Below are 72,089 nucleotides of genomic sequence, written 5' to 3' on the forward strand. Positions count from 1 at the left end.
CTTACAGGCTTTAATATAGTTAGAGCTCTCTCTTTCTACTAAATTTCCTTACTCTTTAATATACAGTGATCTGCCAAATCACATATTTTCTCAAAGAACTACAGAATAGAATCATTTTTAAAAAGCAAGTGCTGAAAAACTCACTTCCTTTTATGAAAACTAGTTCTTACTGCAAACACTATATGAATTGCTTTCAGTAGTTTATGCAGATTTGAGATTCCATGTCAGTTGGACACTTGATAAAAAGTATAACTTCCAATAGCAAAGTAATTCCAATATTTAAAAAATTATCTTTGATACCTTTTTTGTTATAAATCTGTTTCTTAGCATCATCATCATCTTCTAGTAACACTGCCTTATAAATAGAATATTTCTATTTATTTTCCTTTTGATTATACGTAGCCATCTCTCTTAAGACATCAACAAAAAGTGCAGATGCTGCCAACTCTCTGCCCTGCTACTAAGCACCCAGACCTATCTACTAATGCTTGATTACACAAACCATAAACCCTTTCTTTGAGCTATTGGGCCAGTATATAGACTTCCTTCCCAGCCTCTCAGGTGCTCTAGGTGATGACTTCTTTGAAAAGCCAGGATCTCAAGGTTAAGGATTGGATCATGGCATTTGGTGATTTTTATTATTTCACCTCCCTGTACTAAAGCTCATCCAGGAAAATAAGCTTGACTTCAATAAATAATAGGATATTTTTGATTTTGTATTTTTTCAGTTGAAGTTTGGTTTGATTATAAAAGCATGGTGGGAAAAAAGACTGTCAAGATTTTGTCATAGAAAATTGTTTGTATTTTTCTACATAAATGAAAACCAGATGTGACCTGAACTATTTTAAACTGCATTCTTCTAAGAGTCCAATAATCTCATGCTATATTATTTTTATATGTGTGATATAAAATGTAAACATATTTTTTACAAACTCTCTGTCATGTACTGTCTTCCATTAAGCATTATTCCCCATTTTAAATCTCAGGCAGCAACAGTTTTGACCTCCAGCCCAAATATTAACATATACTTGATTTACATATAAATAAATAATTAAATAAATAATTAAATAATGCAGTTAGGCAACTGACATTTTCCTCTGCTAAACTCAAGAAAAAGAAAAATTCATTTTTTAGTGAAATGAAAGAAGAATTTGGGTCAATCCAAAAATTTTCTTAAAAAAAAATATTTTACTTGTAAAATTTTGAAGTAAAAAATTCTTTTAAATACTATCCTTCTTTAGTAATCAAAGCTATCTTTTAATCAAGGCTCAAGTGTTTTTAATTTGCAAAGCTGTTTGCTTACTAAGTCTGTATTTTTAGTAGCTAAAATCTTTTTTCTAGTTCTGAAATAGACCAGTTATTGGTATACAGCTGTGTTACCTGAAGACTTCTACATCTTTAACTGCTCACTTGACTAGTTCTGTTAACTTATTGATCAAAATCGAATGCTTAAATAAGGATAGAGGGCACAACCATACAAAATACATTCTTGTTTTCAGTGTGATAAAGCAGAACATGGTAGCTGTAGTGGGGTCCAGTCCAAATTGCATATAAAAAAAAATGTGTTTTTCTTTATTTTGAAGTTTGACTGCTTTACTTCTTAACTCAAAAGTGTTAACTGTGGTCTCTTGAACTATATAGGCTAGATTTGAACAAAAGCAAGAGGAAATCTTTAATGTCAAAGATACACACCCTGCTCCATTTTAGTGATACGCATTAATACAATGTGCAAACTGTCACTTTAATCGGAACAATTTTCTTGAATTAGACAAATAATAGGGACATCCCTGAGTAAGTGAGATAGGATGTGCTTACTTACTGAATATAGTGGAGTCTAACTTTTATTCTCTATTGTCCACTGAGTTACAAGAGATGTCATTTTTGGCTCCTGCCAGGACATGGACAGACAACAACAGGTACAGGGGCATTACCTCTTCTTTTAGCATGTTTTAGAGCAGAAATTCACTCAGCATCAGTTGAGCAAAAAAATGAGCCGTATATCTCTACAGGTTTCTCTTTGCTTCCTGTCTTTGCTTTTCTTCTTTCTCATTCCTACCATAACTGAAAGAGTACCACATCCATTCTGACTTTGTATTACTATTTTCATCTTTGATCACACTGAATTGTGAAGTACAGACTTCTTTTCTCTTTCCATTTACACTGCCAGTGTACCAGCACTGCTACAAGTTAAGTAAGGTGTCCCGATCCACTGTCAGGGGAGGTTTCAATACAACCCCAAGAGCAAGATTAAGACACAAATGAGGTCAAATGCCATACAATCTTATAAGCTCTATTCTCATAATAGTGGTAGGACAGAGAGAAGAAGAAGAAAAGGAAAACAAAAAGAAGAAGAAAGATAAGCAAGCAGGAGAGGTGCAAGATGAGTTACCACCACCACCAGTCCAGTTATATTTCGTCAGCTCTTCCTTGGTGCCGGTGATGATTTCTTGGAAGAGAGTTAAGAATAAGGAAAAGAAGCTTCTCTCTCTGCGTGCACCTCCCGTCAGGGGAGAAAAAACATAGTCCTTTTATTGTCCCAGTTCTTGAAGAGTCCGCCCACTTTCTTGAAGCTTTTTGCTTTGGTGCTCCTCTTCCCCCTGACTCAACTGCTGGGGCCACATATCAGGCTCTGCTGAGCATTGGTGGGGTCTCGAACTAATCCACATAGTTGTAAATTGTGTAGAGATAACAAACCTCGAGCTGGTATCCCAGTGTTCCCAGAGACGGGGTGTCAAAGCCAAGAAGTTGTTAATTGTATGCAGATAAAACACCTGGAGCTCATATCTCAGTCTTCCCAGAGACAGGATGCCAAGGCCAAGAATTCATAAATTACATGGAGATAAACACTTAGAGCTGATATCGTAGTCTTCTCGGTGATAGGAGGCCAGGAATTTGTAAACTGTATGGCAACAATGTAGAGACAAAACACAGTCCGCAACAGTCTCTTACATAAGGAAAGAAGGTTTTCCTTAGAATTACTTTCCAGTAATTCTAACAGTCCGTTCTTGAAGTTCATCATGCACTACTAAGTACAGGAAAGCTGAAAGTTCTCTGTTTTTGGAACTATTTTTAATTAGCTATATGACTGTGCATTAGGTAAAATAAAGTCTGTGCTTTAGATAATAAAGAAAGGATTACCATTATTTGGGATACAGCAACATAACTAAGATGAAATCAGGAGAGACAAAAACTCAGAAGGCAAATCTATTTTAGTTTATCTACTAGAAGACAATGTCAAGCAACATCACAGTAATAAGATTTTTTTTTACTGAAGATAGTTTCTTTTAGATGAATTTACTGTCCTGAAAGTTAGTGTTTGCAAAAGCTATGACAGCATATCTAGAGAATTAAAAGACCAGCTTGAATTAGATAGAATAAATGCTTTCAAACATGTGAAGCTGCTGACTTTCAAGATTATTTGTCAAAGAATCCTCAGTAATTTTTCTTGTATGTACATTTCTTTGTCATCTACTATAAAATTATAATAGATTAGGTTCTTTATATGGCGGTTCTCATGACTATCTGAGTTTGCAAAAATGAAGACTATGATCTACATCATCTCCAAAAAGCCCTGAAAAAAAGGAAATTCACTTAGCTAATTGAGTTTTCAGTTGTCAAGTTCTCAGACCATTACTTTCTCATATGGCAGATACCTAGTGTCTTCACAGTTCACAAGTAGTGTCTAGGTAGAGATCACACCTTGATGATTCAGCTATCCTTTGGCTATGTGCTCTTCCTCCATTACAAAAGGAAAAGGTATCGTTGATTAGAAACTGATGATGCAAATCTAACATTACCTTCAGAGACATTTCCATTACAATGATTGCTGCCTCTTAGTTCACTTTCCCAAAGTCACACAGAAGTTATACCAAACTTCCTGCAAACAGAATACCTTATGCACTTTACAAAGTTATGCTGGATTAAAGATTCATTCAACATTTGTGCATACTTTTAATTTGTATTTACTTAATTTACTGCATTTTCTAGAATGATAATGAATAAAAGGTAGCCTAGGACATCATCACTCATGTTAAAGAGTCGACGTGTTGTTTAATCACCTTCTGAATTATAAGAGCATAAGAACATTTTATACTTTGAACTGCAACACTTTTATATGCTGTAGAAACTGTCATATTTTAAAGTGGCTCTATTTAAAGGTATAATATCTGAAAAGCATCTGTTGTTTACTGTTGAAAATAAGCCTAACATGTTTACCCACAGATGGATGAAGACCATTTTCTACCAACTCTATGGCTGTGTTTCAAAAGCAAAAAATTTTATCCTCAGGGAATATCTTTTCCTATAAAACTAAGCAAGAGGAAACATGGTGGGGAGGATCCCTACTTCAGCCTTGTATGTATTATGATATGAGTGTAGCAATACCCATCATGATGGAAAGTCATAGTTGGAAAGTTATAGAGGCCAGTAGACAGAAATGGCAGTAAAAGCCAGAAGCCAACATTATGAAAAGCTAAGTAATTGTTCATCTTCTAAATAAATGTGAAACCAACTTAACAAACAAAAAAGGTTATTTCGCTATATGCTAATATCTCTTTTTCTTAGTAAGCAGAGGACCTTCAGAGGACCAATTGCTAGGATGCGATCCCTTGACTGTAATAATAGTGGATGCACTATGTAATAAGACTTCAGCGCATGCTGAAACAGAGATTCTTTAATGCTTTCTTATGGTGGGTGCTAATTTTATCTTACTTTTCTTTGATGCTTAATCACATTTGATTCTCCTAAACCAACCTAGTTATTATTTCAGTTTCAAACATGATCCAAAATATGTCTGATGCTCTAGAAAAATTATGATGATGTAAAAACACTTTTTCCTAAACTCTTCTTTCCATCTTGGCCAAATCTGAGGGTTGGAACCAACATCAGAGTTGGATCTCAGAAGGGTAAAAACAGGTTTTGCTGACATGGCCATTTGACTTCTGGTTCATAAACAAGGTCATTTAAAACTGTCTTGAGCAGCTGTGTATTACAAAGTAGTCTGAAATTACTAGTGCTGTTCCCAGGTCTGGTCAACCTGTCCCTCATAGGGAAAAAGAAAGTGAAAGAAAGCATTTTCTATGGCATCACTGACTTTCCAGAACCCCACAGCGCAGATTTCTGCTTCAGACAGCTGAAGGAAAGTCAGTATTGCTTTTATGCCAGCCAGGAATTAACTGTCTGCCCAGGGGATTTCTTAGCTGCCCCTGGCCATGCAAATGGATCCAAATAAAAGTGAGAACCTGGCCCACTAACTTCTCATAAAATTGCCCATTAAAAAATATACAATTCTTCATTAAATCCTTGGCTTCCCATTCATAATCAGTGTTCTGTGCCTAAACAGAATAATTTGAGCATTTACAGCTAAGTTACTCCAGGTGTTATTAAGCTAATATGATGTAACTGACATGTAGCATATTGCTTATTGTCCCCTAGGACCAGCATGAAGAAAACATGTTGTATCTCTTGAGGCCAGTAGGATTGGAAAAGCATTTAATGAGGAAAAAAAACCATTTTAAGTAGCATTCTAACATCATAATCCAAACCATATTTTTTATTTTATGAACAAAATCACTTACTTGGTGTGAAACAAATATAATTAGGATATTTAAACTGTGGAGCTTTTTCAAGTACTAAAACGTAAAATAATGCATTGACTGAATTTGACTGAAAGGAATAAAGAAAACTCTCAGTAAGGTAGAGTAGTAAGTCTATTCACAAATAGCCTGTTAACGCACATCTCTATGGATATACTTCCCTTATTGACATGGTGAGAAATGTTCAGACAGAAGACATAGAAGGGAAACAAATGGAATCAATTAGTTTTTCCAGCCGCAGTGAGAGAACTCAAGAATTACTGTGCCCTGAAGGAAGACGTAGCAGCTGCAGTGCAGCAGTGCCAACATCCACTCTTGAGGGTGAAAATTACTTTTTGAATCCCAAAGGATCTCACAATCATAGAATTATTATTTAGTCTATATCACAGTGATAAGGTTTGACTCAAGTTCGAGTAAGATTTGTTAGAGGAGCTGTGGACAAGATGTAGAAAGAGAGGCAATTCCATTCCAGAAAAACTCAAGAAGTTGAATCTGAAAAATTTCTTGCCATGAATCACTGTAATAATCATTCATTCTTGTGTCCCTGAGTGCAATTATATACCATACTTCTCAACTTCAACAGGAGTATTCTGGATCTTCATCATTACTTTTAATTGAAATATTGACATACTGCTTTGTAAGTGTAAGAAACTACCATGGCTATTTGAACAGGTTCCTAAATTCATTTTCCTGCTATACCTTCTCAAGAAAAAATATATTGACTTGCTAAAGATAAACACATAATGTATATACCCCTCTGTCCCCACGCACATATAAATTTTATGAGAAGAAACTGAATCAGCAATGGTCTGCAAAATAATTTTCTGCCATACTAAGTCCAAAGAAGGGAGATGGACTAGCCAAATTACATAAATTGCCACATACCTGCCAGAAGATATGTCAAAATCCTGGTCAGCACTCCATCTTTTTTAACAGAATATTTCCTGAGAGTCTGATTCTAATAGTAAACTGGATTCCAGACCAAATTCCATTTCCATGGTGACCACTGTCACAATCAGTCATGGATTCAGTTCTGTATCATCAGACCTCAAAAAGATAAAATTTCTCCTGTAAGCTTTTGTATGTAAGAACCACATATTCCAGAATAAGAGCAGTAGAAATATATATCCTCCATGGATTAAGCAGAGTATTAGCGACAGCATTGATTAAACACTGCCCCCAACTTCTATCATTAAATGATCACCAGTTCCAGTCACCCATCAGTAAATTGTTACATATCAATCTCCTGTAGAGATTTTAGTGTAAAATATAACACTTAGCAAATAGGCCAGGCTTTATTTATTCATTTTAAAGAACAGACAATAAATGAAGCTATCTGTTGTTAGGCCAGTCAAAATATTTCTGGATGAGAAATGCGGTAACAATCTATTAGTAATTTTTTACTGGAAATGTGTCAGTTTTTACTAAAATGTCAATGGCAAATCTGTGAAGTCAGGGAAGAAAAGAAAAAAAAAAAAAAAAAAAAAGACTGTAAAAGGTGTGAAAGCAATGTCATACACAGGAGAAACATGAATTCCTGTATCTACTTTGAGACAGCCAGAACAAGAACTAAATCAGCCTCAAAGTGCCAGATAAGCACCAATGTCATCAGATTACTGGGTATTCAAGCATTCTATTTTTCTCCTTTTCCCGGAAAAAAATAAGTGATGCATAAGTAAATGAAAGGAAAAGGCTGATCTTTCTGCGCACAAAGTCTCACAGTGGACTTCCCAAAGCCAAATATTCTATCTTTTGCATCCTTTCTCCAAACTTATATGGCACCACCACAGAAGACTGGGTCAGAATCAACACTCTGTAGCTTCTAAGTTATTCTGCCGCTTTACCCAGCATGCATTCCTATACAGAGCATGATCTTATGATTGTTTTTGCCCATTTGTATCCTTTTCTTTTTCTTCTTGTGGTCATGCAAATCTGTTATTCTACATTTTAACACAGAATCTAAGTTGTCTGGAATTGACACAATGGTATATAATGAATAAAGGATTTTTCTATTGACTTTATGGAACTCTTGCTTGGATTTTCTGAGAAACAAGGAGACCACTACCAGAGCACAAAATATGATTTTTTTTTCCTCTTCAACGCAGTTGCCTCTTGTTACGCTGTGTTTGCTACGCTTGATCTCAGTGGTTCCTAGCCAACACCAAGGCATCACCTGTGTTGGCTCAAGCACTCTAAAGGTAAGGCACAACTTTGAGCTTAATCTAATAAGCTCTAAGGGACTTGTATCGGTTCTATGAAATTTAGAGAAATATGGAGCACTGCCAACTCCATCATGTGAAGTTTAGCTACAGAAAGGTTGGAAACATTTGATATAACCAATTTCTAAATGAATACTCTTTTCCTGCCTTTTTTTTTTCTCCTACACCCTTTTACCCTTAAAAAAAAAAAAAAAAAAACACTTTCTACTTTTGTGTGCTTTTAATTTTGCTGCCTGGCAATAAAAGCTCCTACAGGAACAGAGATATAATTTTATTTTCATTAAGCCAGCAAGATGACTCTCTTGTTCCATTTGCAACACACAATCTCCATTTTATTGTTTTCATGTAATTATACACTTCTTGTGGAGAAAAAAGCAGCACGGTAATATTTTGATTCAAATGTGTAAACTGTTCTGTAGTCAAGACATTACTATGAACCTCAGTGGAGACTCAGTCTCTTCACTGTTCATTATTTTTATTCTAGATGGATTTTCCAGGCTAGTTTTTTTTATGTTATCATTATGGTGCCTACTAAATATATTCCACATTCCAGTGTTTACCATCCTGTAAAAAAAAGTGATAATACTTTCTCACAGATTTAAAAATAAATCACTTAAGTATTTTTTTTACCCTGAAGTTTCTGCATGTCAACAGTTTTTCAGGAAAGGCTGTATTTTCCTACAATGATAAATGGAAAATATTTAATGTGCCCAGAAATTACATTCTGCATCATTTAATATTTAATAAGCTCCTAAACATGTAGAAAACTAAAACATATAGTCCTTGCTCCAGAGCAGTTAAAATCTGTTAACTTCAAGTAAAAAACATCCATTTTATAGAAAACCTTTAATGGAGAGTCGATGGCTTCTATTGAGGCTGCTGCTTTCCTTTCCTCCTTTTCTCAGGCCAGCCTACCATCAGAGGATGACTGACTTTCTCCTGAAAGTGGTAAAAGCAACTTTGAACCCAGACAGGTGGACAAGAGATACCAACTCCAGTCCCCTCATTCTATAAGAGAAGTTTATAAGCAGCAAATTATTGTATAAAAGGTGGAAGCAATAACATATTCTTCCTTTTGGCTACATTTTTCAGAATAAATGACTGAGACTTACTCAATTTCTGAAAAGGAAAACAGATAGTTACCCCCCTCAGAGAGGTTTAAGCACAGCATGTCTCTACTAAGGAGGAAGGTCAAGTCTGCCAGTAATTTCATGTACTTATCTTCAGTCAAGGGAGCTGTCATCTGAAAGTTTGGCAAAGACCAATAGACATTAGCAGCTTTACAGACATCACTAAGACACTTAAGCTCAGATCATGCTATTCTATGATCTGGTGAGATCTAAGCAGTCCTCCCTGTCTGCACTGAGTCCACAAGAGCACTATGACAGCTCTCCTGCATCACCATTGTCTAGTGAGTTAGGAAGGGTGTATTTCACTGGTGACAATCCCAATATCTCACAGACTGTTGCAACTGAGATTGTCAACTCGGATAAGTATATGCTGAATCTACACCATCAGAGCTTAAATCTCAGTACTGGGAGAATGAACATTGAAATGACAAAAACAGTCAAGTTTTCACCTATCATGAAATTAATCCAGGTCTGGCAGATATTGGACCTATTTTATTTTACAAACATGAGTGGGGCACTTAAATGGGACAGGATTAGTAATAAGGCGTGTGCTTTGGGAATCAGAGCCTCAAATTATGCAACCTATCAGTACGAGAATTCTCTATACATCACCTCCTACACATCATCTCCTCCTACTCCAATTTCCTTCCCTAAGCAGATTCATGGAAGCCAGCTCATGTGCAGAGACTAAACTGAGCTCCTTGAAGACTTTAGTTCTCTTACCTATTCTGCTCCCTCATCCTCTAAAAAAGTTAATATCCTTATCAATGAAAAGTAAGTCACTGAATAAGAAAACATCCCCTTTAAAAAGCTGGCAGTACTTTCCGCTGTATCATCATCCATAAATATGTGCATGGACCACTGGATAATCACCTTTGGCTCTGATAATGTGTCCCTAATGCAGGGAATTTACTGCCTTTGTCGCTAAAATAGTTGCACTCTGTGCCTGTTATTCTATAAGGACTTCAGGTGTATTATTTTACAATTATGAACTCATCTCTGTTATTTGAACTTCCATTCCTCTTTTGTTGTCAGTGGAATGCTGTGAAGACACACAAAAAAAAGGAAAACAGTTTCATATTTAAACCTTATATCAGGAGGGAATGACAGATTTTAAAGATCTTATACTAGGAAAGGAAGTAAATTACAGTTTACAGAGATATTATGGTAAAGGCTAATGTTACAATCATAAATACCCACAAAAACTTGTATTCATTTGCATATACATGAAACTATATTCAATATACTTCTCATCGCCTAAACACAGAAAGAATATGTAATATTTTAATTGAATACTGTTTTTCTGATGCATTTTATTTAAATGCAAACGTTAAAAATATGGGGTGGGCAGAGAGATGTTGAATTTCTGAGCTTTTTTACTTTTTTTTTTCCAAAGAAAAGAGATTATCACCCTGAAGATATACAAATAGTTGCAACAATCCTCTTCACACATAAATGCAGATGACATATCCATTTGAGTAAGATTTTCTTTTCCCTAGTGACATATGCAATTGAAACAGAATCTGCTAAAAACTAACCCTGAATGTTAATTTGAACTGTTAAATTTCTGGATAGTTGAAACCTCTTTATTCCCCATAAAAGAAATGAAATTGTTTGAAAGTGTACTTGTTACAGCTAATACATTTGGAAGCTTGCAGCGATACTCTACAGTGATAATATTATTCATTAAATAGGACCAAAATGAAATGATTTTACAGCATCAGAATGCAGAATGCTTGAATACATAACTGCTAATAGAAACAACATACAAAAATGAGGCACAAGGAAAACTTGAAAGTAAAACTGGTCTGGTGATTCCACACTATGTAGTACTCACTATTTTCTTTCATCCTCAAACATTTTGCTACTCAAAACCTGTCTTGATGTAAGCATGAAACACACTAGCATGCTTCAAATAAACAGATTTTTTGTCTTCTCCATTTTCTCTCCTTCTCTCCTCTCCTTCTCTTTTCTTCTCTTCCTCTTCCCTTTTTGTAAAAGCTACCCTTTTCTTCCGGCTATGTGCGGGTAGGAGGATATCAGGGTATGGTATCTCACTAAGTCTTTGACAGATTAGGAATTTAGTATCACATTTTCCTGTGATTTAGAAACTCAAGGAAACATAGCTCATTCTTCTAAAATTTCCAAAGTGAACTAAGAAGTTATATAAAGCCAAGTATTTAAATCCAAACTTTATCATGTGATAAAAGTACCACATAGCTGCAATATAATACTATCAGTTTCATTCATTTGTTAAGCTAAATAAAGTAAAGAAATGGTAAAGAAATTATGTGGTGCTGTAATTATTGACAGTCTTGTGACATCCTGGTACTGTTGTGACATTCTGACATTGCTGAATGTTTGGATGTGACCCATAATTTTACTTTTTTTTTTTTCTAAACAGATATCCAAAAATCCCATAACCCTACAGATTTTTTGCTTTTTTTCCTCTTTTTAAAAAAGAATTAACATAAGGATAAAAATTTTTGTCAAAATGTTTAAGGTCTGACAAGCTTTCAAACTGAGTTCAAGGGGCATAGAAGAAAGACCGTTGGCTAAATTAATAATAATTATCATTGACAGTGCCATCTGTAGTTTAAAGCAGTTCCAAGAGTTTGTACAATACTGACACAACAGAATGTTTTAAATAAAAATAAGTGGTGACAGGAAATAACAGCAAGGTTGAAATTATTTTTTTCTCTTGTTCTGTGAAAACATGATATTGCTCATCTGTGTATGACATCTGCACAAGGATCTAATTCATAAAACAAGTTTTTTGCCTGCCCCAGGACCTTTTCCCAATCCTGATAAAATTTTTCTCTCAAAGAGAAGTCCCTGATCAAGATAATAGCTCAGGTTTTGCGATGTCTTCAGCTCAGTTTCATTCGGACACCAGACTCACATATCAGCTCCAAACCACTTCAGTGCCTTCTAGTGCTGGACTTTGCACTAGAGCCTAACAGATCTAATTTGTTTCCTTCTGTCAGTTTGCTATCAAAAATGATTTGACTACAGGCAACTAAGACAAAAGGAGGGGAAAATACAGTTTTATTTATTCATTTTCTAGCAATTTTATAATTCTGCTTGTCACTTCAAACTAGTCTAACTGCCAATAATAATTGCTTGCTAAAACCTAGAAACACACAACACTTTTGAAACAAAAGCCTCTTCAAAATACGCCATTAGTGGAAAGGGAGATGCTTAGCAGTGTAAATGCCCAATGCAGTTAAAAACTATTCTCACTAGAATGTATATCTTTTTTTCCCAGAAAATTTAAATGATCCTATAGAGGACAGTTAATAACACAACTGTTTCTACTAGACCAGTTTCTACTACCTGACATCCTTATTAACCATATGAATCTAATCAAATACAGAAGATTCTTGTAAATGAACCAGCACAAACTAACCTAGGGTCTTGTTTTAATATTGCAAATATAATGATTAGCAGCTGCTTGGATCCTCTTGAAGGAAAACTGTAAGAAACTGAAACCTTTATTTAATTCTGCATCTTTGTTGTGAAAATTAACGTAATGGACTTTTATCTTTCTCTACCTAATCAAATACAGGTGTAGAGGAACTAAAGGGAGAAAAAAAATGAAAGCAAGAGATACAGCTCTAGTATTTATTGGGGATGTAAGTCAGTCTCATAAAACAACAGACACTAAGTTTCATAAACCGTCTCATTGTCAAATTAAAAAATATTAAGGTTTTATATTGCTCCCTCTTCTCTTTTAAAACAGTCCCATATACAAGGATACAGCTATGTCACAAGCTATGTCTGTAGGAAAGTTGTCTGTACTAGTAAAACAGCTTATGTAGCTCTGGGTACTTTCTCATCGAACTGTACCAGTTTTAAGTTTTCAGTAGTATAAGAATATAAGATACATAACTGACTTTTTGTTATGGAAAACTAAAGTTTTTCTTTTAATTAAAACCAAACATATTTTAGCATTTAATGAGAATGAGAACAAATTTCACATACTGTCACCAGTAAAAGAACACAGTAAAGCCAACAAACATATAAAAAAGTAAGTTCCCTAACTCCATCATTTCATACTCTTTTTTGTTGTTGGCATTAAAAATGAGTATTTATTTCTTTGTCGTAAACATCCTACCATCTCTTTTATATTTTTCTGATGACAGTTTTTACTATTAAGACACTTACAATCTTATATATGTCCATATATGTGTCCCTTCAAAAATACAGTCCCTGTGTACTAGGCTGCAAGCAAGCAAGCCAAGCAGAGTGAGAGCCTCTGAAGGGTTAAATGCACTCTCAAGAGCTAAGGCCATGATTGACTTCTCTGTTGCAACAAAGCTTAGGCAACAGCTATGTCTCCAGAGTCCCAGACCCAGGATCTTCCTGGAAGGTAGTTTCTACACAAGTTTTTTCAAGGACCCACTCAGTCAAATCAGTGATTTTCCAACACAGTGTTGGGCAGACACTGGAATTACGCTGGCCAAAGCACATGCAAAACAGACCCCTCTACATATGACCTCCACCTGAAAAGTATTAAGGATCTAGGGTCACGGTTTTAAACAAGCAGAATGGCCAGGCAGAAATCTTCTATGCTGGCAAATTATGAGCCAAATTCATAGTGCAGAAAAGACATAAGGAGTAGTCAGTTTAGAAAGCTCTAAGTTATGGTTATAATATACACAGATTGTATACACTTGAGGGTAGACATAAATAAAAATAACACTCCTGATCATTGGACTGAGAAGAAGTGCAGTGGGAAAAGCAAGAAATAAAGATGTTCAAGATAAATTTGCAGGATCACAGCATACTGCAGAGAGGACTGAGAATTTATCTGCATCATGCCTGAAGTTTCTTTCGTACCTAAGATAGAAAGTATTTTCATCCTTAAGAAGGATAAATACCACTACTCTAGAGGCAGAGTCAGTTAAATAGATTTCCATAGCAGTTAAATTATTGTGAGAATAGCTGAAACCAGTTCTGTGCTATGCAAACCGCATTCAGAGCTGATTTAAGTAGATTCAACTCTGTTTATTTTAACAGAGTTGTACAAGTTTGAATTTAGCCCTTTTACATCATCATAAAACGGTTACCCTGTGTGACCTAAAATGAAAAGTGTTTTTTCTTCTAACTTCTCCCTAGTGAGAAAGCAAGTGTTACTGATCATTACACGGTTATTAAGGTTCTGAATCAAGTGATGCAGCACGTTCATGTGAACTCTGACTCTTAGCGTTTCACACTCTTCTGGGATCTTCAACTTTCATCTGAAGAAGTAAAAAGCATGCTTTATTTTTGTAAACCCTTCCCCAAAACACCAGAAAGCCTTTGAAAAAGACAGACATCTGAGCGCCTGTTGCTGAGTTGAATTTATCTGGCAGATGTATAAAAGATACTGGTAGTTATATATGTAAATATATATGTAAAGGGACGAACCCAAGCATAAAGAGAAATGATAAGTACTGAAAAGCCAAAAGTTAGGTACTTAGAAAAAATAAAAGGTTCTGGAGACAAGAATTTGCAAAGCTAACAGTAACAAAAGCATTCTCATGGCATTTTTTCAACTTCTAATGAAAGCAGCATGTAGTTAAAATGTAAATGTTTTGCCCCAAAGGCCAATGTATTATGCTACTGCATAACAACGCCTGCATGTACAAAGCAAATTTGTATAAATAAGACACTGCAGAGAACCTAAAGGCCTTGATTCTTTGTTCCTTATGGCCCATGTCAATGGTAACTTTCTTTGACTGCAGCAAAGCGGGATCAGGATTCCGGTGCACTGGCTTGCAAATGCATTTATACTGACTGCGACAAGCTACTAGAAATACCAAGAAGGTACCATACAAAGCACTAAGCAAAACATAGCTTCAATTTTAGAAGCCCATTTTCTCAGAAATTCTCCAACATGTTACTACTCAGAAAATCTACATGGCTGTTTTTATAGACTCTTCTCATTTGGCTTTAATAAAAACATTCCCTTATTGCATAATAAGATAAATATATTTTATATTTAAATACTGTAAAGTAAATGTATTTCCATTCAGATTTTTTTAAAAACACTGTTTCTATTTTAATAATGTTAATGCATGTTACTTTTTAATATGATTGTATTTATTTAAAATCATCTTTATCAGGAAAAAGTCTTTACGCAACGTGAATAGCAAAGAAGTGATGGTAAAGAAGAGGAAAATTTAGTAGCAGAGAGAGAGCTCAAACTATATTTTAAAAGCCTGTAAAAAGTCTTGCATTAGGCATTTTTCATTGTTTCATTCGTTTTAAATTTCTGGGTTTTCAAAATTTATACAACTGAAAATAATAGTCCTGAATCGTTGGACCAGGGTGCCTACCACAGTGATGAAAGGAAATTAGTTTGATGCAATTTGTAAGGCTTTTCCTTGCTTACAGTTTTACTGAATGTATAATATGGATGAATTATCTTTAATAAATGTGCTTTCTGCCCACTACAATTTCCACTTTGTCTTTTCTCTCAAGGCTATTTTCATATATCGATTGTAATATATATGAAAACAAAAGTGTCATATACTTCCTCTGTTTCAGGAGGAGAAAAGAATCTAGAGAAACTGAGATACTTATTAGTCTTTCCAATTTGATACACAATGGATATTGGAGAATAATAAAAATATGTATTTTGTCATGAAAAAAAGGAATTTAATATTGTTATTAAAATAAACCTTTATCTTTTCTGTGATTTATTGGTCAAGAACTAGTCTTTCCTAAGGGTTTTCTATTGCTCTTTATTCACTGTTCATCTTTGAAATCTGTACCTACTATATCTGTGATTTTTTTTCCTTCACTAGAAGAACTAATGTAATCAAGCGAATTTACTTAAGTAGCATGAGAATCAGGATCTAGGTGCAAATCCATCTAAGTACTATGCTAATCATTCATTCTTGTTTTCATGTCAGTAGTAGCTTTTTTTCTTTTTTATCAGGATGCTAATTTTCTCCCAAAGCCAGGATGAATAACTCCTCTATATTCAGTTAAGACAATTAAAACATCCTACCCATATTAAAATGGCTTTCTTCTTTCAGTAGTGCTCTACTAGTGCAGATATTTATGTCATTCTTTAACAACATTCCTCTAGCACCCAACCAAAGGATTTGCAATGAGGAGTCATAAATAGCCATAAAAAGACCAAGCACAGTTTTTTAAAGATACCATAGAGAAGAACAACAGAAGAAAATTGTGGAAGGTATGACTCAGTGCAGACTTCAAAATTAATCTTACCCTCATTTTCAATATGATAAGAAAGCATTCTGTAATTAAGTTCATTTCTACTTGGAAGTAAAATTTTTTCAGAGGACTGTTCCTTCAACATATATGTCCTGTTGCCCCCTCAAAGCAGTGGATGCTACATCTCAAAGCTGTCCAGAAATGAAGGCTTCTGTTTGGGAGAGTTTTGGTTTTTTAAAGATGTCAAGTCATCTATTCTGGAAATAAACAAAAAATTGTTACCTCAAAACTTACCGCAAACCAAACTTTTGAAAAAATAAAATGTTTTGGATCACTTTGTGTAGATTGTTTTGACAAAAAGAAAAACAAACAAAAACAATTATTCATGTGATATATTTGGTAAAATTATAATTAAACTTGCTAAGAAGTTATTTCAGAATAGAAATATTCTATTCTAAAAATGTAAAATTGTTGACCACTTCCACTTTTAAATCAAAATATCTTTTTCATCAGAGGTGATTGATTTCTAGGAAGCACAATGCTACCACAGCAAATGGAAAGAACATTCCAAGAGCTATTTCCAGTCAGCTCCACCCCATATATACATTACCCATAAGTAATCTGAAATCACAGTATTTAGGTGGCATAACACATGCTTGGTGGCTTTAGGTGGCAGGACACATGCTTGAACAAATGAATATTTTTCATTTTAAGACTTTTCTGTTTTCTAATACTACAGTCAAAGACAGAGCAATTTCAACTGAAGTTAAACTAATATTCAGGTTACAGGCATTACTTAGAAATAAGACTTAATTTGGAATTCAAATACTAAAATATACATTTTCTTCAGGGTTAGGAACATTATTCTAAGAGCACATATTTCCGTAAGTTCCCCACAGCTGAAATCCTAGAAAGATCAACCACAATTGTAAAAATCGGAAAACGTTCAAATTAGACCCAAAAAGTACTATCCACAATAGATACTAGCTTGAAAACAGGTTCAAACCCAGAGACACTTATCCTCCTCTCTACTTCTAACACGAAAAATTGAAAATTTCACTTATGTATCATCAAGACCTCAATTTCTATAGCAATGGTAGCAAAACATCTTTACTGTAATTTTGAAGTTCATAGAGTCAAAGAGCTGTTGTGACTTTATACATTGTTTTACCCAGGAAAAAAAAAAAAAAAAAGAAAAAATGTTTTAATTCTTTTCTTAAAGTTTTGAAGGGGTAGATCTTAACAGAACTTCCTAGACTCTAAGGCTTTCAGTCCTGTTCTCAGAATTGCATGAAAGCAGTGTTTTCTTTCAATATTATTTGAAGAAGTTTATACCTGAGCACAAAACCCATTCTGTATAACAGGATAACTAAACAAGACGAGCATTATTTCATAATTTAAAACTTCATTTTTAATCATGTCTTTTTCACAGCATTGTCATGGCTTAGTAGATTGCTGACGAACTTAACTATTAAGTATATGTTCTTTTAACATTGCATTACTTCAGCACTATATTAAAATACTTTACTATTAGACTGAATAAGCTTAATGTTCAAAATATTCCTAAGGAGACAAAACAGAATTAAAGCTATTAGCTCCTATAGTGCCATGTCTATTTCATTAGTTTTGAACAGTAGTGCTATTTCAATACATTTTCCTGGTTCCGAAAACACTACTAGTGGACTACCTTTGAGCCATGGCTACGTATCTCCTACAGAGGAAATATAGGTAATACATAGCATTTGAGAATAGCTTGACTCCAGATACCTTGCAAGAACATTTCTGACATTTCTGAAACCTGGCGAAGAGCTTCTATGAATGCAACGGGAGATACTTCTAAATATGTTACACCAGAGCTTAACAGTAACCTCATGCAAGAGGGATAAGTCAACTAGTAATCTTCAAATTTCTGCACTATCTTTTCTCCACCCTTATCCATCATGAATCCATCAAGTGGCTGAATGTGAGTTTTATTAATCAAAAACCTTACGGTCTTTGAGAGTGAATTCTACTGTAGATCAGATTTATTCTAATAGGTCAGTATAGATTGCATCATTGCTAACTGTCTGCTCATGAGGAGAACTACAGACTTCAGACAGAAAAACAGTCAATATGTAAGCATTCATAGTTTAGGTTAGCATTTATTGTAGGAATAATTGTTGCTTTAATCTTAAGTAATCCATCTTCTTTATTGAAATTACAGTGAAATCAGGTATTTGTGCCTGTGCTCAGTGAGGTGCTCCAACTAGGCTCTAATTTATTCCTTGCAGTGTTTCTAATACTCGCCAATATAAATCTTAAAATACCGTGTAATAAACGTAGACATGCACTATGTGCAAGGCAGTGAAACCTAGGTATGGTATGTTCTAGCAGTAAAAGAGAAACGTTATTCATGCCTGCATCTTCTTTAATCAACCACAGATGAGCTATGTGCATGATGACTGATCATCTGCAAGATGGAAAACATGACACCTCTTGCTGCAAAACACATAGACCTTTACAAGCTGCACATCGCTAAGCAGTAGCATTCAGGAATACCCTAAAAAGATAACAGGAGCTAAAAAAGGCAGATGCACCATTGCAATAAAATATTTCAAAAAGATTCAGTTATTTATGCTTCTCTAAAGAATTTGGACAAAGTCTGTCAGTCACTAGGTGCCTCAAAAATAAAATTACATTTGACTCAAAATTGGTTTTGTTTGATCAGTCCTATAGGTGGAATACAGAAATAGTTACTGAATTGGAATTAACAAATAAAATTGCTAGAAACTTTGTTTCTGAACTCCTATAGGATGGAAAGTTAGAGTCAAAAGTTCCTTCCTGTTGTCAAGATCAAAGCAATTCTGGACACAGTAAAAATCAAAAACTGGGACTGCAGATGCCTACAGATCATCATCAGTTTGAGTCTTGTAGGATATAAATCATTCAGGAACAATCTAAAGCTGCATCTAACAACTTAGCTATATCCAACCTGTAAAATATATGCATTTTATAGCAGAATCTGTATGAATATATCAATTGTAGATTTTTCCAGCAGTGCAAATTACATACCAGAGAAAGCATATTTAGCTTAGTTTATACAGATAAGGAATCTGACACTGACAATAAGCAACTTGCCTAAAGTCAAAAAAATAGTACAGCTTATAGTGATAAGTAGAGACCCATAAAATTATACTGCTTCCCCTTGTATAGTTAGAAGTATCAGAGGCTTATTCCATCCCTTCTGGGGGGAAAAAAAAAACCCTCTTTTATTTCAGTCTATTCGGTATTTATGAAATGTTAGAATTTAACTACAGTTAACTGTCATTAAATGTTGTTGCTTGTTTAAGAATGATATTTCAAAGAATTTCAAGACTTCTTCAGTAAAGACTTTTACAAAGGAAGTGGAAATATTTTCAGCAAAGACTTCTGCAAAGGAAGAGGAAACATAAATCAAACTTCTATACCTCTCCAAATTACCTAGCAATATTACACCAAGAGATACAAACTCCCATTACATATATTAGAGAGACAGAACCATCAGGTAAAATAAGAAGACCCAGGAATGGTGAGGCACCATTATCTGGGCAGGCTTTGAACTGTATTTCCATGCCAGCTGGAGTAACAACCTGCCATGTGCTAAACATCTCTTTATAGTTACTGGATTATCCAAGATATAGGAAAACCTTAAAGATCTCACTTTAATATTGCTAAAAGCCTACATGTGGAACTTCTGAGTTTCCCTTCCCTTCATGAGGAAGGGCAATTATCACCTGAATAGGATATATATGGATACTTACTGCCATGCAGCAAGAGGAATACAGATAGAAAACTGTAACTTTTCACTGAATTGAAAGGCGAAAGGATACTACTCTGAACTCTCTTTAATGTGGTAGCAGGAAAAAAGACTGTTCTACCTTTTTGGAAAGAAGTTAACCTACAGCCTTATATCCTGAGAATAATGCTTCCTAAACTATGCCAGAGTATTAGGACAAATATATATATTTGTACATACACACACTACACATTATAATACTGTGCTTCAGTATTAAGAATTGAAAGAAATTAAACCTTTGCCATTACAGTCCATTTTATCTAACATGACCTAAAGATAAAGCACAAGGAATGCTACATTTAACAGGCCTCACTTAATAAATTGACACATCTAGGAACAATCCAGCCATTCCACTAGCGAAAGTCTGTTTTTTTTTTTCTTAAAAACATTTTCTCTGATGCAAGACGAAGTTCTCCCTTCATGATCCTTTCTGTATGACGTCTCCTACAGCAAGGACTAAGAGGTTCTTTTTTTATCATAATAGCTTTCTTTTTCTTCTTCTACTTATTAGTTTTAAGTCAAGATTTTTAAGTCCTTCTCTAAGGTTTCTAAGAGCTGTTGGCTTATGCAGCATCTAACCAATCATAACCGGGCAAATTAGCCTCTCTTGGACATGAGAAAGGAATAGTTAACTATCAACAGTACTGCAAACAATAAGGACAAGAAACCATGACCTTCAATACAGCCAAAGGGTCATTCTCCTCTGCTTATTCAGACAAAATCTTCTCACCTATTGAGATAAGAAATAACTTAAGTAATTGCAATACCCAGAATCAAGACACTTTGACGTAATCAAGCAGTGTTCTCATTAGCCAACACTTTTTATGGCATTGCCATTCCTATTGAGAGTCTAATGAATTTTGGCTCAGTCCCCAGCCAACAAGTCTTTCTTTCTTGGCTGAAAATTTGGAATCCACAAGTGCTCTCCCTCATGTGTCAAAATTGTCATCTTGACAGTAGTAGTATAAAACATTCCTAGCCATAAAACCTAGAGTGTATGCGCATTTTCAGACATAAACCATATGGCTCCACCATGTTAAAAGAGTTCAATATTTTTTCTCAGCCAAAAATGTTCTTACAACACATAGTTGGAAGTTCCAAATCTGTGAGTAATTAAGCTCTTTTCATTAACATTTACTTTCTACAAAATTATTTAGACCAGCCCTGTCATATCAGCCTGAGGCTTTGCTGCCACAAACCCAGACTTACAGCATATCTCATACCGCTAGAATAAATACAGATATTTCAGAGAAAGAAATGTACTGTGAGAAAAAGACTTCAAGCTTTTCAAAAGAATAATTTTTAAAAGCATCTCTAAATCTCTATCTATTCTATAATCTGGGAAGAGAATGTTGGGAATTCATCCTTTTCTCTCACCTCACGAGCTGTATAAACTAATATGCTTACACAATTTATACATACTTACTCACAGACATATATATGTACTCAATGTACATAAACAATGTATTTTATATATTACACAAAGGAAAGATATATACCTCTATAAAGGCATAAAAAGAAAAAGAAGAGATATAGCCATTAGTCCCAAGCAGATAACCAAAAATGTTATGCATGTAAGTCAAGCCAATGATGAAAAAGAGAGTTCTCCATCTACTGAAAAATAATCATAGAATTTCTTTATCATTTCCTACATGTGAACCCATTGAACACCATCAACAACCTGGATGACAGGCATGTCATTCTACATGCAACCTCTCCAGGTTCTTGGATGGCACGGAGTAGGAGGAATAGTCACGGCCTTGAAGGTAAGGAATTTCATGTAGCAGAACTTCAGCAAGCCAGAGGAATGTGTTGACAGAAACCTCATGACTCACAGCAGACAAATACGAAGCCTTGCATCTGGGATGCAATAATCACATGCAACAGCATAAGCAAAGAATCCAGCAGCAAGAAGGGCTGGGAAAACTTATATATCAAGCTGCTCAACACAAGAAGAGGGGCTAAAGTCTAAGGGAGATCCTATTGTTGTCTTGAACTATCTAAGGTGGGGGAGGAAGGGGGGGGAAGAGGGAGAGGGGCAGGTCTTAGAGAAATCAGATACAGACTCTTGTCACGTGCATGCAAAGAGACAGAACAAAAGGCAATAGTTGTCAGTCAGAGGAAGTGAAATTCCAACTAGATATGAGGAAGATAATATTTTGCAATAGGAGTGTTTAAGATTGTTTAGAATACATCTCCCAAAGAGGCTGTACAATGTCCATCCTCAGAAATCTTAAAGAATGCCTGGGCTCCCTGCTAAGCAGTCTGATCTATCTTTGAAGGCAGCTCTGTAATGAGTAGGTGACAATGAGTAGGTTAACAGCCACACCAAGGCTACCTTATAGACTTTATTTCCCATTGTATTTTCTTTTTTCAATAAGCTATGCAGATTCTGAGACTGCATTGTATCAGGAAAACATTCCTCCTTCAAATCAAAGGAGAGAAAGATATAATGCGAGAACCTTTGGAAAAGGTTAAGTGGAGATACTGCTCAACTAGTTAAACACTGGATACTAGTGCACACCTCACAATGCTTCAAGATCAATGGTAACCATTATCACTCCAGTATTTCTATATTTCAAATGTGTAAATGGTGAAAATGATTTGCTACAGAGTACTGCACTTCTTTCTTTCCAATAGAGCCACTTGTCATGTCTTGAAAAATGCAAGGCAAGTTCTGTGAAAAAGAAGATCAAGAGCCAGTCCTTACCTCATTGGGAAAAGGCTGGCAAAGCTAAATCGAGCCATCCTGGGGAGGCTAACACAGCCACGCTACCGCCATGTACAAACTATACCATAATACCATTTACAAAGCACAAACACTATATACTTAGTAGTGAAAGGGTTCATTATTACAGATGAGTGACATTTGACAATACTCAAGGCAGTTTGATAGTACATGAGGCAATGTAATCATCATGGGAAAATTTTTCAGGTAGAAGATACTAATACTCTCCAACTGAAACTCATTTCAATGAAAGCTCATCATAGAAATTATGGCAAGATAAAACTCTGGGATTCATATTTGTATATGACTTCAAAATCAGTACCTCTTTATATGCATACACATAATAAAAATGAACAGAACATTGGACAGCGTTGCATAATATCAGAAAGTCAATCTTAAAGGAATTAGGACTCCACAACGGAGATAAACAGGAATTCACAAACACTGAAAAGTAGATTTGATTACATACACTGCAACAGTAGAGGACTGAAAACAACTGTTTTACATTAGAGCGGATTTTTTACTCTCTCTCTCTTTCTTTCTTTCTTTCTTTCTTTCTTTCTTTCTTTCTTTCTTGATTTCTTATTTTGCTCTTTTTTTCCCCACTCCCGCTTTTCCGTTCGTCACCAATATTTTTCTGGGAAAAACTAAGATAATTGAGGCAAGGCAAGGTAAGAAGGAACTTTAGCAGAAATCTTAGTACAATGTTAAGATACAGCATTTGAGTTTAATACACTGCAATCCATTACAAAATGAGATATTAGCAACCAAATTATATATCATTTATTTTAATATGGATATGTATAATAAAAAGAACTCCTTGAATCCTTACATAGCTCTTTCTATTTCATGTAAACTTTATTTTGGAGCCTACTAGAAACTCAGTAAGTTAAAGAAAAAGTTTTCTTTCAAACTGTTCACAATTTGCTATGTTAGACTGATGAAGACTACGGATTTCCCTCTAAGAATGGGAGGGGAAATTACCCTGGTTCAGAAAAATTGTATTGGCTGCCCTTTGCAGTGTGATTAGTTAGAATTTGGTGATTTATTTACACTTTAAATATTGTAATTTTTTTTACAAGATTAAAACCTTTTCCCGATGAAAACAAGGAGGTTTTCTGAGTTGACATAAAGAATCCATAGCTAAAGGTTATAATAAGGAAAGAATTCTTCTTCAGAATTCTAAAGGAAGATGGCAAATACAACTGAAATACAAGAAGATCATTTGAAAGATGATTATAAAAGATCTAACTGTAAAAAGTTTAGGTCTGCAATTCATATCTTTTATCATTTGGGAGTGTTAAAAGTTGAGATAACGAATGAATTTACTGCCTGTTTTTATTATATAAAAGAAATGCATGTAAAGGCTGGAAATAAATCAATACATGATCTATATTTTTTAAAAAATAAAGCAGATTTTTTTTTCAGCAAGTGTGAACTAGGAAGCTTCTCTAAACTACAGTGGCTCACACAAACTCATAATCTGATCCAAACACTGAAATTAGAAATTACTTCAAACTTGCATGTGTAAAACCAAATGAAAAATGAATGTTTCATATCCTTGAGTAGGGACAAAGAATGGCAATGTTAAGGCAGATTATCAGTTGTGCTTATTGATAAATATTTACCTGATTTCACTTTAGGAAATGGCAATGAAAGTCGAAGGAGAAAATAAGGACACATGAACAGCCTACATATAAGCTGACTGAATCTTCAGAATGCTTTTGATATTACTGCCATAAGAAATTATACAGTAAGTCATAAAACCATAGAAGTTTATAGAAGGTTAGTGAGCGAGTGCATTATTGATGGTAACATTCTAAATTGGATAATAAATTGACTTAGTAATGTTTCTGATGGCCAGAGGAAAGTGGCAAATGGATACAGATGGAGCACAAGGGTGACAAGTGGATTGTTGGTGGGATCTGTTATGCCTAATCCTATTTGTACGGAACTGTATATCAGTAACCTCCAAAGCAATTTTTCATCAACTTAGCAATTGCCAGATAGTTTGAATCCATTTTCTTTTTCCTTAAATGCAGAGAAGCATCTATTAGAATCTGATATTTGAACTATTTAATAAGCCTATTTTATGATTTTATGTCACTCTGGACTTCCAAAAGATTTAAGGAAATAAACTGCTGAGATAACTGTTGGATTAAATGTTTGCCATAGATATGAAAATATTTAAATAAGTGTAATATAATATATATGATATTACAATGAAAATGTCTTCTCTATATTTTAGAATATATATATATATATATTGGAAAATATGAAGCTAAATTTCCAGTTATATCCTAGCTCTCATCTGATTATAATGCTGAAATAATCTTGTATATCAGATCATTCACTGCTGTTCTGTTGTCTCCATGAAACAATAGGAAAATAATGGACCTAGCCAGCACAAACTCTTATCTTCCTGAACATTGTCTTATTTGAGGACAGAATAGCAACTGTCTCTATTCAATGTAAAGCCTTTACTTTGCACTTTTTTAAAGACATTTAGACATTTCATGCTTCATTCCACTGCTTGAGTTAAGTGGTGTAAGTTGGCAGCTCAAAGATTGGAGATTTTCTAATTATACCATATAACACCTAAGTAGAATGGAGTTCTACTTTCAACAGAGTTCTACTTTCACCAAAGTACAGTAAAAAGAAGGAATATCCTGAGGGCACAGAGACTAGCTTTGGGCAAGAGCTAGTAAGTACACTCTACAAACAATCAAACAATGATCCAGGAAGAGCCTTAGAGGGGCACCTAGCAATGCGCAGCCAGATAGGCCACAGCACATTCTGACCCACAGCAGGAGGAATAAAGTCTGAGGGCAAGCAAACCATGGCCAAGTGATTCTTCTACTAAACCTTTTGGGAAGAACAAGAGCAATCTAGAAACTACGAGGCTGACTTCCGGCAGGATTTTTATAAAGGTATCTTTTATATCTGACCCTCCAGCAGGACTGGAACCCAAGATACTTGACTGATTATTGGAGAGTCATTACAGCTAGAGTCTGTAGGCTCCAACAGTATCTTTGGCACTTGCATTTGAACAATATTTCGTTTAGTAATATTTGATACTTTCCTGATTGTACTGACGAATACCTAAGAACACAGTACCTGAATCTCTCTGGTTAATTAGTTTTCTTTTTGAAATCACAACTCTTAACAAAGTGTGAAGGAGAAAAGAACAGGAGAAAGCATACAGTAGGTAGGTTAGAGGCTCCTGAAATACTGGCAGAAACTGTCAAAAAGTTTAGGATGAGCAGATTGGCAGAGCAATGTTTAGTACTGTACATCCCTCTCTAGACTGAACTACTCTACCCATAGAGACGGGCTTAATCTCTTCCCTAATTTTAGAAGTATCGTAGTTAAGCCACATGTCTGGATTTGGTCTTTTCTTCATGCAATCAAAACAGAACCAACAACGCATGTGAAAAGAGACTTAGAGAGGCCTTATTCTTGTCAACCATGGCTTTTACCATCTTATCATTACTATGCAAACTATAGTCCATTCCAAGCTTATAGCATGTTCTTTTCTACTTCTTGAGACCACTACAATTTTTACAAGCACTTTTAATATCTATCAGAATTCAGCTTAATCTGTTAACAGCATATGGTGTTTGAAATCTTTCCACATTACAAGAAATACTAGCTGTATTTGCAAAATTATGCTTTATTACCCACTTACAATGAAATTATGTCTTTGTCTAGTGCTAGTGCTAATTCGGCATCTATAGATCATCTGATGGTGAATACATTTTTAATGCTTACACCCTTCCATCACAGCAGATGTTTCCAGTACAGCTCCATACTTGCTTTTCTGGGGCTAGACCTCTTAAGTAAGTTGGCATGAAGTTGTTCAGTTTTAAAAGAGATTCAGTCACTGATGCCAATTTTGCATTGACATAAAACTTTAGTATACTTAGGCATTAGTTTTTCCCATATGGAAGAGAAGTCTCTTTCCTCCAACTTTTATTGCTTCATTCATCCATAATTTATGTGCACATGGAAGATTCATTCCTTGACTTGTTCATTCTGTATTAATAAGCAAATAAAGCCAGTGTAGCCCTAGAGTTGTGTAGCCCTTCAGGTTTAATTTCTCAGGCAAAAGAGCTCCGTTCCCAAGCATTTCTTTGGGAAAGATAACTGCTCTAGATTCTCTGCATGGTTATAAAAGGAAATCGCACATGGATTTGCAGTTATTGCTACTGTGACTCTTACTTACAACAAAGTCGTAGAAATGAGAATAATATCTGTTCTTGTCTAATTCTATAAATTCAGAACAAAAGTGAAAAATAATGAGAAATAACCTCTTGATAATTAAGATTTCATTGAAGAATTTCAATTAAGAGGAATCATGGCTGAAATCTTATCTCTGGTTATGCATTTAGCCTTCAAAACTAGTTTGTTGTTGTAAGTTTGTTGTTTAGCTGAAAATACTCTTCAGTGGTGTTTTACTCTATCTACAGATAGACAAAACTCTTCATTGCATTAGAGATGATTCTGAAAGGTGAGGGTAGATTTAATCAGATCATTAACCAATTTGTTCATGATAAGTTTAGTAGAAACCTTTACAAAATATGTCTGTCTCAAAATCCAAGACTGTTTCTCAACCCTTCTTGGTGCCAAAGCATCAAATGACAAATCTAACAACTTATATTAGTAGTGAATCTAATCACATATATTAAAAAAAAAAAAAAACACATGAGCACAGAATTAAAAAATTTGGATGTAAACTGGAAAGAAAAGCAAAGAAGGCATTTCTACAAATTTCTTATGGTTCTTATATTTTCATGTTACATAATTTTTTTTTTTTCAAACTAAAGCACAGAGAATATCCATAATGTCATGAAGCCAAGATTTTCCAGTAAAATGTCCAGCTATCAAGTGTGTATCTTGGAAAAATATCTGAAAATGATATAAACAAATAAAAATTACTGGAAAAGTATATTTCTTTTCAGTATATTCTTACAAGGAAGAAGCTCGACAAAGCTTGTGCAGATTTTGTGTTTTCCCATAATTCATCTGCTAAGCATAGTACCTGCTTAGAAAAAAAAATAAAAATCCCTCCTAGCTGAGAAATGTAGAACAAGCAGGGACTTCAGATTATCTAAAACACTTGCTCCAACAGGATTCAGAACTGAATAGAGTATACTTGGCCACCTCTGGCAACTCTCTGCCCAATCCGATTTTAGGAATCTCTAGAGAAGAGGATTCCACAATCTAATCTACTTGAGCAATCTGTTCCAGGTATTTACTATACTGACTGTTGTTGTTTTTTTCAATACCTACAGTACATCTACTTTAGTCTAAGTTAAGTGCATTTCTTCTTGTCCTCCTCCCAGCAAAGTTGATGTGTATTTTCATTACAACATTTAACATATCAGAACACAGTTATGTGCCTATTTTGTCTTTTCTGGACTAGGAAAAAAAAAAAAGCCAATTCCTTCAGTGCTCCTTGTAAATCACACTTTTGAAATCTCTGATCATTTTTTCTTTTTGATAGCTTAATACTCTTAAATTTATCATGAAATTTGTCTCTAGCTACTTACAGTACAGAAAGCCAAACTCTCACAAAATGTTAAGAATGGAAGACCTCTAGGTCTTTTATATGACTTTACTGTTACTACATCCAAGAGCCAGATCTGTCTTGTTTGAAAAATCAGCATTAGACTTTGGGTTTCTTTAGATCTTCTGTTACAATTACGCTGCCCTATCACAATTTCTTTTCCATTCTTGCTTATGTTTTTGTGTACTACTTTGCATTTGTCTTTAACGAATTTCCTCTCATTGACTTCAGATAGTTTGTCAAAGTCACTTTGGATTTTAAACCTATCCTCTGAGTTTTTCATCAGCTCTAGATTTCACGAATGTGTTCTTTACTCCACCAAGCAACTCATCAAAGAAAATAATGAGCTGGAGTACATCTACTGAGTATATATTTTATTCCCACCTGAAGCTTTGCTTTGCGACTTAATCACTTCCACAACAACCAGTTTTTATGTCACAAACAAAATTATGGTCTAACACAGGGACAGCTGGAGTAAATGAGCTCTTACAGCCAGATTTCATGCATATGTACATAGTTAAGCAGTGGAGCATCAAGGATAAATATAGCATTTCAACAATATATTAACCGCAGCCAATAATTTTTACTCATACAGAATTCCTGCTTGAGAAACAGCAGTCTAATTATTCTGTACAACTAAAGAGTTCATTAAAAAAAAAAAAAAAAAAGCTGAACAATTTCTTTATGGATAAAAACCCACAATAATTAGGAATTGAAGAATTGTAGGGATTTACCACACGAGGTCAAAAGCAGAAACATTAAACTAACATCCATACAATGAGTACTGCAGTGTGTTCTCTGTACCACTGAAGGTCATTTCCCTCTGAAGGTGTGGGAGACACACGCTAATCTCTTGGCATTTAGCATTTAGCTCTAGAAGGAAGCAAACAGTGGGGTATCCATAGGGAGCCAGGCTGAAGAAAACGCTCATAAGCATGGGTGGGAAGAGCCTCTATTACATAGCTCCAACAATATTAGCACAGAGCAGGGAGCCAAAGCAATTAACACTGATTGTAAATATTCCAGTGAAAGTTACTTGTATATATAACACATATTTGGAAGAATTAAAATACTACATAGTAGCAGTTGGTTCCATCAAAAACGTGTAAGCTGGAGTAGAAAGGACAGCTAAGCAGCTCATGGCATTAGATCTACATCCTGTAGTAGCCACCTGACTAGGCTGCCCAAATCTCCAGCAAGCCATCTGTTTAGGAGAGCAGGCTACCCAAGTTATTCAACATCCCAACATTAAAAACAGCGGAAATAAAACAAAACAAAAGCAAAGAAACCCCAATAAAACCACATATCTTTATTTCAACCACCCAGCTGAGGCACCTTGCCTACCACTAAAAAGGTCACATTTCCTTTGGGAGGTAAATTCTCCTTTTCAGCCATAGCTCCTAGAAATCACTAGCATTTAACAGAGCTATTACAGAGTTGCACTATGCTCCCCCTAGTAAGAGTCTAAGTTCATGAGGAATATGCTTCTTGAACAAGCCTGGCGGTTCCCTTACCCTTGCAGACACAATTGCTCCTATAAAGCCCAGATACTGATTTCTAACATACATAGAATCATAATTTCATTATAGTTAGAAAAGACATTCAAGATCATCAAGTTTAACTGTAAACACATCACCACCATGCCTGCTAAACTATGTCCTTAAGTGCCTCATCTACACATTTCTTGAACACTGCCGAGGACTGTGACTCCACCACTTCCCTGGGCAGGCTGTTCCAATGCTTGTTATATATATCTCTCTCCAAGACCTTCAGTAAACACATCAGAAAGGATTGTAGTTTTATGGATGCATCAAAACTTCTGCCTAACTGTTGTTCTTTTGCTGCTGCTATCTGTGTCTACTCCATTACACTGTATAGTTTTACTTAAAGCTTAAAGAAGAAACAATTCATGGTGATCTGCACTTTCCACTAACAGTATCTATTTTCACGACTAAAGACTCATCTCTCTTCTTAATTTTGGTGTTCTTATCCAACATTGAAAAGTTTGTAGTATAATTTCTTTTATTGCTGTGACCATTTATTAAACCTCTCAATGCATGTGACAGATGATATATTTGCTAATTGAGGACTAATGTAATGAAGCTTTGTCGAGCTGACACTTGGCAGGGCTTTGAATGTTCCTGCAGTTTGTTCTTTAACCTTTCTTCTTTACTTGCTATTTCCTAGCTATCTTTAAAGTTTTAATAAATAGACTTAGGGTCACCTGTTACCATGGATTTTCCTTCCTTGCTGAATAATAATAATAAAAAAACTCTTGACTGCTCCCCGTAGTATCTTTACCTTCATTATTTGTCTATCCTTTTGGAACTACTAGGAGACAAACAAATTTTCTGGAGTGAACCAATGTGACTCTATGACTTCTTCTCATACTGCTTCCCGAAAAACTAAATAGGATTGTGTGCTTTTTTACTGTTTTCCTTTCTTGCCATTTAGCTAGCTTTTTAGGGTGAATATCTTACTAATACCAAGTAGGATTATGTTATGAACCTTAAACTTTATACAACTATCTACTTAAAAATAAAATTCTTAGATATAAATACTGCAGATACCTCTGATGTGCTTTATGGTTTCCCTGAAAGTCATGAATAGAAATGAATCAGAAATTCTCAGAATGAAGGGACTAAGGTTATGAAAAGTAAACACTGAAAATTGACTAAGTATTTTATGGTAAATCCAGCAAGTATAAATCCAGTAAACACTTAATACAGGCATTTGACTTTATACTTGTATGCAGTTCCACTGAAATGAACTAGATTGCCTACTGCTGTCATGACTTGCTCTATTTTGTTGCATACATGATCCAAATACTATTTTTTCCTTTAATTTCTTTTAAATATTCACATTGATATCTATAATGACTTTTTTCAGTTTTAGTGTTTCAAATAAAGTTTCATGAACATATTTTACAAATTCTAATCACATGACCTCATTATCTAATTAACACAAGTACTGTACATGAAATCACATAATTAAAGCATGCGATTAAGTAAAAGTTACAATTTGCAATTAACTATCAGAGTGCTCCATAAATGTATTTAATTTACAAGATATACGAAACTCATTTAACTATGTTAAACCATTATTGTAGATCAGGTTTAAATGATATCCATTGGCCATTTCAAAAAAATATTTTTGTCAAACTGTCAAAACATTGCTTTCTTGGGAAGTTATTATAAGGCCTTGGATATTTTTAAACCACAGAAGAGCTGCTTCACCATCTTCTTAGGTGCAGACCAGACTGAATCAAGCAAACAACCTTTTAGATCAAATTTTGTTTCCAAAATACATAGGTGACCCATAATGTACTATCACCTAATTGGGAGAGTCTGCTAAATACTGCTGAGCAAGTACTATCGGCACAAGATCAAACATCAACCTAATAAAACTATCATCATAAATTCCTAACTGAGCCACATGTAGGCTGCCTTATCAGAACTGTAAAATGCAGATTCTCTGAGAAACTTATTAGTGGTGACTTCTCCATCCACCTTCTCACTCTCTCCAAACTTCTTATCTTGATGATAATAATAGCACATAAATCCTGGAAGTCTTTTCTATTCATTCAAATAACAGAAGTTTACTATATTGATATTCCATTTGAATTTTACCATATTGCTCTCCTTTTTCTTTCTTGAATTTTCTGCAGCTCTCTCAATACATTTTCTAGACTTTAAGTGCTTTGAATACTTTATAATTATAAATACATACTAAAGGCTAGATTCATTTTTATTCATTTCTATTATTGAAACATGTAATAGACATCCCTTTTGTCTAAAGGGATGCAAAATCAAGAGAAAATTCAATTCTAACCTTAGCATTAAAATTCAGTAAGTATCGCTGCATTTACCATATACCATGATGGTGTTGTTCAAGGCAAATATGTAAAATGACAGAGTTAGATAAATAGAAAACAATGATGAGATTTAGAAGCTGAAAAGAAATTCCCTGCCATAATATGGCATTGGAAATATATTCTGGTTTTAGTTTTCAATGAAGAATCATTTTTAATCCTTCCATTTTAATCTATGTTCCATTTATGCAAGATTAATGGAAATTGTACTTTAACTCATTTTTTAATTTTTTATTTTAAATCATTTCTAATTGCAAAGAAATGGTTATAAAAGCAAGGTATTAAGAGTAAATTCTTTTTCAGCACATGGGCTAAATTATCCTTACTTCGAACAGCCATTCAGTTATCCTACACTATTTTTCTATCACCTGCCAGATAAAACATTTCCAAAAGAGTCTTTTTTTTGAAGCTGCTCAATAAAGTGTTTAACTTGTTGCTTCCTAGAATAACAGATCAGACTAAACAGTCAATTCGTGCCTGCTTAAATGAGCCTTCTTTTATCTTAGCTAAATACAGTCCAGCTAAGAAGCCTCGCAACATTGGAATGCATATTCTCTCCATAGAAGACAAGTCAGAAGAGATGAAGATATGGCCAGCTGTGCCTCAATCACCTTCCTTCAGCTAAGTAATAACTACATACATGATTTCTAAAAAAATATCCTAGCTTCCCACTTACAGTAGCTACAAGCAGAGCAGCTCCCTGTAGGTCTTCCTGACAAGGGAAGCCCTACAGAACTCAGAACTCTGGGAGCCCACAGAACTCTCCAAATCCATAACCAGAAACCAAGAATACATAAATGACACTCAGGGATTAAATATTTTTGCAAATGCTTCCAAACCTTAAATAAGAGATTTACCAATAAAATGGTAGAGCATAGTACTTTTACATCAAATCATTTTAGAATTACTAAATGTTCTTTATGGATATCTCCAACAGCTTGCCAGATATTTCTTGAAAATATTTATTGTGATGCTCTGGGTTTACAAATGTGAAACTAGTCATATTTGATAAAGATTAAAATCAAGTTTAATGTAAGGAATAATAGAGTTGTACGATTTGTGTTGTTAAAAAAAATTGTATGCAATATGAATTATAATTAAGAATAACATGATTCTGTATGTCACCTGAATTAAAATTTCCAACTCTTAAGTCGAGTTAAAATTCCTAACGTATACTTTAAATAATAGCACATTTAGTAATGACATCCTGAAATATCCTGCTGTTTCAAAAACTCCAATGGGATCTTAATTTATTCATAACTAGTCAACAAAAGAGCACTTCTTATTACAAATAAAAACCACTATCCCATAATGTGTTTTGAGCTATTCTACTGATTTAAGTACAGATACAAGTGAAAAGACAATGAATTAAATAGGTTTTCTTAAAACAACCTTTTGTAGATAACATTCAGCTATACCTCACATGCATGTGAGGTAACTTCAAACATGTTAGAATGATTTCTTTTTCTAATAAGGACCTTTCTTAATGAAATGCATTAATTCTGCTACCCAAATACTGCAGATAGCAGTAGCTCTTTCAATACAGCATTGTCTTCCACACTTACCACAAAAGATGTTTGCAAACCCTGTTCACTTCTGTAGTTTGGTTTTCAGTACACCAAAACCAGTTCAGATGATACAAGAATTCATCAGCAGAGTTACTTTAAACATACGAACAATGTAAAACCTGTCCTTTTTTACTCTTTTTCTTCTATGTACTTCTGATCTTCAAGAGCGAATGAACTGATTATATCTCTTATTCATCATTTGTTCCTAAACATGTGTACTAAAAATTACTAGAAAGTTATCCACCTTACTTAATCCTTTTCAATCAAGTGGATCCATAACACAGTCCCTTTATAGAGAGTGGGAAAACTTTTGACTTCAGTGAGATGGCTAGCATATTCAAAGACAGTATTTTAAGTATTTACAGTACTTCCCTCTGAAAAACAAAACAACAGCAAAAAAAATTAGCCTATGTTTCTATTTAGGTTATAGGACATGAGAACTATTGCCAGCATCATCTAGGCAGAGAAAAGAGTGTCAGTGGAGAACTCTGTCCACCTCAGGCAGCTGTTGTGCCATTTAAGAGATAAAGAGATTACTGCTTAAACTGTGTAAAAGCAGAGCATTGAAATCACATCACAAAATATTTTGCTAAGAATGCTGACTACATTATAATGGGTCGCAAGTGGGTAGTAAACAGCAGTAAACATAGGATAAGATATAATGTAATTTGGTTTTGCTTGTATCAGGGATGGCTTCATGCAGAAATATCTCCTTAAAGAAATGGTGAGAACATCATAGAATCATAGAATTATATTGCTTGGAAAAGAACTTCAAGATCACCACATTCAACCGTAAACCCTTAACAAGATAAACACCATACCTGCTAAACCATATCCTCATGTACACGTTTCTTGAACACTGACAGGGACAGTGACTCCACCACTTTCCTATTCCAATGCTTGACTACTCTTTTCATGTAGAAATTCTTCCTAACCTGAACCTCTTCTGGCACAACTTGAGGCTATTTCTTCTTGTCCTATTTTTGGTAGTTATTCTGGAGAAGAGATCAACCGCTGCCTCATTACAATCTCCTTTCAGGTAGTTGTAGATAGTGATAAGGTCTCCTCCGGGCCTCATTTTCTCCAGACTAAACAACCCCAGCTCCCTCAGTTGCTCCCCCTAAGGTCTCTGCTCCAGGCTCTTCTCCAGCTTTGTTGCCCTTTTTTGGTCATGCTCCAGTACCTCCATGTCTTTCTTGTGGTGAGGGGCCCAAAACTGAACAGAGTATTCAAAGTGAGGCCTCCCTAGTGGGAGGCCAAGTACAGGGGAACAATCACTTCCTTGGTCCTGTTGACTACACTATTCCTGATACAAGCCAGGATGCCACTGGCCTTCTTGGCCACCTGGGCACACTGCTGGTTCACATTCAGCCAGCTGTCAAGCAACAGGCCCAGATCCTTTTCTGTTGTGCAGCTCAGGAGGACATGTGGCTGACAACTACTCTTTAAAAACGCTTAGTTTCCCCCCATGCTTTACATTTTTTTAAATAATTTTACTGCTTGTGGATGCTTTTTAAGAAACCAACCAAGCAAAAAACCTTCCATGTACATGACCTATGTGTATTCCCTATTCTATCTGCAGGAAGAAATCACAGTGGGACTAATGAGACTTCATCAATTGTTGCTCTCAGATATTCAGAGCAAGCTGTTTGTTCCAGAACCATAAACTGCTTGAATCACAACATCTGAGTAGGGTGTCAGCTTTCTTTTTTTTTTTTTTTTTTTTTTTTTTGGTATATGTAAATTCAGTGAGCAGTAATCTCAGCATTGACTGAGGATTAAGTAGATGGTGAGAAAATGGAGATCCCCTTGTACCCAGCAGTCCTTATAACTGCTAATTTACTACATGATGCTAATTAAATGAAGCTGGCTTCATAATGGGAATGTATGGTGCCTGAGTAGGAAAGCTGTTAACATAATTATATTCGTTACACGGGGGGTGCAGCAGATTACAATTATTAGAAGGCTGCGCGTTTCAGGCTACCTTGTCTAGCCTGTGAGAGTGCTTCCTATATTCCTTCAGTTCCCAAACAACATTCAAACTTAGTATGAAAACTTCCTTTAGTCATCATAGCTCCAAATGTATGCTTAAAAAATTAACATTTTTACCCTGAGCTTCCAAATAAAGCTCATTTTTAAAAGTTAAAGAAACTGTGAGTATTGCTGAGCATTTTGTCAAAACATTGCTGCCACCCTCCTTTGAATGATCGTTGAAGTAAAAAGCCCATCTCACATCTATGCAGAAGGCTGGTCTGTGAGAACACAAAACCAAGCTCTACCTTGTGCCAGCTATGGCCATGACTGTCACTCCCTTGCTGCCTTCCCAGCAGGCAGTGGTAGAATGTCAACAGTATTTTCTTAAAGTCAAGTTTCTCAAATCAACTCTACATTACCTAACCTTTTTAGGAGTCTGTATTTCCCAGCATCCTCATTTTCACTAGCTGTAAAGTATTCCAGATCACACCATTAATTTTCCCATGCTACGTGCTCTAGGTGACCTTGCCTGTGCAGGGGTGTTGGACTAGATAGTCTCTAAAGGTCCCTTCCAACCTTAAGGATTTTATGATGTCCCTTGCATGATCAGGGAATTCTTAAAAAACACATTTCACAATAGCAACACCTGGTAATAAAAGCAGACATATCAACATTTCAAATTTAATTTAGCATTTCAATAAAAAAATAATTGAGGGATAATGTTCACCATGGAGGAGTGGTCAAGTTTTGAAAAGCTTTTGCAGGTGATTAAAAAGAGTGAAGGAATGCAAAGGCATGTAATAGCCACAAGAATTGTTTACTGTGCATGTTCTTCAGTGCCATGAACAGTGTGTCTATTAGACCAAAAAAAGAAAAAAGTCTTAAAGTTAATAAACCGAAACTTAAAAATAGGCAACATTGTTTTTTTGCACCTTATGAACATTTTAAACTTCTTTGCTGCCTGCTGCTCCAAGTACATTTTGAGGGATCACATCCTTAGTACCAGGCATTCAAGAACCTCTGTTTTAATCTCACATGAACATCCAGAACATACTTCCATTTCCATATTCTTCTGTTGCTAGAAATGGAGATCCAGAGAAACTGCCATAATGCTGTATAATACCGGGGAATAAAGGTATGAATGAATATTAACTAGCTGCTAACAGAAGTGCAGTTTTCTATTTCTTTCTTCTCCCTGAAAGCATCAACACAATATCTGAATGCCTAATAAAATTCTCAGCACAATGTAAAGACTCCTTTTCCAATTTCTTTTTGTTCTTTTTGTCTCAATTACTTACTTTTCTTTCAAAACTTTTTTTTAACTCTTGCATTTTGATTTCACCTCTCTCCCCTTCTTATATGTTTGGCTCTTTTCACACTCATATCCTTGTCTCTCATGTCCATCCTCTTGGTTCTTCCCAAGACTCCAACATAGATCTTCCATGGAGAAAACATTTTGTCACAAAATATGTGAAAAGCAGAGTGACAAGTAACTTACATGCCTTCTGCAATATATACCATCAATTAAACATTAATCATTCCCAATGCTTTGCAATGAGTCAAAATATATGACAGAGGAGAAAGCTACCAGGAGCTTAGAAGAAATTTGGTTTCTTTGGGACATCTCCTTACGTGGAAGAATTCATTGTTTGATTAAGAACAACTTGCTAAGACTGGCTGTGTGTTCTTGTGTTGCTATTTTTTTCCAAACCCTCAAAGGCCATAATTAAGTAGTTATTTAGGACTTCTGGCTGACTAAACAAAGAAAAGAGGGATGGGCTGACAAGGGTGGTAATTTCATGAGAATCAACATTATTTTTTCTGACAAAACAGTACATCCAAAACTTTGGGTAATTGAACATGTTCACTTTGCAGTTGGTCCACTTTGCATAAGTGCCTAATTAATTTAATTACACTATATTGCTTGTGTCTCACTTGGATTAAACAAAAGTAAGCATTTATCTTCATATTGATCAGGCTTAGTTCAATGTCTGAGATTTAAAAAAAGCTCTCCAGTGCATCTGAATTTCAATTTTGGACTATGTCTGTAATTTCACTATAATGAAGTGATAAAGAAGATTAATTAGTACTCTTTGTCTGCCAGGAAAAGGGGGAGCAGGGTAGTTCCATGACCGACCATGAGCTTAAGTATAGAGACAATACTGGTGAGATGGTGGGAAACAGTTGAGCATGACAAAACAAAACAACAAAATTAAGTTTATGAACAATGGGTAAATACTTGTGACAGTCAGTTGTGTTGAGTGGTCTGTTTGTTACCTCTCATTTTCTCTAACCTAACCCTGCTTAACTGTTTTGCCAAAGCTAGTCAATGTTACATAAAAGCCAAGGAGATAAAGGACATGCAAGTCATTTATAGCCCAGAAGTTTCCCCTCAAAGCTCTGTTTTATTCTGTTCGTGGTAACAGAGAAGAAACTGAAAAATCAAATGAAGCACTGGAAAAAGTCAGCCAACAGGATTCTAATAAATATATAAGATTTTCCATATGACATCTATCTTAAATGTCCCTGATATATTCTTCTGCTGTTCAGACTGTTATACTGGTTCATAATATTGGGTACCAATAATCCCTATGTCATTAGAATCAATGAATAGCAATTGTACCATGACCTCTTGATGGCTGACAATTGCCTGTCAGCGTTTAGGGCCCCAGATCTGAAGCAATGAGTGATTATTACACCTCAGAGAAAGACTGTGTAAGCTTATTTACCTGTGAATCCATTAAGTTTCATACAGTGAAGTTTAGAAAAAAATGAAGGTAGTTCTTCTTCTGGTGGCGTTGAAGAAGGGAAACTGAATGCAGCATGAGACAGAAGCAATGGAACCACTCCCAGCTTTAACAGTCTAAGAGGTGGATGGCACAGAAGACTTTACCGTGCTCTGTGTTCCCTCATTACACTGATCTAACTCTTCTCAGTAAAGCCATGATAACCTTGGGACCAAAATTCATTAGTGTGCAACACCAAGCAGAACACACTGCATTTGAAAACTTCACTGAGCCAGAGCAACTTCGATCCACTTTTCTTGCAGCAGTGCTTGTACAGTACTGAGTACACTTGAGAGTATTCAATAGTTTGTCATTAATAACCACTTAACACTTAGTAAGGACAGAATACTGTGCTTACAACCCCAACAGTGACAAAAATAATCTCCAAATTCTTAGAAGTATAAAGTTTTAGTTTATATAATACATGTAGTGAATTTATAATCACACAATCTTCTTATTGTGAAATCTGTGTTCTAAAATAAGTTATTATGATCAACTGAGATGTTAAAGTTTCCGAAGTATTTGTACACTGGAGAAAACAATCCTATACAATAAAGACAGTGAGCAAGGATTTTTCACAGAAGCACAGGATCAGATCTTTCAATATAGTCTCTGGTATTGCTGTATGTAAGAAGAACCTCAGAACCCCTTGAGATTAACAGTTTTATTCAAAAGGGGAAAATGTGTCCAGGTACTTGAATAAAAAAGTAACTTAGAAGCATTTGTAGCCAAATAAGAGAAATTTCTGTTCAAGATAGGCTGCCAGACCTGCTGGAAAAGTCAATGGGTAGCTAGAAATATCCTTGGCTGACAAAATATTCTAATATTAAAATCATCAGGCTCATTCACCCTAGGCAAAATTGCAAGAGAATGATACACTACTCTGGCAACTACAACAGTGCTAGCAGAATTGATCAGAAGCCAAAATTTTCCTGCCTTCTCACAAGGCAGGGCTCTCTCTCCCTCTCCTTCCTCTGTTTCCCAAGGACCTCCAGGAATTGGATGACACTGCTGCCAAGTCAGACCATTCCTTCAGTGCAACATGCATAAACCAGACTTCAGTCCACAGGAAACTCAAGTGTCCTAACAGGATCAAATTATCTGGCACATAGTAGTTAATAAACAAAGCACAAATAAAAGAAAGATTTGGTCTTCTTACCATAGACCGGGGCCAGCTGTAGTATACTCAACACAGAGCCTGGGAAGCAAAGACAAGATGTTTCTGAGTTACTTTTCCACTCGCTAGCCCCCTGCCCAAGTGGAATCCAAAGTCAAAGTGTGCTTGCCAGCTATATTACAGCAATGAGGATGGTCCCTCAAGATTACCTCCAGGTGCTGGTAAGACTGACCTCTCAAAAAGCACCCAGGTCCTCTTGAATTCTTTCCTCTACCTGTCAGAGAGAAATACAAAGAGCATCGTAGCCTGTACTTAGAAGAAACCCCGCTCCTGTTTCTGTTTGTGTTTTACTACAACTATAGTCAGAGCTAGCATGCAAAGTACTGCCTAGAAATCAGCAAAGTGCTCAGAAGAACATTATTTTGATGCAATGGTCAGTATAGCTGGCAGTGAATGTTTACTGAACTCATCTGTTAGCTTGCAGCTACTATTTTTCCCCCACATTACAGATATATATTTTTAAAATTATTGGAGCATATAGAGCAAATAAACTCAGCATCCTTAAAAGGGTCATAAAGTGTCTTTTGCTGCTGCACAATAATTTTTAAAAAGTGAAAAATTTTGTATCTTGATCAGATACAATGTATCAGATACAATGTATCAAGATACGATGTATCTTGATCAGAAAACAATATCTATGAGGCGAATAAATGTAAGTTAAAAAAATCAAGGAATATTAATAAAACAATAGAATGTTTAATTTCATTTTGAGCTTCCTAAGACAAACTACTTTATTTTATTTTTCATTTTTTCAGGTGCCTGTGAATGCCTAAGTTGCCCATACCTGCTTTATCCTATATTGCTCACAGTTATGCCTTCCCAATAGCATCAAGTAAGAAATATTCCTGCAGCAGGCATTTGGTTGCCAGACTGTTTGTCATGGATCATCACTGACTTCCATCTTATCACGCCCATGCAAACCCATGTCACCGAGAGGACTGAGAGGAGTAAAACAAAAGTGCCAACTGTTCTCCCCTGTGGCTGAAAGTGTAAGAAGAGCAGGCACAGAATTAGTACTTAGCAGTATTGGCTTATCCAGGGTAGGTACAAATGGGAGAAAGGGTATGATGATGTTTTTGTTCCTTGCACTGGTAAAACCACAAACTGGTCAACATACTTTGGTAAATTTTAGATTTCCTGTCCATTCTAGATATGGTATTATATATTATGCATGAATACAGCAGATATAAAAATACATCCCTTCATATGGGAAAATTAAGATTCTTTAAATATTAATATATTTTCTTTAAAAAAAAAGAAAGGAAAAAAAGAAGAAAAAGGAGAAGAAAATCAAGCCGTTAAAAAAAATCTCCATCAGATGTTGTTTGTTTGGTATCTGATGTTAACATTACACATCACACAAAGAAGAACTATTTCTGTTCTATTTCAAAAGTACTTTTTGAAAGTCTGCTCTGGGAATGAATGAATATTCACTAAACCCAAATACACTGAGGGCCAAATTGTCAATGTCTTAAAATTCTATCCTAGGACTGTGTACATACTGTCTTTTGCATTCTCAAAACCAATGTTTGGATAAGAAGATTGGGTATTCAAGCATGAAGCTATCAATATTTGCACAAAAATGCCCATCTGTGTATGCAAAGCTAGATTTGGGTTCGTCTGTATACCAGGGATATTCACTTGAACCCAAATACTCTTTTATCCTGTATTTCAATTGTTGAAATCTCTGCCTTCACTAAAAAAAACTACTAGAAGATAAAAGCCTGCTTTATTTTGTCAGTCTGCCTAATTTACTATCCTGCTTCAGGGGTGGCAAATATATCATGCCTTGCCAAAATGAAATAAGCATTCCTCCTTCTTCATTGAGACAACTGGGAGAGCAGTGTGAAAGTTTTGCAGACATGTATAACTCAAAAAGTGGCTCCATCCCAGCCTGCATTTATGGTTATTTAAAAGTGAGATAAGATTACAGTGACTGTCTCTGAGAGAACACAGCTATGGCACATGGCATGTTGTACAACTCAAGCTTTAGCTTTCAAATCAACATGTGTGCATTGCAGGGCATGATCATCAGGGGAACTCATTTCTGACTTTCTAACAATCAGTTAATCTGTCAAAGGTTTCAACTGACCCTACTGCTTTAGCCAATCTTCTTGAAAATATCGGGTTTTGTTGTGAGACTGTAAACCTTTCAAAATCCACAATATGTGTATCATGATGTTCTCCTTTATTAGTCAATATTTAAGGTGTCTTAATAGAGCAAAAGGAAGAATTTCTCCTAGATATACTATGCTTTAGTATCACCTATTTGTTCCTTACTTTTTGAAGAAGGAAAGAAAATAGCAATGTTTTTAAATGAATGAATACAGAAGATATTTATTTCATGAATATAACGTTCTTAAAATATTGTTCATCCTCTCCACTCTCACCTGGCAGATTTAATGGCTAAAAAATAAAATGGACAGAAAATTGCCAAAGGATCCTTACCTTGCCTAGATGAGAACATTTGTCTTTTCATTGTATATAAAGGAAGAAAATTAGTTAAACATACTGTGGCTTCTACAACTCAGCTATGTCATTTCAAGGCCCCTCTAAGCAAAATCTTCTTTTTTATCATAATTGCCTACCAACATTTTGACCTCAGCTAAAACTTTTCAGTGCAAATTTCAGTGAATTACCTTAGACTCAGGCCTCTGTGAGCTACTATTTAAATAACAGCTGAAAGATAAAAGCATCTCTTATAATCATATTATTTCCACACTGTAAGAATCTTTGTCCAGTGTCTCAGTGACTGTGCCAATTCTTGTTATGTATTCATTTCATTGACAGGTATTGAATGTCTCCTTGTTTAAGACAGACACTGCTGTAATTATATCACATACACAAGTGTCCCAAGTTCCTCTGCAGACAACGTTACTCAGACTGTAATTGGATTGCTGACACACAGGGCTGTGAGCCCAGTGAAGAATCTTCCTTGCCCATTGCCTAATATGTTCCGCTATTTCAAATGCGATCTCCTCACACCTGTGCTGGGAGGTTTCGGGAATGTGCTGTCTTATCTATATGTCTGTTCTGGATGCTAGCTACGTATCTGCACAAAAACATTTTATGTATGTCTTTTTTTTAAAATATGCTGAAGTTTGTCTTTTTAGCTTCTTCAGTATTGTAGCATATGTAATATATTTTTCTACTGTTGCTATAGGAACTGTGTATTACTGAATAGCAGACAACATCTGGCAAACAGGATATAAAAGAACATAAATCGGCACTCTTCAGCTAGTCTTGGGATATATTTGTACTTTTTCAAAGTATTCTTTGTTAAAAATAAATCTAATCAGGTTGTTTCCTATATAGAAGCTCATAATGTTTATCTGCCTGTTTTTCTTCACATGCTCCCTTGTTGTCAACTGCATCTCATTGTCCACTAGAAAAGAAGTTAATGAACCAAAGAAAAATACATATTACTTGGATGGATGCTGCACAGGACAATCCCAGAAGTAGATTAACAATAGGAGAAGAAAATTCAGACTTGTGAGTATTTTTATAAATCCAACCCAGCAGGCATGGCATAATATTGAAATAACTTTCCCTTTTTGCTCTCTCTCTTGACTATTAAGTTAGCCTATCTCATTCTCATTTTTTCCCCAGCCCATTTTAAAGAAAATATAAATTCATGAAAGGAATTATGGTAAGCTACATGAGTTTCATTTGTAAAACTGGCAGGGACTACATTACAGATAGCATAAGTGTTTTCTTATCCATAAAGTTTCCTACCTAGGGGAAAAACTCTTTCTTTAAGTAATCATCTCAACACACTTGTCATGTACACTCACGTCATGATATTTAGTGCCGCTTCTGTAAACATAAATGTTATGATTAAATAATGTATGAAAGGCTTAAGTCAGCGATACTTACAATAGTACTGATGTGTTATGTTCCACACATTTCTGTGTTACCTTCCTCTCAGAGACTATCTTAAAAAAACATTTTTAGAAATACAGCTTCAATTATTTACAAGACTAAGATCTACATGAGCTATTTAGCACAATGAATTCAAAATTGCTTTAATTATTTGTAACCAAAGACATAGGGACATCTGATTGAAAGAAGTCCTAGGCTGCTGGTGTAAGTTACTATTTTTATCCCTGTTATCCCTTTGATCTCTGTGCTTTCACCTTTCTTCTAACCCCTTTCTGTATTCATCTGCTCGGACTACTGCAGAGGAGCATAAGCTTGCTCTGCCTATACTTCATGCTCGCATGGCATGATCCAAAAGCTGTCTGGACGTCTCTACACTGGTCCCCAAAAGCAAAAAGGATTGCCAGTTGGAGAGGAATAGAGCTTTATCCATTTTCTATTAATTCTGGGCAGTCCAGAGCCCATAAGAGACTTGGCTTAGGGAAGTTCCAAGACTATGGCAATTTGTTTCAAAGGCTCAAGAAACTTTGAGCTTACTGAATTCATTAAATAAAATGTCAGCTTGAAACCACCTTTACTCTTTTGTGTCTCTTCCTGCACTTGAGGATGGAGTAGAGGAACTAAGAATACATATATTCCACTGGAAATTTCCTGATCCTTTGTACCTTTTTTTTATTTTATTGAAAGTATAAAAAAAACAAAATAATACATTCTGGGTATTTTTGTGCCATCAAACAAATGTGGTTTGAAACAAAACAAAACCAAATTGTCAAATATTTACATATAAGTGACATAATGGAGGTCCTAAAGTATGAGATTTCATTATTAGACTTTCATCCCTCTTCCTCCCCTATCTCCCTGTCTTTTTGTGATATCACAAACAAACCCATTATCCATCCTCTTCAACGACTGAAGGAAGAAGTGACTTATCAAAATATCTTTCTTTGTAATGTTTACTGTTATCAATCAGTAGGCTTTTCTTCCATTTTCTTTGATTTAAATATAAAACTCTTGTTTTGAAGAGACATTATCATTCTGTGCTAGGCTTAAAATGTTGGGTTTTTTTTTAACCTATGGTTAGTGAATAGAGTTTGTTTGTTTGTTTGTTTGTTTGTTTGTTTGCTTTTTCAGGTCTCATGTACTTTTATGTTCCAGGGTAGTATTTATCTTTGCAATTTTATCTTTTCCTTTGTAAAGCAAAAACAAAAAGTAAAGTTACATATTGAAAATGGTATTTTTATAATGGGAATAAAAACATCCAAGTCATAGTCTTTACAAAAAGTAATTCTGCCATGAAAACCTGATGTCTCGATTCAAAATGAAAGAGACAAAAGGGGAAAAAAAAAGGAAGAAAAGAGTAGCCAAATACTGACTAGCAGTGAAAAGTTGACAGCATTCAAAAAGTTGGCAGCATTCAAATACACAAGTAATCATGTTCTAAGGACAGCTAAGGACATGTTCTGCCCCATGCACAATTTTCAACTGCATCTACAAGTAAGAATAACAAGTCAGGCAGAAGAATTGTCTTAGCGTAGTACAGACATCTTTAAACCACTTCTCTGCATTCATTGTCACTAAAGTGTCATGTTAAGCAAACACATTGCTCAGAGACTTCTAAAACACTCTGATCCTGGGGGACATGCTGAGGATTTGGGCCATTTGTCACTCACAAATTTAGACTTAAAGAGCAGTTGTCAAAGTGTCATTCAGATGTTGCTGGTTTGCAGGTTTTCTTCTTTTCTATGCAATTTGGTTCATTTGTCTTTGCAGTTCTCCCTTATTAAATAAGCAGTTGCATGGGTACACTTAATCTGCTAGATCCTGAAATTTCCCTTTGTGTTCATCTCAGCATGCTCCCATGTTCTTTTTGCTCTTCTAATTTCAAAAATTACTATTTCGCTGTGCATTATGACTTCATTTGAAAACCACCACCAATTATTTTACATTGATTATTGTCTAATTTGGCCAATTCTGACATCTCATCAGATGCTACATGCCAATAACTTTTCAAAGATTCCTCCATTAATATACACTTAATGGATAAGAGGCGAGGATGTCTGAAGTTCTTTTATCATACAAAAGCATTGATTAAGTAGGCTGGATGTGAATGCACTGAAATTAAGATTAATCTATCATAATAATATTTTCATCCTCAGGAGGCAGGGTTAGCAATGAATTAAGTGATAACCCAGATGGCTTTAGTATCAAAATGACTTTTTTTGCATTTTACAAGTTATTTATAGCTTTGGTCATCACTGCATTTTTCTACAGAAAGCACACTCTAGAAGATCATCAATAGTGCCGCTTAGAAGAAAGGGAATGAAAGTGCTTACATAGTGTTTGTTGTCAACACATTCTTAAAATAACAGTTCTCCTATCAAAAACACCTCAGCTTTACAAACAGAAAACAGACCATCCATCCAGGATCAGAGTCACTTTCTTAAAGAAATGTTTGATGATCAATGAGGAATGTAGGTTCCAGCTTTAATTATTAATATACAAAAGAATGATAAAGACAAAACCAAAAAGCAACATATCTTTATCCACCTTACTGAAATCATCAGCATTTAGTACAGCTTTGCACACTGAACAATCTAGGCAACATCTCTTTCCAGCCCTATATTTTTGCAGTCCATTTTCAGTATTCCTAATTTGTTTCCTATCTCCTTGCTGCAATGACTTGGATGACAATTAATACAATGAGGACTGTACCTTCTTAATCATTTTTTTTCTCTTTTGCTAGAAAAAGAAATCAAAGTAAGGTGAGGAGAGAAAATCATTATTATGCAACCTCAGAGTTTCTTCAGCCCTTCGTTAAATGACTCATCATCTGAATGCATTTACAGCCCCAGGCTACTTTTTCTAATGCTTTTAGGAGATGCACTCAGAAAACATGTTCCATGATAGAGCACAGCTGCTACTCTAACACAAAGCACAAAAGCTTAACAAGGTGACCATAGCTTATGTCACAGCATCAGTACAAGTCCTGTGTCTCCTCCAAAGGTTATCCAATCAAATGTACACAACAGATAAGTGGGGACTATTATCCAGAAAATGAATTTCCCATTTCTCTCCTTGAAAATCATCCCAGAAAAAAGAAAATCCACCAAAAAAGATCTCTTTTGTCCCCACATTTTAGACCACAAGGGAGAGTTCAGAGATTATCTCCTTACCGCTTCAGTGCTATAGGAGGACTGATCAGAGATGGATCAGCAGCTTAGGGAGATGTGGAAGGTCCTGAAACATAGCCAACAGAAGGTGAAAAATAGGCAGACATGCTGGTGAAATAGACACCCTCCTGAGCATTCACACAGAGCTTTGATCAGCATCTGAGACTACAGAAAGAAAAGTATAAGCCATTGTCACCCTGGGTGAAGAATCAGAACTGCCTAGCTGAGGCCCATAACAATTCCTCTGGAATATCCTCTAGAAGTGACCTATATCAGATACTTACCAATAGATTAGGCCAAAAGGTCTATATTTATGTCAATTCTGATCATCAAACATAGTATAAACAGTGCAGAGGATCTGGAAGTGCTTCAGCTGATAAAACAGCTGTTTCGTGAAAGGCCTCAGCAGGGCAAGCGTGTAGATGAATCCTAACCTGAAAAGCCCACAGATGCCCCAGTTCGGGCACTACAGCCTGCACAAGTGCAATTATCCACACAGTTCTCATGTAGTGCATCTCTCATTGAAATCAGCAACTCCTTCAAAATCTGCTTAAAAAGACATAGCTAGGCAGACTTATGGTATCTGCTATAGACAGCACCTCAGACATAGTTACGGAAGGAAAGATAAAACTGGACCTTTACTGATACCAGTTTAGATACCATACACTCAAGCTTCTTCATATTCACTATAAGTCGCAACAAAGAAGAGGGGAAAAGTTTGCAATCCCTGCGTTCAGTGCATCCTAATTTATACTCTCTTAAAACAGATATATAGATTTATCTTTAGGCCAGCAGGGACAGCTATAGGAGTTCTGCGCAGTGGAATTCAATTCCTGCCCAATACCAGATATATCACCATTAATAACAACTCCACTTGTCCAACATGGCTCAGGCATTGCTTATTTCTATTTGTATTTCAGAAGGGCATAGAGGGCATATGCACCAGTTGAGTACATTTCCTTTATATTATTACATTATACCTCACTGCGAAACCCTAAGCCACAAAACAGGAAAGATTTGTTTCCCATTGTATTTCCCATATCTCACAGGGCAATTTGGTCCTGAAGTTCAAGAACAGACAAAAAAAAAAAAAAAAAAAAAAAAAAAAAAAAAAAAAAAAAAAAAAAAAAAAAAAAAAAAAAAAAAAAAGGAAATCTATATCAGGTCACTGTTTGCTTGTGTTTAATTATGCATATACTTTGTCTGAGACCTTTGTCATCTATACTGAGTGCAATGACAGATAAGCAGTTCAATGTCTCCCTAGCTCTTATTTAAATAGACAGAGTACTTATGCAGGGCAGGACAGCAAGTTGGCTGTCAGGCCCTGCACAGAAATACCTTATGCATGCAAACAAATCTGCATAGTGTTTCAAGCTTTACCCCACACAGCACTCTATTATCGCTTACATTTTCTAAACTGGTACAGCGGCAGCTTTCAGTCCTCAAGTTAAGCCATGAGGTCATAATATAATAAAAATAATATAGGCAACCATCTATGCAGTGATCCAGCCTTCTATAAGAGTCTTCCTTCAAGAGACTAAAGACTCTAAAGGTGTAGATTTAGAAATTGTACCTATGTGACTTTTCCATTGCCCTACTTTCAGAGGAATACATTTTTCTTGAAAACACTTTAATTTTATATTTGTCTCAATTTATATGAAAGCCATCACTTTACTAGGACTATGACGATGGTTATCTAATATACTATCAAAACCTGCATAGAACAAAATTGACATTTACAGGACCTCATGATGAAAGCTATAATAGCAGTTATTCATCCTAAATCTTTCATTTTACTCCTCAAATGCTGGAAAAATTAGGATAGGCTTTGTAGAATTCTCTGAGGTAACATAGTCCCAAATCACTTAGGAATGAGACCCTCAGGTTAATTCTAGATATATTACACCAGCAGCAGAAAATCTAGCCCTCAAGTTTTTATTGGTTGACAACAACCTCCAACTAGAAACTAACAAGCTGCTAGCACAGCACATGCACAGGATGAATACAATTAGCATGAAACTGCACTGTAAAAGTAAATTTCCCTATTCTAAAGCAGCTTCAATTTCCAGATGGTCTTATTAAGATGTAGCCTCGAGTATTGCAAATTACATTACTGTAGACTTTGGACCCAATCCTCAGCTGGCATTGAGTCTCAGTGCGAGGATATTGCTCTTTATATTTAAATAACAAAGTTTACTATTTAAACTAGAACAAATCTTACAAATGTTGCTCTTCCTTAAAAGGATATTAATCTTTGAAATTGTTTCTGTTGTCTATTGACCTATATGGGTATAGAATATGGTGACATAGTCTCACAAATGATTCTTCTTAACATGAATATAAGTGGATAGAGATACAGAGAAGTCACTGATCCAAGTGCCATATGCTCCTATTCTATAATATCATGTCCAGTCTTTACACAATACTATTGAAAAAGAACACTAGATGGACCTCTGAGAGGATGGTTCTTTTAGCTTTGAGCGATATGGAATTTTATTTGTATGTCTGCTAATTGCTTTGTCCCACTGCTACCTCTAATTCCAGATATGCAGTTGAAATTTTAACTGAAGAACCTTTGTGGAGTAAGGGGAGGCTGAGGTATAAAAATGATGCAATAACCATGTTACCATTGGAAGTCCTAGCATTCAAACACGTAAAATGAGTACAGGGAATCAGAAAGAGAGAGTAGCGCTCCACATCAAGTTTCAGAAGGACCAGGTCACCCATACTCACCCAGTGCAGATGGCTCTGACAGACATCTTTAGCAACATGTACACATCTTTAAGGGCTCACACTCACCAGAGTTCATTAAAAATTTCGAAGAAAATTCAAAGCTGACTGAGACTCTCAGGCAGCTGGGACAAATTCTAATGGCTAAGTATTGTCTTGGGCACGTAGTCATGCAGTTCAATCTGCTTGCTAATCACTGCTGTGTTACTGTGCATCTACTGCTTCAAGTCGCTGTAGATACTGACACTCTTGCAATACCCTTCATCCCAGTTCAGTTCTCTAAGATATGCATGAAGTTGCTGGGAAGCTGTTAGCAAGGACTGTGTGGCAAAAGCATGCTCCACTGACAAATGTTAGCAGGACAAATGCCTGCCTGCCATGTTGCTGTGGGGAGAGTGCCTAAAGCTCCAGGGTTTCGGAGCTAGGGCCTTAGGGTTTAGAAGCCAGGGGCTTCTAATGGATATTCACAGCAAACACAGCATAGCTAAAGCTAAATGTGTCATGCCCACATGCCCATAATTTCTTATTAAATGTGGAGTAGACATAGGCCAAAGGATAGCATCATTTTCTAGTCAGTAGTTACTCCTTTGAAGCATAACTGAAATGATCTTGAATATTTGTTTTCTATTTTTAATAAAATGGTATGACTAAAAGTCATACCAGAGAGTCCATAGCCAAATCTGCCCTAAACCCCAAAAGCCTGGCAGCTTCCTTCATACAGGCTGATGTCTGTAGTTCCCTGAATCATTGCATTTTCTGTATTACCATTTTTATTGACAGTTCTAGTTTTAATGAGAGGATGACTCATGCAGTATTTAAGTTATTACAATATCAAATTTAAGAAGAGAGAAGCTAGAATTTGTTTCTGACTTACATACTCTAAAGACAATTCTTTATTCTACATATTTAGATGTCATTCCTTTTACTTTTTAGGTAGTTATGAGCTCCTATTAAGGAGAGGTAGATAGGCCTTAAAAAGATCCCAGACCAGCTGAGAGCTATAGCTCTGTAACATATGTAGCTAATTGTTATCTTTTTTACTACAAGCAAACTACTTAGTACTGCCTGTAATACAGAAAATTAAAGGCTATATATAAAGAGAGGATATGCAAAAGCCACCCACTACTGTAATAAAGGAAGTGCGATTAATCATTGCATGTGCTGCCAAAGAAAGATTTGCTTGTGGTAATTATATAAAAATATAACCTTCCATGGACAGAAAGGAGAGGAAAAAATGAGAATAAAAACAAATGACAAAGCACTGCAGCCACAGGAATACAGTTGCTGAGCCTTTAATAAGTTATCGAAGTGCCCTCCCTGGCTGCTTACTCAATCCTTCCTAATCAGTTGGGTTTCATTTATTTATTTATTTCATTCTATCTGGAACAATACTTACTATCAAGGGCAGTAGGCGCAGTAGAAAAACTTCTGTAAATAATAAATGTCTTTCCACCCTGACAGAACATCTCTTTATTAAAATAAATAAATAGAATCATTGACTGATGAACACACATTTAGCCAGTCTTCTTTCTCTCCTTCTCAGCTATCTGCCCCGGCTTTGATTTGCTTGTTCTTGCCTGTTGATGTTTTTTTCAACACTGAAAACCAAAATAAACCTCTCTGTTGTCCTTCTGTTTGAATGCACTGTGTATGGATAGTACTAGGTGGAAAAAAAAAATCTGTTCAATTTTTAATGTCTCTAAATGTTTTTGATACTCAGTTTGGCTTCAGTTTTCTACTCAATTGCATATTCTCCTTGTTTCCAGTGAGAAAACAAAACATGACACACTCCCTTTCTTCTGCTTTCCATAGATTTATATGAAAAGGGAGGGCTGAGATGAGACATTTTGAGTCAAAATTAAAACCCAGGTTAATGCCCACACAAAGCAGCAAAGAACATATGGAGCATTTCTGCTCCCCTTCCTGGGATACTTACACAGACAGGGAGGCAGAATCCACTCTCAGGCTGATGCTCCCACTATGATGAAGGAAGTGTGGTGGCTTTGAAAATGCAGATACACTGTTCAATTTTCGAGGCTGTCTTGCTTATATGAAGAGCAACCCAGACAACCAGGTGGCATATGAGCCTGGGAGGCTCATATGCCACCTCTTCTCAGCAAAATAATGAAGTTAAAGCAGACAGAGAAAACTCAAATAAGCATTTGTAGTTAAATTACAATACGAAAACATATAAGGCCAAGTACCCATTAAAGAAGGGTTTTAAACATTTTTTTCCAGGAATGGATCAAATGGTGCATTGAAAAATCTCTTAAGGCAGGAAGCTTGTGAGTTCTCTGCTCCTCACTATGCTCAAATGAAGACTCCAGAGCTGCCCAGGCCAAAGGTGTTTGATCACTGTGACACTCAGCAGCCCTGCTGCCTCAGCCTAACATCAGATTTGTACCTGTGAATTGGAAATTCTTAGCAATAACAACAGAATTCGGTGTGATGGATACTCAGTACGAAGGAGTTCGGGGTCATGGTTAAACCCCCTTGTGGGTAATGTTAGGATGTGCCCCTCCACGCAGCTACAGAGGCTGAGCCCCCTGGAGGGAGCAGCATAATTCCACCAGTGATTGTGTTTCCTGAACTCACAAATCAGGCTGCATGTTCAGATCTACTTCAGTAAACTCAGCTCTGAAGAGCTCAGTCAGCTTGTACTTTCTATAAAACTATTTGTATTTCCCCATTGTTAACTTTCTTTTCCAGTGCTTCGGCCTGTTCCCTTGAAATGATGGAGTGCAACACAGCTTAACAGTAACAATAATCAAGCACTAGGTGTTGTAAGTCTATTAGGAAATGCAAAACACATTAGTTGTGAATTAAAACATACACTTCATGGAATTTTTTTCCAAACAAATTTTTGCTCCCTGAACAACATTCATACAATCAGCCCAACAGGAATTCTAAAATGAGGCGATTTCATCTTATTATAATTTCTTAACACTCCCTATCTTAGACAACTCAGTGGAAAACAGAGGTTACCTTAGAAAAGAGCCTGAAAGTTGAAATATAGATTTGAGACAGGTAAATGATGATTAGGTAAGAGGACACAGTTGGATCACTGTTTTGCCTTGCAAGGCTCACACACAAGGGGGAAAGAAAAAATATCTAACCAGGAGATAGGAGCTGTAAACAGAAATTTGATAGCACAGAAATAAAGAATATGAAATGCACAAAGGGTACGAGGCAGATAAATTACTTGTAGGAACCTGTCAATATGTTTCTGGAACATTATGGTAGTTAAAAAGGACTCTATAATTCACAGTTAATGGTTCAGCATCTTCAGGAAACCTTATTCCTTACAGTTGTATTTCTAATTTAGCTTCCAATTAGCCTAACTACTATTTCAAATCTGTGCAAATCTAATAGCTGGGAAATTCAATTCTAATTCTTACAGAAAACTGGAAAGATGTAAAACTTAAAACACTTTTAAAAAGGTCTTACATGTGTACATACATGCACTTCCTTCCAAGGAGGAAATTACAAGCCAGAGTGGAGATACTGCTTCATTGATCAAAAACAAAACACAAATCATGCTATAATGTAAAAAGTGTCAAAAAAAGGCAAGATCTTATACATCTCTGTGAAAGTCTATCTTTCTATCTTATTACATTATTTCTCTGTAAACTTCATAATGATAGCTTATCTGAATTTGATACAATGTTATCTCTTAATTTTCACTCATTTGATTTTGTGTTTTAAACTGCTTCCTTGAAAGGCTTCACAAGAACATTAAATCAATAAATGTCAACACCTCATACAAAATAGAGATGATTTATTTCTCTATTTGATCTAAAAAGATAATTGCATGGAAATCTGATGGGTACAAACTACATCTCAAGGTAACTAGATCAGTCAGTAACACTGTTATACACAGTTCAAAGGCTAAACAAAAAAACCCAAAGACATAAATTTTATAGTTGGTCCTTGATTAGAAATTGCTTTGTATATATGATTTATTTTTGTTGATATGGTCCTAGAGGTGTAGTTAATAATTTCTCATAAAGCAGAAGTGATTTTTGAAGTCTAACTGAATTGAAAAAGAGCTTTCATTTGTTTGCTTCTGATAGTTTCCTACAGTGTGTCTTGAGATTTTACAGCTGTCTGTCCAGTCCATAAGTTTTTTTTCCTGGTCTCCATGTAGTTATTTGTCAGCATACCTAGCCAATTATTCATTGCTGCTGTATCTGAATGCCCGGCAGAAATTACAGAAAGTCAAGAGTAGGCTAATCACAGATATAGTCTGTATTTATTCTCGTTTTTCTTGTTCAATTATTTGCAGAGAGCTGTCTACAGCTTGCTTTTTTTTTCCTTCTTCACTCTGCTTTTGCATCCATCATCACTTAGCTACTGTTCCTAGAAGAAGCAATTAGAGCAGGAAGACTGCTACACAGAGATAATGTTTACATTTCTTCTTGAACATCATTTTTATCTTTGGGGAAAGGAGCTCCATGCCACAGTCTAAGAAAGTCCCTCCTTTAAAGAGCATTTGTCTCATTCTTTCCACTGTTGTCAGTGTGGGAGACTGGCACCCACAATGAATCTTGACAGTAGTGAAATGAAATACCTGAGACAAACAGTTTTTAAGTCTAATGAGACTTCTGAAGATCAAGATCAGGAACCTGAATGTGTTGACTATCAAAATGTCATTAATGTAGCAAGAACAGCTGGATTTGGGATTGCATAAAGGTTTTCCATATAGTCCAAAGTGCAAAGACATAAGAAACATGCTATATGATTCAAAGACACACACAAAAAAAAAGAAGTGCATTTGGAAAATTAAATTTTCCAAATTTAGTGTTTACTTAAAAAAACAAAAGAAGTGTTCATTCAGGCTTCCACATAAGAATCTAATATATGACAATGAAATCTAGCTGTAGTTCTCTGTTTCCATAAATGCAGGTCTTCTTAAGTCAGTATGATTTTACAGGCAGGACCGATTAGACTCCAATTCAAAGACTAGCCAAAATATGGCTCATTTGAAAAAAAAATACATATACATAAAATAGAACTATATATATATAACAGAATATATATATATAATATATATAAAAGAAGTAATTAGGTAAGAACTTGAAAAAAAATCTGCCAAGCAATGGAAATATGGTAAACATGTATATAAAACTGAGAGCAGTTTACAGTGTTCTCTCTTTTGACAGTCAGTTCACAGGTTTCCATATAGCATCAGAGCGAGAAGGGATACAGTGGAACTTTATAAATATTAAGTAAAATATATTTGGGGGATTTAGCTTGAAATAATGGGATTCCTTTCCCAGGCAGCACTAAATAAAGAATTTAGCCATGTGCAAGAGATGAATCATCACACACATGGATTTGGCACTTACAGTAGGTGTTTATGAATACAACCAGCAGAAAGACTTTGGAGCATTAAATCACACAGCTCATTAAATCTTTTCAATGCTGCTATCATTTACTGCAACCTCCAGATGGAAAGTTGAGGAGCAAGAAGGCAAATGTTGTCTAATTAAAGGAGATAAGTGGTTTTCTTTCTGAGGACTAAAGTTGTTCAGCAGTCTTACCTTATAGTCTTTGTGTGGCAATATCACATTAAGTATTTCTTCAAGATATTTTTGGTTTGTGGCCCTAATACAGTTTTTGCTCAGGCCTTACTCAGGGAAACTTCAAATTAATTCAATAGGAGTTGGCTACTTACAAACAAGAACTTTATGTTTTATGCAGGCTGGTCCAAACCACTTTCTCTGTAGGAAAATTTGCTCATTTACCAAACATTCTGCTTCTGTTTTTCTTTCCCCTGAAATAATTTGTAATGTTCCAGCCAATTGTTTTACTCAGTATGGTCTTTTCAGAACATTTCATAAGCTTTTAGGCTTCTAGGGCTATTCCTGCACAACAATTCTTTGAAGCCTTAAGGTTCCCTTCGTGAATTTCGAAAAGTTAAACATTGAAGAAGTGGCTCTAAGACTATAGATTACTAATATAGAAGAAGTTTCTCCATATAAAGAGGTGGCTAGATAAGGGAATATATAAGAGCGTATCAAGCATGTCTATAGTTCTAACTGGAACACAGAACAGGAATCCTATGCTAACCAAGAGAGACTCAAGCGAAACATCCATGTGCTGTACTGTTACACTGAAGGAATCAGCTCACCACTCTTGCTGAGTAGAAATGTTCTTAAGCCCAGTTAGCTGACACGCTTGATGCTTGAGTTAAAAAACGTCTGAAAAATGCCCATGTTGCTGTTGTGGCAGACTAATAATGACACCTGGTCGAAATAATTACAGAGAGAAGAACAGAGAGAGAGAGAGAGAGCTTTATTAAGCCATAAGTGTTCTTTTGTATATTTTATGTAACATCATGTCTTTGACTTACTGGCTGCAACACTCAGCAAAATACAATAACAAGGTTGTGATTGGACAAACTTCAGCTTGGTCAGTTTTGCAAGTTTTCTCACCCTGCTCTGTAGCTGAAACTTAGATTTGTTTACAGCTTTGTGCTATCTAAGTAACTTCTCTTTCTAACGGGTACACTCTAAAGTCTTCAAGGTTAACACTCTCTGCTAAGGGAGCCAGGGACCTCACAGACCCACTGTAATCCCTGACATGCCCATGTGTGAAATATCTGAAATCACTAGTGCCCATGTTTCCATCCTCAAGTACACAGAGAACTGTATAGTATCGAACCCCTTGACCTTCTCAGAATCTATCACAAACCCAAATTCCAGAGGGATTTCCCAGCTTCCATATTTTGCATAAATCTAAATACTCCACCATTGGGCAGACCAGTGAAATACGTGTCTTCAAAATTTACTTATGCTTATTGAATTTGGTAGTCAATCAACATGCTCATCTCAGGTTTGAGGAAAGGTAGACAGGGCACCTAGGTTACATCATGAATTAGAAAGGATGGAAAGACAAGGTCTGTTAGCAGATCAGTTGACAGGGAAGTTGGAGAATCCAAGAGGCTTTGAAAACAATTAACAAGACTCTGAAGAACAGAGAGGAAGGATCTTACGGAAATTAAAACAGTAGAGATAATAAAGAGAGAGTACCATTAATGTCTTTAGAGAGTATCATTAATGTCAACCCGCTTGGACGCAGCCCTGTGCCGTGTGCTCTAGGTGACCCTGTGTGAGCAGGAGGGGTTGGACTAGATGACCTCTGAGGTCCCTTCCAACCTTAAGCATTCTATGATTCTATGAATCTCTCATCATCATCAACATATTAAAGACAAAACACAAAAGAAAAATCTTAAAATCCCTTAAAATATGAGAGCATCCATTGTTTTACATCTTTATAATCTCAAAGAATATCTGAAGTGATATTATGAGATGGCTCAAAATACAAACATTCTCAGTAATCTCTAGCTATCCAGGAGGAAATTCCTCTCTAAGTGCCAAAATGTCCAGAAATTACTCTTGCACAATGTACCAATATAAGGTAGAAAATCTCCCCTGAAGACTGAGGAAATGGTGAAAAGAGAGATAAAAAAAACAAAATCATAAAATAAGTTAGAAAAGATGAATGCCATTAATTTTAAGGACTCAGCATCCTTCAGGAGGAGATGATCCCATTACACTCAAAATTAGCTTCAAGTTGAAGACCTAAGACTGCCTTTTGTACAAGTTGTCCTTAGCCTCTCAAAGGTATCACAAGCCTGCTTTGCTGTACAAAAGCATTACAAAAAATACTCCGGTCCAGGCCTCTGAGCAGTATCTTTATCAAAATCAACAGAAGTCATGAATTCAAGATAATATTATTTTATAGCTATATTAGAAAAAAAAATCTACACAAGAATTTTCTCCAGAAAACCAAATATAGAACAAGTGTCATAGTATCCCACTTGATATAATTTTTAATTTCTGCTAAATATGTGCAAATATATTCTGCTGAAGAATCTAAAGCAGTTTTGAAATATCTGCACATCAGTGTCACATTGTAGGGCTTTCTGAGCATTCAAATCCTAAAAGGTGAAGATGATTCCTAAAAGATGAAGGTTTTTTTTGAAAGTCTAAGATTCACTTTAGGACAAGTATTGCAAATGCAAAACATTCTCAAAATTGTAGCATATATTTTTTGTACAAGGCTAGGTGTGAGACAATTCAGCTAATATTTAGGAGATTAATTTTAGACCTCTTCTTTAAATCTTGTTCACAGTACCTTGGAACCTGTAAAAAGGCAATGTATTGCTTCCCAGCTGTACAGTCTTCTATAGTGGTAAAAAATAATGTGCTGCAGGCACCAAGTTCAGCCTTCCTGGAATCAGATCTACACGAAGCACTGAGGATTCAATCTCTCCAGCTTCTTCTGTGCCCTTAGTTTGAGTTCTGAAAGCACAAGATACAATGAGTAGTTTCTTCAGGGTTGTAAGAAATGGGAGCACTAACAATAAGTTGAATACACTAAGACATACACATTATCTACTTTCCAGAAATTAAAGCACTTCAGTACTCCATTAGGGTGAAGGCTGTCACCTTTCTGGTACGTTCATCAGAAAGACCATGGTTTGGAGTCGTTCTGTTCCCATGTATGGTCAAAACACTAAGGATGCTGACTGCCACATTCAATGTTCAAAACATTTTCTATATTTGCCTAGGTCTCTCACTACTGTTGCTATGTTGCCAACAAAAGCCTGAATGCCACGCGGCACACATACTTATTGAACTTCACAAAGGATCAGTGGGAAAAGCAAGATATGCACTTGTAAGCACTTCAGATCACAATAGGACCCACAATCTTTGAAAGGCAGCTGCAGTGCTGTCGTATTGACCCATGGTCAAAGTGAAGGCGAAAATTAGACTTAATGGCCATAACGGCATTGATTTTCTTGTGGCTGTCGGAACTAGAAATTATTCCTGCTTAAGACAGTTCTATGAAAAGTTAGCTTAAGAAGTTCATTGTCCAACATTGCTGTTTTTTCCTAAGCAAACTGAGTGTTCAGACCCCTGCCATGCTAAAAAACAATAAAGCCTTTGTATAATGAAGTGGAACTGAGAGAAAGTGGACACAATGTCATAACCCTGCATTATATGCCATTATGAGGCAAAGAGGATTAAACAAATTTGAGTTACTTATCCAAAATAGTTTTAAACAACTACACAATGGTTTGAGGTTTGAATAAAAAGCAAATATTTGATCTAAAAAGGCATGAGAGTGCCATTTGCAAACATTTCACTAAAAAACAAGATCAGGAGAGAGTAAAAGATTAGTTCAGCAAATGAGTTATTCAATTCTACTTCCTTACCAATCACAAAATTTCTTAAGCTTTCTAAGACTGTTTTTTTTCCCCCCCTTTCTTTCACTGTTGTTTCTGTGTCCTGCTCTGTTCCTTTTCATCTTCTAAAAAGTGCCAGGGAAAGGGTAGTGTCTACTTCTGCCCTCAGACAACCTCACTTTGTCCCCAGAAATCATTCACTAGTATAGCGACATGGTACTTCTTGGTGTAGGCCATGTGTTGACAGTTGAAAGTAGGGAAAGGCAGAGAATCCACTGTGCATCATTATAATGCCCTTGTAGCAGATTCCTCACTGCTCCTAGAAGCAATTAAATTGGAATCTGTATCTGTCACTATGTGCCCTACCATGCCCATTCTTACAACTGTACTGCAAAGCTAGGGGAGCAAAGAGAGTGTTCAGCCTCCTGATTTCCACAGATAAGGTGGAAGCATCTTTCCTACACAGAAGAGAAGCAAGAGAAGCAGTGTACATTTTTCTCTTTCCCATCATGTGTCTGCCCAAAGGAGGGGGTAGGATTTGGCATTTACCAACTATTTTCACAAGAGGGTGTGGATTCTAGAAGTGAACCCATCATGATTTCGTTCATTATTCACCCAGTCTGAATTGCAATGCCTTTACTTTGGCAAGTTCTATGGGGATGTTTGCAGAGCCTTCTTCCAAGAATATTTCTCTTCCAGTAGCTGGCATTCTGCCTTGCCTGCTGCCAACAACCTCCAGTCTAACCTTACATCTGCCACAAACTGGAGACTGGGTCAGATGGCTACAAATTAGGACTGTCCAGTCCTAACAAAGAGTATTGGAGTTGGCAGCTCTGCCCAAGGAAGTCTTGCTGTGAAGGCTTCCTTTCTACTCGTGTCAGAGTTCACTTCTGTTTAAACAACCATGACTTAATAACCGTGCCTTGAAAATGCTGCTAGCATGTGCATTTCACTTGAGAACTCTTCCTGAGGAATTCAGGATTAAATTAGAATTTATACTGGAGCTCTTTGTGGCCAATATTCTTGATAAAGACGGTCAAGTAAAATTTTTCAGCAGCTGTTACTCAAAAAGTCTCCTATTTTAGCACATGGGCTTACAGCAGAAACACTGAACAAATAGCATAGTGCAAAACACAGCAAGTATTTTTTTGTTTGTTAGATGGATATTTGAGATTTGATTGAGTGCTTGAACTTTGAACAAGACACTGGACTATGTAATGTGTTTGGGGAAAAAAAAAGCACAATAATCACTCAATTAATTCACATAGAGCATCAATTGCAGGGCGTTAGACCCTGGCATCATGGGAAAAAAGGAAAAAATTGTAGATGTTTCTATGAATATCTAATCTAATACGAGGTGAAAGAGGGACTCCTCCTGGAGCCTGAAGACAACCTGAGGAAAAAAAGGAAGTAAAAAATCAGATGCTGGAAATCTCACCTTCCTCCAATCACAGCCTGTTCTTTGATGGGGACCGAGGTGCCTCTCACTGATTTTAAGAGCTTCTCCTTTCCTATACTGGCTTTTTGAAAATAATACAAAGATGATTGTTCCATACTTCTTCCTGCAAGGTTTCTCTGTGAGTTTAGGGTACATAGTGAAACACTACCGTACTAATGTCCATAGGGACACTACCATGTTAATGTGCTTAGCAATGCAGTCACTGCTATCCATATGAGAGTACCATATAATTTTTTTTTGCTGTAATTTTGTAGATTAAAGCTTACTCCATGCATAAACAGACTATTTTGATAATATATATTGTGGCAAGAAAATGATTGTGCACATGGGACAGAATGGTAAGGAGATTTGGATTCCAAAGGTCTTATTTACATTTTTTTTTTACCATATATTTCTAGTGATTCTAGTAAAGTATTGTTGATTTACAGTAGCACACCTGGGAATATTGTCCACGCTGAAAAGAGTGTGTGTTTGAATACAAGATATACTGATTTATTATGTGATAGTATTTTCATTTAGTTGCAGTACCTTGTGAAGTTTCAAGAGAATAAATCTCATGGAATTTGGGGGTTTGTGAGGTAGAAAAAAATGATAAAACATTTTGTCTCAAAAATCCATCTGGGTTTGCAAAATTATTATTTAATCATTTCCATCTTAATTTCAAGAGAGTTTCAATCATTTTCTTATAACAAGGAAGTAAGAAAGCAAGGGAAAAAAAACCACAGGAACTCATCGTTCCGTACTACTGTTCAGTACTCAAAAACATCAAAACAAACAAACAAAAAATGCTGTATTGCAAATCAAATTCTAACAGCTCATCTTGGTTTCTTCACAAAATCTCTTTATATATTTCTTCATCACATTTCATGTTCTCCTTCAAACTCTAAACTCTTCAAACTCTAAACTCTGCCAAGGATGCTGATTCTATGAAATTAGCACTTCATGCATCACACCCTCCCCACTAATTTCATGGTTTCTTTCATGGTACTCCTATATCCTTTTTATTCTGATTAAGCTTGTTCATTAAATTGCTGTCTTTGCCTTCTCTAAATCTATCCTAAAATTTCATCTATGCTTTGCTGTTCATAAGAAGAGAAAGAAAAAAAATTAGGCCCATTGACATGTAAACAGTAATTAAAGCTTTAAAGTGTGCACTATGTATCAGCTAGCAGGCATCCTGCCATCATTTTCTTCTCTATTCCTTTCCTATTCTTCTTTTGGAGAGGTGATAAACAAGTGAATTCAGATTTTTTTAGGAAAATTCTGAAATATTGTACACCAAAATCAAATTATTTAATTTTCTTCTGCGTTGTCACGAAGAGGTTAGAATTTAGCTGTCTCAAACCCATATTCTTTTCCACTGAGTAACAAACTCAGCAGATTTCAACTTCTCTAATTCACCATGGCCACAAGATTCCCTTAATGCCTTATTTCTTCTCATCACACCTGATACACAATTGGCTTTAGAATCAAAAAGGTTCTCACTGAACAGAAAGCAGGTCCTTAAGTCCTACTTTTAACCACTTCAGCTCCTAACGCATTTATGTCCTTTGCTCATTATTTAAAGTCAAATATATATACTTTGCATTGTACATTGGTTTAGCTTCTAAGCATACAGACATTTATAAATGGTAATAAAAAATAATCTGGGTAGTTTAATCCAATGGAATCTATAGCAAAGAAATCTAATTTTAGACTCCACCAAAAATGCAATAAATGATGGATTCAATAACCTAGTGAAGTTTATCCAACTTAGAGCAGCAGAAGCATATGGTCTTGTCTTCACTACAGTAATATTTTACTAGATATTTTATTATCCTAAACATACTTTTACACAAATTGAAAAACATCTTCTCCTTGTTATTATGGCTTTATAATTATAATGTCATTATAATGTGGGAGGGTCCAAGGCTGCAGTAAATGTGAAACCCCAACTGTGGAAGGTGCTGCCATGAGGGCTCCTTAAAATAGCCATATACATTCAAGAGGAGAAGCACATCTCCTTTTATTCAACAACTACGTTTTGATTGTTCAAAGGAAAACTGAAAACTTCAGTGTTTGTAGGTAATACAAGTCCTCTTTTTCACCAAAACTCTTCAGTCTCGGGAAAAAATAAATAAGTAACATTAGCATTTAACTAAATGTAACAATGAGAGACTGTTGGCAGATCCAGCCCATAAAATTATAACAGGATAAGACATATTAAATCGAGCATCAAATGGGCAAAGATGGACAAGAAATTCTTGACTGAGTTTCTAATTGCCACCACACACTGGAATATACCTTGGTCACCTTCTGATTTATAATCCAGCAACAAAACAATTTTAGTACAGAAATATGCATATTTCTAATTCGTTCTTGGCAAGCTCTCTTTCATATCTGCCAGATGCTCTGCATTTTGCAGAAGCAATCTGAATCTCTTGTCTGTTATAATATTTACTGCCATGCTAAACCTACCATTCATGCTAAACATCTATATGCTTGTTGATGTGCAAGTGAGAATCCAACAGGCTAAACTGGCAAAATCAGACCAGCATAAAGTTTTTAATATGGGTTTTCAGATGGGCACCTTCTGATTTCGCTAAGTAGTTCATCAAGGTAAAAATGCACTACTGCAGACAGGCAGCAATTGCTTTGCCTTTAGCTGAACGGGTGCACTGAGCAGTAGCACTTTTTGTCAGATTTCTCCAGAGGTTCATGCTTTTGAAAGCTGAAGTCACGGCACTTATGCATTGCCACTGCTTGGAAAAGCAAAGTGGAATGAGAAGTGAAAATCACAGGAGCAGCTACCACCTGCACTGCATGTGATTGAACGAGATCCCCTGTTACACTGGCCCTCTCTCTGCCCTCATACGCCACGAGGCCCACAGCTAGCCCAGCCCATCATGTAATTGTTGTGATGCCACATGGACCTCATGGTCCCTGGGCCCTTATTAAGAGCTCCTGTATCCCAGTGTGAGCAGACAGCTTTATATTCCCTCACCACCTCCTAACCTCATACCAAGTTATGTTTTCTGCCTTACTGATGAGCTCTGAAGAGCAACAAAGTGGCAGAGGCTTTTTCTCAGGAAACAGAATATTTTGCTGCATTTTTTTTTCCAATTATAAAGCCAGTTGAGTGCATCAGTAAAACCTATACAAGCAGTCACCTTTAAGAGTGAATTTGCTAGCTTAAGAGGTTATTCCTAACAGTCAGGTGTGCAATTCTGTGCAAGAGAAAAAGAATTGAGCAAATCATTTTTGTCTGCTACTGCAATTGGGCAGAAAACCTGACTTTGAAGTGTATTGACATGCTTACCAGTCAGACTAGCAGAGAAGAAAACACATGCATATCAGAGATCTCCTGCTCAAAATTCTCAGGGAGGACAGCTTGTACTGTTGTTCGCCAAGACAAAAGAAGAGTAAATAGGAAAACAGAAAAGCTACAAAAATGTCACTGATCCTACTTTTCTATATCTTTGGCTGATATATAAGGATATCCATTTGTAAATGGTGACAATTGGGTCTTTCAATAGAACTGGAGATTTATAACAAAGATTATGTTTTATGTACAGCAACTGCCATTAGGCACAAAATATTGCAAAATATAAAATTTAAATAATAATATATAACACTATATATTTTAAAGTATGTTGTCATATATAACTGATATCTGTTAAGAACTTGCCTTTTTTTTGGTCATTTAACTTTTAGTAGCTTAGGTAGCTAATTGCAAGTGCCTCTTTTCTTTAAAATCAAGCCCTGATGTGAATGACAGATGATTAATATATTTGTTGAGATTGGATGCTTAGTAAATGTAAACAATTATGCCCCCAACACTTGCCCACAGAAAAGTTTGGCTAAATAATGTATAACCACATGTATTTCACTGGCATCTGTACAAGAAGGGACACAGACTGAAATACTAATGCAGGACAAATACTCAGGCAGGAACAGAATCCAGCTCAAGTGGGGATGACTACTAGAAAAACAGCCTTACTTGGAAGGGAAACAAGCCAAACTCCTGGAGTCTGATAGTTTAGTGGTTATGAAACTCACATCAGAACTTGGATATTTCTCTCCTCTTTACTCTGCATAAATATTAGATGGGAGCAAGGTTATCCTGCACTTTCATATTCTCAATGGATGTGTAGTGAAATGTGAAGTTGTAATATTTTTTAAAGACCATAGAATTTATCATTGATAAGATCATAAGAGATTAACTAAAAGCATGAAATTGAAATAAAAAATTGTCACTAAAAATAAGGTGGCCTAAAAGAATAACAGAAAGAAAAGTTTGAGAACACTATTTTCCATGAAGAAGACAAAATTAAGACAATCCGCAAAATAAGATATTCTCCATTAACTTATATTATTCCATTTTAATATTCTTTCTCTTGTTAATGATGCTGAATACACTTTTCACTGTTTTACTGTGTTTTCTACTATTAGCATGATACCACTTTATAATCACCACAACAAATTTTACTATGTCTGTGCCATGCTGGGATATGGCCACATCTCAGCTGGCTGAAGCAATATCCCAGCAAGGCACATAGATATCTTATTCCTTAGTGTTATAAGTACTCTTTATTTGTCATTAGGAGACAATTCCATATTTCATTAATATGAATATTAATAGCTGACACAAACTTTTATGCCAGAACATTTATTCAAATACCAGCTTTTTGTTTCCTATTTTTTCTGCCTTTTTATTCTCTCAGATTTAAGCAAAAATAGTTATTATTCTCTTTCTTTCTCTTGCTCCCTCTCCCTTCCCCCCCCATTTTACTTTATTCATCTGAAATATACATAATAATAAATATTATATCGGGAGAAATTAATTTTGGGAATATGCAAAACTGAAAAGTTTGGGGATTTTATTAAAGCTCTAACACTAATTTAGCTGAAAAACTCATCGAATTCACAAGAGTTTTAGAACCTGGCAAAACAAAATAACATTTTTTAATCATCAAGTCCTTCACTGAAAAGTTGAGATAGATGGGCTCAGAGAAGACAGAGCTCTTTTATCATTTCAGTCCCCTAGCGTTACCTCAAGTGTCCTAGCAAACAGTATGCTCTTAGTTTTTAAGTGTTGCATACGTACAAATTCACTTTTCCTAGCAATATACAAAAATAATCACATTCCAAAAGTGCCCACTTAGTACAAGGGGAAGGAAAGCAGTTCTAGTTTTATCATCCTTTGAGATAATCTACATATATTATATCAGTGTAGAGCTGGGTAACTGCAGTACATATCTCTAAGTCCCCCACCCAAGATACATGGTGCACAAACTGCAGTCAAACTGGTTTGTACCCTCATGAGCCTTTCTGAACAACACACATGGATAAAATGTGGATGGGAACCTTAGGTGATATAAGTCACCACAATTCTTTTGACCTCAGTCATTCTTTACCCCAGTCCAAGAACATGTGCTACAATATTTGCCAGTTGTTTGAAATCTCCTGATTAGACGCTACATATAATTTTATTAAACACATTAAACATTATTGTGTTTTCTGCTTTCTGTTGCTCAGCTGGCTGCATTAGAGATTTTTCCCTTAGCAAAGAAATCCTCTTTTCCCCCTTTAATTGTGGTGTTGGTAATAAGATTGGGCAAAACACCATAATAGAATATTTACTCGACCTCTTGATTAAGCAGCAAACAGTACGAGTGAACATCTTACAACACCATTTTGAGGACAGAGCAGTTTGGGAAGCCTCAGCACAAACCAACAAAATTGAAAGGCTTCTTAAGAAATACTAATACTTTCCTTTTTAAAGCTCTCCTAAGAAGTCTTCTGTTTAAGGTTTATTTTCTTAAAAAGATAAAAAATAAAAGTGTTTTTAACCAGTTATTTTATTGCACTGTGAATGAGAAAAACAGACGTCTTCCATGAGACTCAGAACTCTTTAGTCCTTTCAGGCAGTAAATAACACTTTGTATTGTGTTATCTGGAAAAATAAAATATTATGCTTTCAGATTTTTGTATTCAGCTGCAGATTTGCACTGGGTTTAATGTCTCTTTATTTTCCATGTAAATGGATTTTCAAAATTGTTTCTGTGGAAAAGTGAAGGCATTTTTTTTCTATTTTTCCACTTAATGTCATTGAGCTGGCATTTGAGTGAATTATGAAAAATCAAGAACCTGAAAGCTACAGTCCTGCTGAAGCCCATTGTATAGTCAGAAGCAATTTATGCAGAACAATGAGAGAAAATCCAATAGATCTGGAAATGTGCACAGAGAAAGCAGCAGTACTTTGTTATATTAATAATTTAGTTCTCATTTTCATCTTAATTCCTCATATTTTGTTGGGTTTTGCCCTCTTACAGAAGCAACCACAGCATGAAAAATACCCGCTAGCACAAACAATTTCAGGCAGTTTCCAGAATACTTTACTTGAGTTTCCAGAGTCCGTTAGAGGAGAAAGTTCAAGCTGTTTGCTCATGCTTGGGTTTCAGAATGGCAATGGCTTTTTACTGTTCAGAGAAGATGGTAGAAACAACAGGCCTGTGTCAGCCAAAGTGTTTTGCTCCTAACTCTTCCTAAAAGCCTCCTCTTCCCACTGAAATCAATGACAGTTGGAGATGAAAATACCCTTGTAGACCCAGGCCTTTTGTGCCTTACTTACATGTACAAAGCTACCCTGGACTTTGTGGCAAAAAAAAATTGCAGCTATTAAAATCTGCCTGTTAAAAGATGCTAGTGCTCACTGATTTCATGTCATGTTATAATGTTATAATACAGCAAAGGCTGGAAAAAAAAAGAACATATTGTTGCTATTAGTAGTAACCAAAAGCTCAGCCACTTAATTTTTGCAGGAGGAGGAGGTATGTGGGTTTTTTGCTGTTGTTCTTGCTGTTTTTTTAAATTATTGTCTCTATATAAGTAATATATACAGATTATTGTTGGAATTGACATTTTTTAAACAGGGAACAAAGTGATCTTTCTGCATTACATGTACAATAATTTAAATTTATATCGGTGGCATTCCATTTCTATTTGGACCAAAGCCAGCTATAATTGCATCACAGAGAGGTAGCTGCAAATCATTCATCAAGCACTTGGATACTGCAAATTCTGCAGATGGCAGACCATCTTCCCCCACTGCATGGCCACAAAAAGTTCATGGCCCTACCAGTGCAGTAGGCAAAAACTGTCAGCTCAAACTCTTGGGGTCTTGGTGGGTAGCAGGGGTGGGTAGCACAACTAAGACTATTATCAAGCTTCATCATTTCTAAGCCAGGTTCCAGCAGATTTTGTCACTAACAACTTTATACAGCCTGCTATGTCATACAGGGCATTTTCTTTCATTGCTAACAGTAAAGCCCCAAATGTTTCTGCACTTGTATTACCAACATATGTTTAGTGGAGTGAAGAGGAAAGAACATTGTGCGTGCACAAGTTCACAAAGTTCCATTCGGATATTGCTTTCCTATATGACAACTAAAAATATATTTATAGTTTCATCTTAAATATGACAGTAGGACCCAAATGTTTTGGCACCCACACAGACACTACAATTTTCAGTCACCAGAAACTCATTCTAAATTTATTTGTTTCTGCCCGTCTCCATGGATTACTTTCCACAAGTTTGAGAGCTTAAAGTCATTCACGAGGCATATGGTAAAACAGTTTCAGCATCTTCAGCATATATTTCTTTTCTCTATGACAATCTATGTGGCTTATGAAAACAAAGGATTTGCAAGCACTGCAACTGGAAAAGCAAGCACTGAAAGTACCACTCTGAAAATCAAGTAGACGAACAACTAGTTAAGAAACCTTCTGGCATGTTTGAAAAGTCCATCAAAACCTTGTGAAAGTGCCCTGAAGCACCAGAGTGGGAAACCAAAGAGAAAATGCAGACAATTTTAGCCTATGTAAATTCTGAGTAACCTCTTGGTGCTTTTAAGACTCTGCATGTGCTAATTAAAACTTCTTCAGCATTTACAAACATACACACACTGGTTTTTCACGTTTTCCTGAAAATTCTTTGGGAGTGACAGCCTTAATCTCCCAAGAACAAATAAGGAGCTTGCAGAATTCTTAGAGAAAAAGCTTCTTTCCTTTGACTGGAGCGAAAGATCTAAAAGCATTATTTCAGGAAGCATTATGGGCATCCCTACCTCAGTATCCAGCAGTCAGAGCAAAAAAGTTCTTTCGTAACCAGAAACTTGGAATGAATCTCAAAAAGACCAGAGCATAAAGAGCTTCCTGTTACTGTCCCTCTAGATTTCAGATCTGCAAACAGATTTCACCAGCTAGGAGTTATAATCTCATTAGAATACAGCAGCAAAAATGGTCTCAGAAATAGGTAATTCTGAAAATTATTATTGGCCTTTGCCATGCAGAAAAAAATATTATGCATAATATAATACTCCTGACACTCTCTTCACAAACATTCCTGGCTTCTCAGGACCATTTCTTATAAATGCAAAGGGAATTGAAGGAAAGACTTCCAGTTCTTTTTAACTGAAAGAGACAGAAAAGAGTAGAGAAAGAGCATCACATTTTCAAATCCTGTCGAGGGATGACAAACATTTCTTCCGGATGCAAACTTACACACCACAATCTGTGCCGCTCTGAGATGCGATTACAAAAATGTGTTTATGTGATGCTCCCTTCCATTTTCAGCTTAGAAAGGCGGGATGGCAGGGAACATGGAAGTCGGACTCGTTGATCACTGTTCTCTGTCACAGTGGCTGCAGCCAAAGGACCCTCAGCAGTCCTAAATATCCAGTTGGTAACCGAGAGGGCAAGTTTTGGAAACAGACATCCGAGGGGCTGTTTACATCTCTTCATGCCAAGCTAAGTCATTACAAGGTATCTACAAGGAATGCAAATAAATGAAATACCTTATTTTATTTATTTGATCTTTCCCTCTAAAACTCTTCCACTACTATGTTACACTGAAGGAAGGAAGCAAAAGCATTTGAAGGGTTACTTCCAACCAGTTCATTGTAAGCTTGTACTCTGTCTCATTTTACTGTGTATTACATGTCACACTGCAGATTTTGCACAAAGGTTTATACATTATGTTCATTAGTGGTATAAAAAGTGACAGGCTATGTCAAATCCCACTAAACAGCAAGATGATTTATAGTGCCTAGCTATGCTATAGTAGATACCTCTCCTCAAACTAGCGTTATTAACTGTAATTTGAATTAGGAAGTAAGCCCTCTCTCTCTCTCTCTCTCTCTCTCTCTCTCTCTCTCCCTCTTTTTATTTTTCCTTTAATGAATTCTTGGTTGTTCAAGGCTGTTTTTGTATGTTCTGATGAAAGTTCTAATCATCATGTTTTTAAAACCAGCAATAATTAACAGCAACCAACTAAGACTGCTCCTATCTGAGAACTTGCTTTGGTTCTTATCAGATCTCCTAACAGAAGGTTTATGAGCTGAAAAATGAGATGCCTTTTGCAGACAACATAAAAGCTACACTAGCTCATAAATCCTATGAAGGTAAGCACTGCTGGAGTAATATTCTATACACAGCCACTGGGCATCCATCACAGACACCTATAGAGCTCAGGAACCAGAAAATGGCTCCGAAAAGCTTGCTGTCATTACAGCTCTTTGGACAGCCCCAGTTTTTTCTCTAGGGAATGAGTCTATGCTACTGTTGAATATGTCTTGGGCAATGAGTCAGAACTCAGATCCTGACTTTAAAGTCTCAATCATTATAGCATCTGCTGATTTTAACTGTATATGTTATGAAATAAAATATTGAAACAGTACACTCAGATAATTTCATAATAGAAATGCAAATGCCTTGACGAGATCAACAGTCTTCATATTCGGCACTAAACATAAGCTTGTAAGGCATTTTTTAACATGGAAAAGGCTCTGTAATTTATTTTAGAACTCTAGAGGGAAAGTACTTTTTCTTCTGCTGCTGTTAAATATTCACTTGTGGTCTTAATTTTTTAACGTATTTATTTTGCAGAAGACCTGAATCTCATTTTATTTTGCTGACATACCCTTAATAGGTTCTGCTGGAGTTAAGAAAACATATACTTAGTGGTTTAGGGAAACATTTGGAAAAGAAGGTTTATTATTGGTGTTACTAGCTCCTTTTCATTAGGCATATTCTGGGTACATGCATGCAGGGCAAGAAAAGTTCATTTAATAGGCTTCAATTACTAGACTGGCACTATAGAGTGCTACAGTATATTCTCCAGGAAAAGCTAAATCCTTTAAACCAGCTGAAGTAGTTTTACAACAATCTGTTACCTCAGAATAAAACCATCAGAGTGTCTGATTTCCTGGAGAAATCGTGGTGTCTGGCAAAGTAGTCAAAGAAAGGGCTTTCCAGCCAGGAATCGAAATAAAACAAAACTACACCGCAAAAGGGTTCTGTGACATAGTTCTAGTGGATTAAAAGAAAAAAATAAGAAAATAAAAATGTGTTCTTGGAAATCTTTTCAAAATATAATTTTCATGACTACATTTCTCATAGCAGAGAATGGTCTTATCAAAGCACTCCTGAAAATACCTTAGAATATTGTATATGAGGACAGAAACATATCAAGAAGTCCTTCTCTTTCATCCTTTCCTCTAACAGCAGTATGGCCCAGACCCAGATCTGTACTCCAGGGAAGTCAGTAGGAATCCTTACACAGACTGTAAAACGCTTTGAATAATTAGGATTATCTCACTATATCAAAAGTGAGGTCAGGTATCCTGGCTCAGACAGCGGATAAAAGAAAGTACATGAATCATCTAGTAGATAGATGTTGAAAAGTTTTCATCCATTAAATCTCATCAGTTTCTAAGCAGTAAAAGGAAAGCCCTAAAACATGAACTTCTTTCTCCTTAATTAAATACAATAATTCTTGGTATTCTCATTACCACTATGAATGTCAGCATTTTACTGAATTTAGAGATCTAGCAAATCTCTAAGATCTCATCACAAACTCACCATGTAGCGTGCCAAAGTTGTATCCTTTTACCACCTTCAAATTTGCAAATTCTTATTTTGAACAAACCTACTCACTAGACAGACATGACTATTCCTGCGTGCAGCTGCTTCTTAGTCCATTCAAGGTCCATCACTCTATCCAGAAATTTTCCAAATCTTTTTCCTTGTCTGAGCTCAATCTTTTCCCTTATACCCATTCTTTCAATGATATTTAAATAACTAAAATTCTAGAGACTAAGGTTATCCTTAGTTGTATGGTTCTCCTTTCTATTGTATATTATCTTTTTCCTTCTATTGTATATTATCTTTTTCCATAATGTTTCTGGTGCTGCAACCCCAAATATATTTTGGCCCTTCTTCATGCCATATCAGAATGATTTCTTATGACCTACCTTCTCTTAATGATTTCAAGACTTATACCAAGCATTTTGCAGGTTTCTGTTTACTAGTTCTGTTCCAGAGTTTTTTTCTAGTGGTATAACACCCCTATAAAATGCTTATTTTTGTGTTCTTTTATCCCCATTCTACCAATGATGAACTGAATAACTTCATCCGTATCTACTCATTACTCTGGTTCATGTGAGTCATTCTAATAACTTTGGTTTTCTTTAGAAAGCTAGAGATGGTCCAAATAGAAAAAGTCCTGTATCCCTTCCCTCAGGGCACTGATCTATGGATGACCCCTACAGCACTGCTGTTCACCTCAGCTAATATCTCTTCCATCACTTTCAAGATCACTTTTTCTTTCTGATGGCACTAGCACATTCTTTCAGCTTAGTTACGTACCCAGGATTTTGTGACCTTATAATTTCTTCCACTGTGATTTACCAGAACTCATTTCAAAAATCCAGGATTTTTTTTTTTCTGTTTTGTTAATTTCTCACTTCTCTCCTTTAAAATAGACTGATAAGTCCATTAGTGGATTAGTCAGTTATTTATTTCTGGTGAACTAACATTTCTAAGTAAAATCAAACTTTTCTTCATTTATATCCTACCTCTTTCCCTACTTAGAGGGCTAAGTTTAGATATTTAAACTATCGTAGATATTAAAGGTACCATACTTAGGTTTTATTAGCATCTTTCAAGTACTTCTCCCATACTCAAAGATTATAACCTCATTTTGCTTTTCTTTCCATCAAAGTTTTTTTTCTAT

This window comes from Nothoprocta perdicaria, unplaced genomic scaffold (genome assembly GCF_003342845.1).
Source record: "Nothoprocta perdicaria isolate Ctin4 unplaced genomic scaffold, notPer1 scaffold_35, whole genome shotgun sequence".
In the NCBI taxonomy this organism is placed as follows: domain Eukaryota; kingdom Metazoa; phylum Chordata; class Aves; order Tinamiformes; family Tinamidae; genus Nothoprocta; species Nothoprocta perdicaria.